This window comes from Vicia villosa, linkage group LG7, assembly GCF_029867415.1.
Source record: "Vicia villosa cultivar HV-30 ecotype Madison, WI linkage group LG7, Vvil1.0, whole genome shotgun sequence".
In the NCBI taxonomy this organism is placed as follows: Eukaryota; Viridiplantae; Streptophyta; class Magnoliopsida; order Fabales; family Fabaceae; genus Vicia; species Vicia villosa.
Window position 1 is genome coordinate 41,294,044 of NC_081186.1, and position 72,089 is coordinate 41,366,132.

Consider the following 72,089-nt stretch of genomic DNA (forward strand, 5'->3'; position numbering starts at 1 on the left):
ATCCAATCGAATACAAGATATAGCCTTCCTAAGCTGCTATCTCTACACTTGAATCAAAACAATTTTGTTGGAAATATTCCAAATTGTATATTCAATGCTTCTAACCTCATTCAATTACAATTGAGTTTCAATGCATTCAGTGGAACTCTACCCAATACTGCATTTGGAGATTTAAGGTTCCTAGAAGTGTTTCTCATATATTACAATGATTTAACAATTAATGATTCTTTCCAATTCTTTACTTCGTTGACGAATTGTAGAAACTTGAAATATATAGGCCTGTCGGGAAATTATATACAATCCAGCCTTCCGAAGTCAATTGGAAACTTAACTTCAGAATCCTTTGAGGTAGATTCATGTGGAATTAATGGTAATATTCCCATAGAAATTGGAAACATGAGCAATTTGCTATTTTTTTCTCTAATTGGGAATAATATAATTGGACCAATACCTTCTACATTTAAAGGGTTACAAAAACTTCAGAGCTTGTATCTTAGTGACAATAGAATAAAAGGATCATTTATTGAAGAGCTTTGTGAAATTAAGAGTTTGGGTGAGTTGTATTTAGGAAATAATAAGCTTTCAGGAGTATTACCAGCATGTTTGGGAAATATGACCTCTCTTATAAAGATACATGTAGGATATAACAATTTAAACTCAAAAATACCTACCTCACTTTGGAGTCTTAGAGATATTTTAGAGGTGAATTTGTCCTCTAATACTTTCATTGGTAATCTTCCACCAAAGATTGGGAATTTGAGAGCAGTTGTATTATTAGATCTATCAAGAAACCATATTTCAAGCAACATCCCTACAATCATTACTTTCTTAAAAACATTGCAGAAACTCTCTTTAGCGCATAACCAAATCTATGGGTCAATTCCCACATCACTTGGTGGCATGGTAAGCTTGATCTCCTTGGACTTGTCCCACAATATGCTAACTGGTGTTATTCCAAAATCCTTAGAATCACTTTTGTATCTTCAGAAAATCAACTTTTCTTATAATAGATTACAAGGAGAGATTCCTGATGGTGGACTTTTCAAAAATTGGACAGCTCAATCTTTTATGCACAATGAAGTTCTTTGCGGAAATCCTCGCCTACAGGTACCTCCATGTCTTAAACTTGTTAAGAAAAGTTCAAAGGCAAATAAGCTATTACTCAAATGCATGGTTCCCATAGTTGTGTCAATCATTTTCATTGTTGGAAGCATAATACTTTTGAAAGTTAACAAAAGAAAAAAGGTTGAAAATACTCTTGAAAGAGGTTTATCAACTTTAGGAGCTCCAAGAAGAATTTCTTATTATGAACTTGTGCAAGCAACAAATGGATTTAATGAGAGTAATTTGCTTGGAAGGGGTGGCTTTGGCTTTGTGTATCAGGGAAAACTTCCTGATGGTGAGATGATTGCTGTCAAAGTAATTGATTTGCAGTCGGAGGAAATATCAAAGAGCTTTGACGTGGAATGTAACACAATGAGAAATCTACGACATCGAAATTTAATTAAGATTATCAGCAGTTGTTCAAATCTTGATTTCAAGTCGTTGGTGATGGAGTTCTTGTTAAATGGAAGTTTGGAAAAATGGTTATATTCAAATAACTATTGCTTAAATTTCATGCAAAGGTTAAATATAATGATAGATGTTGCATCTGCATTGGAATACCTCCATCATGATTCTTCAATACCAGTGGTTCATTGTGATCTAAAGCCTACTAATGTGTTGTTGGATGAAGATATGGTTGCACATGTTAGCGATTTCGGTATTGCAAAGCTCATGGATGAAGGGCAATCTAAAACTCATACACAGACTTTGGCTACTATTGGATACCTTGCACCAGGTCATTTCTTGACCCTTTTTTCTTATATTCTTTTTTATATTTTCATTCCTAATCTATCTATTTGATTTTGTAAAAAAAAAACAAATAACGAGGTGTTTATAATATTAACTTTTTTCTAACAAATTTTTTATTTTTATTATATTTAAGAATATTTGATACTTGATAATATTAAATTATTAATAACATAACATGCAGAATATGGCTCTAAAGGAATTGTTTCTGTAAAAGGAGATGTATATAGCTATGGAATCATGCTAATGGAAATCTTCACCAGAAGGAAACCAACAGATGATATGTTTAATGTAGAATTAAGTTTGAAAACATGGATCAGTGGATCATTGCCAAGTTCAATTATAGAGGTTGTGGATTCTAATTTAATCAAACAAAATGAGAAATATATGGATGACATGTTGACTTGTATGTCAACTATTTTTGATATAGCCTTGGATTGTTGTGAGAATTCACCGGAAGCAACAATTAACATGACAGATGTTAGTGCATCACTGATCAAAATCAAAACTATGGTACTTGCCCATAACGAGGTTTAGTTATTTTCTTCTCTAAAAGGGAAGTGTTAACTTGAAATTTATTTTTATGCATTTTTTCTCATTTTGAAATGTTTATATTAGGGTGTTTTCAATATTGTTTTTGGAATGTTGTCGTGCTTCTTATGGGTTGTTCTTTCAATTTTCTTCACTATTGTATCGAAGTGTACTCTTTCATTTATGTGTTTAAAATTTCTTTTAAAAGAGATCATTTTGAACTAGTTTTTTTTAATGTAAAGAGCTATGCTATTTGTACACTACATTTTTGTAGACCCTATTTACACCGTATATAGCTTCAAGGCAAAATGTTGTTGTGCACGGAAATTAAAGTACAATGAATTATTAAAAAAACTAAAATTAGTAGACCTTATATATACTGCTAATAGAAAAAATTCGTGCGTTCGCACCGGTAAGTTCATTCATAGATTAAATAGCATTTATAAATCTTTCGTGACTAATTCTTTCGGGATAAATAGCATTGCTCTTTCATATATAATATTGAAACCTTTTAAATATGATTATTTACAATATTGAGAATTTAGAGTACCAATAAATATGTAGCAAATCACCAACATGATAAATCCATTATGTTTAATCACTGTAAACATTTATAAATATTACTAATAACTATAAACATTTATAAATGTTTGTTGATTAAATAAAATAGTTATTGCGGTGATAGTGACCCGTGAAATAATATTATTTTGATTATTAAAAATAAAACATAAACTAAGAAGATAAAAAAATTTAATTAAGGGTTATTCCAAATCCATGTCAATATGCCAACAACTATTTTAATAGGCTAGACGAAAATTTGTCACTTTTTCGTGATTAAGTCTTTCGGACTAAATAGCTTTGCTCTTTCATATATTTAAATACAATTATTTACAATATTGAGAATTTAGAATACCAATAATTATGTAGTAAATCATCAGCATGATAAATGCATTATGTTTAATAACTATAAATATTTATAAATATTACTAATAACTAAAAACATTTACAAACAGTTTGCAAATTATAATAAAAAAAGTATTGCAGTGATAGTGTCCCGTGAAATAATGATAGGTTTTAATTACACATGTAAATTTAAAATTTCAAATGAATTAATTTATTATAAAATAAATGATGATTATATAAACTCAATTATATTAAATAATAAAAGAAACAAACTATTAGCAGCATTAGTTCAAAGCTAAACAGTCCAACTTTACAACTTCTCGCCTAATCACTACCCAGTGCAATTTTTGCCTAGAAATCGATATCTACACCTGGGAAATCGCCATCCCACCTCCTAAATCACCTCAGTGATATCTAACAGTCTCAATCCCAATGACTGCATCAAGAAACAACTCAACAAGAAGATTACTTTTCCAAAACAAAACTCAACTCTTTTGCTTAAAAGCTTCCAGAGTGAGAACAACACTCAACTCATTAACTAAAGGCTTCTGAGTGAGACCATTACATCTACCACAAGTATCAAAAGATACAAGGGTGACTCAAAACTACACAAGAGACTCTCAATCCCGCAATACTAAACTTCCCCTAATTTACAAAATATAAAAAGCTCAAAATACATTAGGTTATGTCTTCTCTTTAAATACACCTCTGCAGTCCGTGAGTTTTGAAATCTGCATCCAGATATTTCTTAATCCACAAGCTGATTGATGCACAAAACATGTAGATAAATCTCCTTAAATTTTGGAATACAAATATCAATTGTTTCCTAAATTGTCAAAACATCCCATTTTGGCAACTTGTATACAACTAGAGATACAAAAATTGTTCCATATTTATTCTTCTTGACCTGCGAAATATATTGAGATATATTTAAAAGAAATATCACATAATCAAATCAAATTTGTCAAGATTTAAAACAACATATGTTAATATTCTAGTATAACATGTCACAACATCTTTTAGGATATCTTTCTTGAGCAACAAGTTAGAACATCTTCCATAACATCTTTGCAGTAAACCATAAAATTGTGTCAATCCTAAAACTATGGTACTAACACTACACTAAAATGAATGTGCTTTCGTCATTTTTAAACAATTGACGAACTACAAATTGAATTGTACTTGGATTTTGAATACTTCCAAAAATTCCAATAATACACACGAACGAAGATTTAATGGACACATTCAATGACTGTTTGAATAGGATTTAGAGCCAACTTGTTTTGGCTTTTTTTAAAATAATTTTTATAGTGTTACATAATTTTGTGTACAAAAAAAATTACAAAAAAACTTTTCATAAAAGCTTCAAATGAAAATTGGGTTTGAATAGTTATTCTTAAAATGTTATTTTAGGTATTTCATCTTTTTATTAAAAAAAAAGTTTGGACATCAAAATTTCAAAAAATCACTTAATTTTGAAGCTATTTCAAATAGATTTTCATAAAAGTCATTTTTGAAATACCACTTTTTGAAAAACTTGCAATTTTCACTATGTTTTGGTCTTCAATAATGTTTGTTTATGTTATAGGATGTCAAAAGTAATGTTTCAATTTAGAAAAAACGAATAGAAAAAAACTTGTAATATTTTGAAAAACGATTTTGTAAAATCTGTTTTATAAAATATAAAGAAAGAAAATTCATTTTTAAAGCTAAAACTAACTGATCCTTAATGAATAAGATAACTACTTTTTGGGATTTGCTCGCTCACAGATTTGAAGGTTCAAAAAGGAAGAGATTGAAAAAAATAATATTTTATCATTTGTAATATAAAATATTAATTAGATTATTTGTATTTTTAAAAATTAATTTATCTATTTATACTACATGAGAATATCTACTTACATGACACTACATTAACTTTGTCACGTAAGTCTGTCTTGGGTTGAGATCCTCTCCATTTCTCAAAAGAAATGGAGAATACCATTACTAATGTTTTTATTAAATATAAATCAAATAATATAAATTATATGTCACACATTTCAAGAATATATGCATTTATACATCAATACTTTAGTAATTGCGTTCTCCATTTCTTTTGAGAAATGGAGAGGATCTCAACTCGTCTTAAATAGGGATGTCACTTCTATAAAAATGGAAGGGATACAAAAAAAATTTATAACTTATGAAATGGAGGAAGAAAAAACTGAATTTTAAATTGAAAAACAAATTTTTTTCTTAAAATATTAAAATCGAGGATTAAAATGTGATTTAAGAAAAAGGTAATATTAACAAAACACATGTTAAGAGGTAAATATAGACATTTTTTATTGAAAATTATGTAATATTTTTATTAGAAATTTATAATTAAAATTTTCATTGTATTTTCTCTATTAATGAATTTCTTAGGAAATTTCTTTATGCACCCCATGTCTTCTTGGTCACCTCTGGCGAAAAACCCAATATACGCCTAACTTCGAAAATGCATTTCCGAAATGCAAAAAAATGCTATTTTCGGAGATGCATCTCTGAAAACGCTTTTTTTTTCAAAATTTGTCTTGTTTCGGAAATGCATTTCCGAAAACAACATTTCGGAAGTACATTTTCGAAATACTGCGTGTTTTGCAAATTAAACAAAACAGCCCCTCCCCCAATTCATTTTTACCCTAAATCACCATCAACACTTCCTCTCTTAAGATTTTTTGCAAAACCAAGTTTCAAGTCTACATCAAAGGCTGATTCTACTTGCTCTACTACATTCAAAAGCTACTCAATCACTTCAATTGGTAAGTTTCTAAATCTTTAGATCCATGATTCAAATGCATTTTAGGGTTGTTAGAAATTGCAAAAATGATATAGGGATAGGTTGGTAGTAGTATTTAGGTTGTTTAGAAGCATTATAACATGTTAGAATTTTGCATTTGGGGTTCTACCATGGAAGTTGCAGAATTTGGCTTCGCAGGGGTGTTTCGGAAGTTCATTTCCGAAAACACCTCCCTCACCAGTTTCGGAAATGAACTTCCGAAGTATGTTCAGAATTGTTTTTTTTCAATTGTTTTGCATTCTTATTGATTTCAATTGTTTTCAGGAATATGGCAGGCAACCCAGCACGCATAAGACAGGGGAGAGAGACCCAGACAGCGTCGGCTAGACGCGAGCAGTCGGCGCAGCTGGCATCGACGCAGGGACGGGGTCGTGTGCGAGTACCCGTGCAGATGGACGAGGGTACTTCCTCATCTGGATCGAGGAGTCGTCTGGCTCGGGTCTCTTCTTCCCGCCAGTAGGAGGTACGAGAGGAGGAGGCAGTTAGATACTAGGAGGCGGAGGAGGTACCGGATGTTGACCCTCTGCACGCGGAGGAAGAGGGGGAGGACGGCTACCCGGGAGGGCCCAGTGACACGTCCGTGCTTATTTCCTACCACGAGCACATCGCTCGACGTGTCTGGGCGGGAGAGGTATTTCTTATCATTTGTCCGACTTTATTATTTAACCGTTTTTTATTTAGCTTTTTATTCCACATTTTCTTAACGGTCTAATTAACAATGTTTTTTTTTTGTTTTTTTTGTAACAGGAGAGACATACTTTAAGACAGGTGAACCACACCCGGAAGATTTCCGGTCTCTTTAAACCAGAGGCGTAGTGGTTTAACGACGCGGTGAGAGGTTCAGGGCTAGGTGGGTTGTGCATGACGGGGTATACCACCATCAGCCACGGCATGCAGGGGGCCTTTGTGGAGCGGTGGCACAGGGAGACGTCTTCTTTCCACTTACCAGTTGGGGAGATGACGATCACCTTGCACGATGTACAGTGTCTTCTCCACTTGCCGATTAGGGGGATGCTGCTGGACCATTCCCGGATCCAGAGGGTCGAAGCCATCGAGTGGATGGCGGTCTATCTGGGTATGGAGCCAGATATTGCTGACTTTGAGTACCAGACGACAAATGGGCCTTGTCATACCCCAAAATTTGCCCACCATATTTTTCATGCAAGCATCAAAAGCTCAAGGCTCAATTGAGTACACACTCTCCTAATCAAATGCTCCTAAAACTAGGGTTTTGAATTTCTTAATGAAAAAGGATAAGTCAAGACCTCAAATGGAATCCATGGTCTCTCATATGCCTCAAAGGATCCTCATGCCAAATTGCAAGCTCTAATTCATAAGATTGCTCAGTCAACAGTTCAAATGGTCAACAATCGACTTGTTTGACCTATTAGTCAACTGTGGTCAAAGCATAGTCAAAATTCTTGATTTTTGGCCAACATCCTCATTTTGAGGTATCATTCATCATTTGACCAAGGATTGATCATGATTCATCAAGAAAAGTTCGGAAATCAACAAAACCTAAAGTTTCAAAATTAGGGTTTTTGACCTAAAAAGTCAACTGAACTTTGACCAGCCATAACTTTCACATGGAACATCAGAAATTTCCCATCCAAATCTCATTTTGAAGGAAATTGGATTTTCTACAACTTTGTGTCTCACAGGCCAAGTCTAAAAATGCTTCATTTGAGAGATATGGATCAAATGGGTATAGGTCATTTTTGAAAGTCAACAAAAACACATTTTGGGTCAAAGCTCATAACTTGATGATGGTAAACTCAATTGAGATGAAACCAAAATGAGGTTTTATAGGACATCTTGGGCTTTCCAAAAAGTCCTAGAACACCTTCATATGATGCAAATTGAAGGAGATATGAGGTATACAAGTTGGTCAAATTTCAAGAACTACACAAAACCCTAATTGACCAATTTTGGACTTTTAAGTTAATGGGTCCAAGTTTTGGATTTTAAATATGAATATGACCTAAAAAAGGACCCATAGTGTCATTCATTTATTTTTATAACATTTATTTATTTTATTTGGATTTTATTCACTTAAAATCTAAATAAATAAAGTAAAATATAAAAATATTTGAATTAATCCATGGGAATTTATTTTAATCATCCAAAGGGGCCCATGGATCAATTATTATCTATCTTCATGGTTTTATTCTATGTATATTTGATTTTATTTATTTAAATTCAAAATAAAAACAAATAAAATCATGGTTTAATAATAAAAGATACCATATGATTCTCCAAACATTGTGTCAATCCAAAACAAATTTGAAGGTCAAAATACACGTGAAAGAAGGATGGAAAGGAGATTGAACCAAAAAAAGCAAGATTTTATGCAAATTTCAATCAAATATTTTCTCAAATGTTACTCTCACCAATCACTCCATATCCAAGTTTATTCTCAACCCTAATCTCACTCATATATAAGCACAACATTCTCACAGCAAAAGGGGACGATTTTTAGAGGAGAAGGCTAGGGTTTCACGTTTCAAAAATTGCAAAAACTAGGGCACAAAAGAGGAGGTCCTACAGCCGTTTCCAATAGAGTCTAAACGTCGATTCATGCTTGTGAGGTTCCCAGCAGGCGTTCAAAGCATTCAGAAGGTCCCAAGGCATCTCAGAAACTATCCCTTCACGTACACCAACTTGGTAAAAAGTTTTGAATTTCAAACCTTCAATTCTCGCAATATAAATGTATTTGATGCACATATTGTTGTTCACACTAATGTTTAGAACGATTTAGAACATTCTTTCATGAGGTTTGATGCAGATACGATGTTCCACCATGGTTAGGGCACGACTTTGTTTCTGTTCGTATCTCATTATACAGTCAATTTCAGGTCAAGACAATGCCACCAATGGATTCAGGGACCCCAAATTAGGGGATTAGGGTCCCTCTTCTATTTTTATTAACCGTATTTTACAGGGTCCAGGTTGCAGGTTTTTTCGCTATGAAATTATGACTTTTCCGCAGGTAATTCCATAAGTAAATGCGCGGCAATTTCCGCAGGTAGCTTTGGAGAAGACGATGAATAGTGCTGGTGACATGTAGGCTGCGCGTGATTGGTCGGTCAGCTCCCAAGACCTCTCTCCTCATGTGTGTGTTGACGTGATTGGACAGTCAAAGATTCAACAACTCTCTCTCTTATTTTCATTGGACGCGCGCTAACCACTAGGCCCCACGTTGGTGTTTGGGTTGACTCGTCCATTAATGTTTTTACTTTTCTATATAATTTATTCATAGCGATTTACTAACGACTAACAAGTTTGGCACACGTGGCAAAAGTGATGGATCTATGAGTGAAGGGAGTGGGGTTCGATCCCCCAGGGATGCAATGTTTTTTTCACTTATTATTTGATTCCAGATCCAGCGCGTCTCACTCACAGGAGACCACCATGCACCTCCAACCACTGGCCCTTAGATTACTACCAGGCATAATCCAACGCACAACAAGTTGATGGCGCATCAAAGACCTTCACTGCCTCATCACACCAAATTCTTTACGCCATGTTTTCTTTATTTATTTATTTATTCTGATTGTTTTGTTTTTTCCTTTTTTTTTTATTCATAGTTTCTTTTTCTTAAATAAACCTTTTTCTTTCCTTTTTTTTAATAATAAAGATAAAATGGGTTTTTAATTAATTAAGTTAATAATTAGGTTTAATTTTTAGATTAAATTAATTAGTTAATTAGGTTAATTTAATTAATAATTAGAGTTAGTTTTTTAATTAGTTAACTTTAATTTAGAAATTAGGTTTTAATTAATTTTAGGCTAATATTTTTAGGTTTAATAATTTTAATTAATTAATTTTAGGCTAATTATTTTAGGTTTAATAATGATTATCAATTTTAGGTTTTATCACTAACATTCTCCCTTAACCCTAAAAAATCACACATTAGTAGGTGTTGTCCATTAACTGTAGGGTTGGTGTTCTCTCCATTAGGCTAACATTTTACTTTTAGGCTTATACTTTTACCTCTAATTTTCTTAACTATAATTTCATCGCGATCTTCTCTCCTCATCTTAAAAATCTGTGATTGTCGCATGCCTTTAAATATTTACTTTTTGCCTTGCTTTATTTATTCTATTAACCATGGTTAACTTGTCCCCGTTCGGGGTTTGCCTTTTGCCTCATCTATTTACAATTTTAATTTTGATCTATAATGTATCTGCCCCAAAGCCATGTAATAGATTTTAGGTTTATTTTCTGCCTTTAATTTTCCCGCATCAACAGGTGTTTATTGTAATAGCGTAGGAATTTACATTTTCTGCCTTTTTAATTCTGCCTTATATAACTGCGTGGTTAGTAACAATAGGGAGTGCAAGATAATTAATTGAACGTAGCTCATTAATTCAAGATAAATATCTGAATACAATCACGTGATTGCTGCACACACCCACCTTTAGGGTAACTCCTCTCACTGTTGTCTTTCGATCAGAATAGTCAAGTCCCTTCGAGCGTAGGGACTCCTTAGCCTGTTGCCTTCGATAAAATCATCATAGTCCCTCGGAATAAAAGATCATAGTCCCTTCGAGTTGCCTACGAATAAAATGATCTCGTCCCTCGATGTTGCCTCGATAAATGATGATCGTCCCTTCGTATGCTAAGGAGTCTTTACATGTTGCCTAAATGACTATTATATCATTCCCTTAGACTACCTGCCCTCTTTATGGTAGGGACAGTCTTATGGCGAACGATACTCTCGATGACCCTCTAACATCCAATTGAAAGACTTCTTGCCCTCTCATGGTATGGATAGACCCTTTCGCCCAAAAGACTTAAAGAACATGAAAGACAATCTTAGGGTAGGTAGTTCTCAATTGCTTGCTCACATTCAAACTTTCAAATTACTTTTCACACCTCTCTTTTCAAATACTTTCAAAACAAGGCTACGCTTATTTACAAGCTAAAGTCCTTAACAAAGTTTTACTATTCACACACTGCTTTTCAAACAAACAATTCAAACAAAGTGAACTAAGCAATTAAGAGCCCATGGAAAACCATGGATGCAAAGGGTGCCTTACACCTTCCCTTTGTATAACTTACCCCCCGAACTCAAAGTCTTTTAAAAAGGTTTTTTTCTGTTCTTTTAGTCTTCCTATAAATTGGATAAAATAAAAGTCGGTGGCGACTCTTGCTATCCGCAACATTTTAAAAGTCAGTTCTCCCACCGTATTACAGGCCTCATATCCGGCTCTCCACATTGAGCGATTATTTTGAGCACCACCTAGTGGCGGCGGCCGAATCCGAGGTTGCGGCGAACGCCCTATTTATGGAGTATCACCGTGCCTGCGCTCTCCGGTGCTGGTTCATGTTTGTGGTAGGCGCTGCACTCTTTGTGGACAAGAGTGCAAGATACGTCGACGTGACCTACCTCCGCTACTTCATGGACTTGACTACCGTTCACCAGTGGAACTGGGGGTCAGCTATTCTGGTATACCTATACCAGAAGCTGAATGAGGCCTCCAACTGGAGGACCAGACAGTTGACCGGATCCTGCACCCTCCCGATGGTACGTTTTATTTTAATTGTTTCACATTTATTTATGGTTCGTATTTATTTTTAATACATTATCGTGTTTGTGTTTCAGAGCTGGATCATCTCCTACTTCCCCCGAGTCCACGGCTTCCACGTTGATTCTGCGTACGAGGACGCCATGCCCAGGGCCGCCCGATACGTTCTCCAGAGGGGAACAATGCAGTGGGACCATATCATGGGTACCTCAACCGCACGATGCACGATGACATCAGTTGGAGGCCATTCAGCGACTACACAATTGTTGTCGCCTTTGACAGCATCTCGTTATATTCTGGCTAGTTGGCATGCGGGACCAACACCATGGTGAGGTATCTCCCTGAGCGGTGCATGTGGCAGTTTGGATTTGTGTAGAGGATACCCAGGTCACCTTTTGAGGCTGCTCCCGACACAGTTACCCGAGTGCAGCTCACTGACATATTTGCGGATTGGGAGCGTCATGTGGTCCCGGAGGAGTATCGTCGCATTCAGGTCACCCAGGACTGGCACAGTGTGGAGGGGTATGTCACATGGTTCTATTGGGTGTCACATCCTCTAATGACATCCGACGCTCCCGGCGCTCCTAGGCCAGCATACGAGGAGATCTTGGAGAACCAGCAGGCCGAGGATAACCATGCCATTGATCTCCTGCCGATCTGCCAGTGGATAGAGCTGCTTGGGAGGGACGCGTTGGATCGAAGTATCATTGATCAGGGTGGTCCAGAGGCAATCGCCGTGGTGGAGAGGATCGTCGATGATGCGGGCCGTGCGGCGGCATACAGGAGGCAGATGAGGTCCCAGGGAGAGAGGGTTAGGCATACCCAGTAGGGGTTTGAGTTTATTTTTCTTGTATTCGGATTGTATTTCGCACACTATTACTCGTTTTGTATATATATATTATTCGGATTTTATTTATCATATTAGTATTTTATATTGATATATCGTTTAGTTTGTTCGGCGTTTTCGTTTAATTAAATACGGGACTGTTAAGAAAAACATTAAAAAAAACACAATTTCTGCATAATTCGGAAGTGCATTTCTGAAATCCCCAAAATGTGAAACCAAATGTTTTCGGAATTGCATCTCCGAAAACACCCCCCATTTGGTGTTTTCGGAAGTGCACTTCTGAAGTCTGAGAAAATTTAGAAAAAAAATACTTCAGAGATGCATCTCCGAAGCAGGGATAAGTTGGGATTTTCGCTGGGGGTGACCCCATTGGGAGATGGATAAAGAAATTTTCATTTCTTACGCCCACATGTTAACATTATCCTTTATAAAATAAAATAAAAACAAGACAGCAAGTGGAAAAAAAGTTCTTCACCTTGAGAAGACGATAAAACTTTTTTCCTTGAACCTTATTCTCTTGGAAATTCATGAGTCCTCAATGGAATGTTAAGATGAATATATGGATTAATTTAAAGTGAGTATACACATCTTTACATGAATTATTATTCAAAACAATTTCCTCACAAACATACACACACATAATGTCTTTAGCTTTTGCTACCACCAACAACAACATTAATCACTTGTTAAACCAATCCAACACTATCTCTCACTCTCACCTCAAACAAATCCACGCTCAAGTTCTTCGCACCATTCACACAAACCATCCACAATCCCTTTTTCTCTACACAAGACTTCTTCACCACTCCTCCTTCACAAATCTCAACTACACTACTCGTCTTTTTCATCACTTTAACAACCCAAGTTCCTTCATGTGGAACATTCTCATACGAGCCTACGCCAAATCCACAAACCACAAACACCATGCTATTGTTCTTTACAGAGAAATGTTAACAGAACAGAAAAATGAAGTCTTTCCTGATAAACACACTTACCCATTTGTTCTCAAGGCTTGTGCTTACTTGTTTTGTTTATTTGAAGGGAAACAGGTTCATGCCCATGTTTTGAAACTTGGGTTTGAGTTGGATAGTTATATTTGTAACAGTTTGGTTCATTTCTATGCTTCTTGTGGGTGTTTGGAAATGGCCCGGAAAGTGTTTGATGAAACGTGTGAAAGGAGGAATGAGGTTTCGTGGAATGTGATGATTGATTCTTATGCAAAGGTTGGAGAGTATGATACTGTTTTGAAAATGTTTTGTGAGATGATGAAGGTATATGAACCTGATTGTTATACAATGCAGAGTGTTATTAATGCTTGTGCGGGTTTAGGTGCTCTTTCTTTGGGTATGTGGGTTCATGCTTATGTTTTGAAAAGGTGTGACAAGAATGTGGCTTGTGATGTCTTGGTTAACGCTTGTTTGGTTGATATGTATTGCAAATGTGGATCTTTGGAAATTGCTAAGCAGGTGTTTGAAGGAATGTCTTATAGAGATGTGAATTCATGGAATTCAATCATTTTGGGTTTTGCCATGAATGGAAAAGCTGAGGAAGTATTGGATTACTTTGTCCGTATGGTGAAGGTAGAGAAATTTGTGCCTAATTCTATCACTTTTGTTGGTGTGTTGAGTGCATGTAATCATGGCGGAATGGTTAATGAGGGGTTAACGTATTTTGAAATGATGACTAAGGAATACAATATGGAACCAAGTTTGGTGCATTATGGATGTCTTGTTGATCTTTATGCTAGAGCTGGACATATCCAAGAAGCTTTGAATGTGGTTTCGAAAATGTCTATTAAACCAGATGCTGTAATTTGGAGGAGTCTTTTAGATGCTTGTTGTAAGCAACATGCAAGTGTTGAGCTAAGTGAAGAAATGGCAAAGCAAGTTTTTGAGTCAGAGGGTAGTGTTTGTGGGGGTGCTTATGTGCTTTTGTCAAAAGTGTATGCTTCAGCTAGTAGGTGGAATGATGTAGGGTTGCTTAGAAAGCTAATGAATGACAAGGGGGTGAGTAAAGAGCCTGGTTGTAGTTTAATAGAGATAAATGGTGTTGCTCATGAATTTTTAGCTGGGGACACCACTCATCCAGAGAGTAAAGATATATACAAGTTTATGAATGAAATTGAGGAGAAGCTAGAATCAATAGGGTATTTACCTGACTATTCAGGAGCGGCGTTGGTTAATGAGAGTAATGAGGGAAAACATAATACTATGAGGTTGCATAGTGAGAGATTGGCCATAGCTTTCGGGCTTTTGAATTCAAAACCAGGCATGCCGATAAGAGTATTTAAGAATCTTAGAGTGTGTAATGATTGCCACAAGGTTACTAAATTAATATCCAGAATTTACAATGTGAAGATAACTGTAAGAGACCGTGTTCGATTTCATCACTTTAAAGATGGTAGTTGTTCTTGTATGGACTATTGGTGATACATGATAAACGTGTCTGGTATGGTTTGAAATATGCTTGTGGTAGAGTGCATGATAATGATTAATGACATGGGACTAGGATGATCAAATTCATTATGGGAAACTGATTTCTTAAGAATCACATCGGTTCGGAAGTTCACTTTCAATGGGAAAATCCAGTGTTTGTCCAGATATCAGAAATACATGTGAAGGGTGGGAAAAGAAGCTCCTATTTTTATTGTACACTAAAAAGTAGGCCTGGATTGGTAGGTTGAGCCATGCCATAGGGCTTGCGGAGGTAAATCATCATTGGGTACTGTAGTGGTGGATCCCCTTTCACATGACAACACTCAAATTGAATATATGTATAGCCAGCTAAATGCATAACCAGTGAGATATAACGTGTAGTACATACTCATCTATGGTTAGTCTTCCAAACACTCGGGCCTGTCCATACACTGGAATCCTCCTTCAGGATACCCTAGAGTCTTCTCCACCAAGAACACAAGACTGTGAAAAAGACCTCTATGATTGCTAACTTCATTACAACATTCTTCTACATGAGTTGGATATACAGCTTTTGGAAAGAACAAACACCAAGACACTTGACAGGTTTTGGGTTTTATGAGCCTTACTGGCTCATTGACTTTGCTAATGCTTGTATTATTCTTCATTTGGTGGGAGGATTTTGGATTTTGAATAATATCTACCAATTGAAACTGTTTTTGTGTCATGTTATCAGCTTTTCAACTAAACATGTTGAGGATTTGTTTTAGAACAGCTTATGTAATTTCCACAACTGGACTTCGAATTATGTTTCCTTGTTTCAATTAAGTTCTAGCAGCCTTAGGCTTTTGGCCATTGACTATATATTTTCATTTAGATATGTACTTTGTACATAATAAACTTAAGCTAATTTGGAAAATGGAAAAGAATGTCCATTGATGTCTACAATTTTCTTACTTAATAACTATGTGTAGCACCACTTTATGCTACTTTCCAGTTTCCACTCTAATTTGGAAAATGTTAAAGCATGTCCATTGATTTCTCAAAAAATTGATTTTAAGAATAGAGATCAAAATTTCATTTTTGGAAAATAGAGGAACCAAAATTGTAAAAAATCAAACTTATGATCAAACCGATTAAGATATTAAATTATTGAGCTGCATAACTATTCATCTTATCTATCTTAAAAATTTTAAGAAATTTTATAACAAAAAAATTATAATTATTAAATTTAAAAAAAAAAGTATACATATTAAAAACAAACATTTAATAAATTTTATAGAATTAACACTTACTAATAAGTATTAGTAAAGAGATTGTAGCAAAATGAATATGAGTAGAGATTTAGTCTGAAAAAGGTATTAATAAAGAGAGAAGACAAGGCTCTAAACAATGATAATGGCACAATTTCACTGGAGTTTGTTGTGTAGTATCAAGAATGTGTTTAGTCAGGACTTGAAAATCCAGGTGATTCATGTTAGTTAACATTATGCACGAGATTTGTTTTTTACTGAGTTAACATTATAAAAAAGACAACACAAATATGTATATCGTTCATGTTCATGTTTTAGTCTTTAAGGGTATTTTTGGATTGATAGAATTTAAAAGAATGAAATTATATAATTTTGTGTTCCATTGTTTGAAATAATTAAAAAAGAATTGTACTGTATTTCATCTTATTCCATCACTCTGCATCCTTTTGTGAGTAGAGATCCTCTCAATTTCTCAAAAGAAATGGAGAATACAATTATCAAAGTATATATATATATATATATATATATATATATATATATATATATATATATATATATATATATATATATATATATATATATATATATATATATATATATATATATATATATAATTTAACTTGCATCTAATTAAAACATTAGTAATGACATTCTCCATTTCTTTTGAGAAATGGAGAGGATCTCACCCCCTATTTTGTATTCTCCGATTTGGATGTAATGACTAATTGCTTTGTTCCATCATGAAATATCCAAACAATAAAATGACATTTTTATTTCATTCTGGTCTGTCCCATTCCATTTCGTTCCGCTCCATTCCGCGTCGTTCATTTTACAAAATCCAAACATAGTCTAAGAGCGAACAACATATTACGCTTAAAGCCTTTTTTGGATGATTTATAGTTATCCAAACATATTACGCTTATTTTATCTTGTGTTTTTAATCCGACGATAATTATAGTTTCGATTATCTTCTCTAAAGTCGAGCATGTTAGAGTTCAGTGAGTTTTCATTAAATAAATTATAAAAATACTTTATCCATTGATCATTTATATCTTTTTCCCGAACTAAGACTCTAACTTATTGATCTTTAACACACTTCACTTGATCAAAATCTTTTATATTTCTTTCTATTCCTTTAATAAGCATCTATATGAATTTTTCTTCCTCGATTTCTAAAAATTGGTATAATCCGTCAAAAAATTAGATTCTTCCTTTACTCAGGTCATTCTTGGTCTCATTCTTAACTTTCTTATACTTTTATCAAGTTTTATCATTTTTACACCTAGGTCATTCTTTAAAACATTCATTCTTTACTCTAACTTTACTCTAAATATTTTCATTCCACCACCATGATTCCTTACCCCTAGATTCAAAATCTATTGAATCTTCCAACATCTCTTTAACTATTTTTTATTATCTCTTGTGTCATTTTGTTCCATATATAATTTTGGCTTCCTCGTGGATATCTAAAATCCTCTCCAAGATCTTATGTTAGAAACTCTTTTCTTTTTCAACCTTCAAATATCAGCACTTAATCCGTGGAGCTTTCATGAGGTTTCTTATCTCTTCATTTCTCTTGACTCTTACATCTATAACAAAATTCTATGTTGTGTAGCCAAGCTCTTTTCAGGTATACCTTTATCGTCCATGCAAAAAATTTCTATATAAATCTGTGACAAGCCATAAATCTATTTGAAAATATGTCACCTTATTCTTATATGTGATAAGATGTTCATTTATTTTCCTAAAGTATGTATTAGCTATAGTAAGAACAAAAGTGACGAAATATCTAGGATAAATTTGGCCTCTGCATTTAACTCTCCGAAATCTTTCCCCCATGCATGCCCTTAAAGCCTTTTGCTAGCTACGTTCCCTACATGTCATTTTAAATTCCTTCCTAAAAAAGTTTTCTCTCTTTAAGGTATATCCTGGCATAAGCCTTCTAAATCCTCCTAAAATTTTATTTTAAGGTGTTTTGCTAACCCTATTTGAGGTGTATATAAGCACTAACAATATTAAAGGTGTTTTGCTAACCCAAAATGAAGTTTGTAAGCCTTGTTCCACTATAAATTTCATAATTGTGATCCAATCTTCAAATTTATATACAATAATTCTCACCCAATTTTTCGATTTAACTTTATGGGTGTAATAAAGTTAAATTTTGAGTTTTAAATTGCTTTTGCCTTTTCACCCCCTTCACTTAATGTTCACTTAAAAAATAAATGCCAAGAAGTGTGACAAATGTCAGAGGCACACTAATCTACGTCATGCGCCAGCTAAACTCCTCCATTTTGTTGGAACGCCCTATTCATTTTATCAGTGGGGTGTGCAAATTCTAGGACCTTTTCCCATATATTTTTGCCAACTAAAGTTCTAATCATGGGAGTGAAGTACTTTACGAAATAGATAGAGGTAGAAGTCGTATCCAAGATTACAGCAAAAAGGGTCCACCGCTTGTAGTGGCAAAAGATTATGTGCAAGTTAGGTCTACCAAGAATTATTGTTTCAGACAATGGAACTCAGTTCGTGAGCATTGTCATGGTCAACTTCTAAAATGACCTAGGAGTACAAACTAAGTTCATTTCGATCGTTCATCCTCATGCAAACGAGCAGGTGGAATCAGCAAATAAAGTAATATTAAAGAGGATTAAGAAGAATTTGGAAGATGCCAAGGGATTGTGGGTCGAGCAGTTGCAAGAAGTGTTATGGTCATATCACATCATCCCTCATTTAACTACCAAGGATATCCCATTTATCTTAGTGTATGGGGGCGGGATCCATGCTACCTATTGAAATCATCACGCCGTCATGGTGGCACTTTTAGTTTAATGAAGAGTATAATGAGGCAGAATTAAGGTGTGTCAATGACCTAATTGAAGAGACCTAGGACATCACCCACATTTGAGATTTAGCCTCTAAGCAAAGAGCAGACAGAATATATAATTCTAAGGTTATTTAAAAAGAAATACAAGAGGGGGACTTAGTACTGCGACAAGTCGTCATGCCTGTCAAATAAGGGAAGTTTCAATCTAAGTTGGTAGTACTCTATCACATATAAGAAATTGAATCACATAGCCTACAAGCTCAAAGAATTGGATGGACTGCTTAATCCTAGAACTTAAAACTTAGTCAATCTGAGATATTATTACAGTTAATTGGTAGGAGGGCAAGTCGCATATTCATGAAATCCCTTGTAAAAGATTATGTTATTTGCAATAGGTTATTGTGGTTTGATTGTCAAATTATATTGTTGGACTTCCATAGGGAGACCCTTGCCGCCCTACAAGGTAATGAAGTAATTGGACTTCCACGGGAAGACCCTTGCCACCCTATGGGATAATTAATTAAATGGGCTTCCACAAGAAGATCCTTGATGCCCTACGGGATAATTAAATAGATGGACTCCTCAAAAAGATCCTTGTCTCTCTATGGGGTAACTAAATAGTTTGACTCCTAAAGGAAGATCCATGGCGCCCAACGCAATAGTTAAATAGTTAGACTTCTATAGTGAGATCTTTTCCATTTTGCGTGGTAATTAAATTGTTGGACTTTGATAACACGAAAACGTATCGTATATTTAGCTTAATTTACATGCATTATTATTCTATTTTATTTCGATTTTATTATTTTATTTTGTATTATGTCGGTATTTCTATTTGTTTTCAGGAATTTATTTAATCGGAGCTCGCAAAAGGAATAGTCGGAAAAATGACTTAAAATGGAAGAGAAAATGCTTAAAAGGACATTTAAATAAGGAGGTGCAAATAGAAGAAGGAAAGAGGCCCAAAGCAATGCTGAAGCAAGAAGCCCAATGCGCCAAGACTAAGTCCAGCACGTGACAGATGGCATGCTGGGGATCCTGCCGGTCATCGCACCCCCCTCTCTGTCGTCCGGCACTCCTCTAAAACATGGTGTGTGACGTAAGTCACACACCCAGGCCCAGAGGACTCTATTTTCAAAGACGCTATTTTCTCTCCTCCATTTTCTCCGCCGTGAGATGCTGTTACGAGACATTTCAAAACCTAGTGCTGCTCTATAAATACAACACAATCAAAGGGGGACGAAGATTTTAACCTAGTGTTGTAATATCTTTCTTCTGCAATTTCATTCTCTTCCCGAACCAATACTCTGCAATAGTTTTCCACACCGGAACACTATTGCGTTTCAATTTCTTTCAAGCTCCAGATTTTAGTTTTAGATTCAGTTTATTTTCTGCAATAAATTTTGTTCCGGATTCAAGATTGATACTTCAAGATTTGTTCAATTTCAGTTTGCTATATTAAATTCAGGTTCATTTAATTGCTTTAAATTATTACAGTCTGTTTATGTTAGTTAATAGAATTATGTCCGGATTAATTCTTACCTGCTATATCTATCCTGTTCTGTTTATTAAAACAATGTCCGGCTAATTTACTCTTATCGGTATGTAAGGTCACATAACCGAGGGAATCGAGTAACACTGTCGATGTAGTTTATTTATTGAATTTATTTGTCTGGATGATATTTCTAAACGCTTAATTAGGATCAATAAAAACGAGAGTTTGAGATTTTAACTGGACCTTAGAAATTAGGCATTAACCTTAAATACAGCGAGAGCGCTTTAAGGGTAATTAGTTTTTATTGGTTTTCAAAAATCACTTTGAACTTTAATTGATACAGCGAGAGCGCTCACTTAGGTTTAATAGTAAAATCATAATCAATAAACACGAGAGTGTGAGAGGAGGGTTTTTAAACTAATAATTTCTACAGAAAAGTGATTTTAAATTACGATCTGCATCGATGGCTTACTAGATCCCCGAAGTCCGACCATTGCATACCGATATTATTATCCTAGATTTAATTTAATAATATTTCTTTTTAATTCCCCGTCTGATCATAATCAATCAAATATTAGCCTTAGATTTACGTAGTAGCTATTAACTACATTAGGTCGATTCTTAGTCCCTGTGGGTTTGATATCTTTTAAAACTACGCAATAGACTGTGCACTTGCAGTCATAATCATAGACATACCCCATTGTCGCGATCAGACTTCCACAAAAAGATCCTTGATTCCATATATGGTAATTACTTTATAAAGAGACTCAACTAAGTCTTGCCCGACGGACTCGACTAAGTCTTATAGGAAGACTTAACTAAGTCTTTCCCGAGGGACTCAACTAAGTCCCATAAAAAACTCAACTAAGTCTTTTCAAGAAGACTCGACTAAGTCTAGCACGAGGGACTCGATTAAGTCTCCAAGAAGACTCAACTTCAGGAAGACTTAACTAAGTATCGCCTGAAGAACTCAATTAAGTCTGTCAAGGAGACTCAACTAAGTCTTGCCTGAAGGACTCGACTAAATGTCATTAGGAAGACGTAACTAAGTCTCGCCTGAGGGACTTGACAAAGTCTTTTCAGGAAGACTCAACTAAGTCTTGCCTCAGGGACTCGACTAAGTCTCGTCAAAAAGATTCAACTAAGTCTCGCCTAAGGGACTAAACTAAATCTCTCCAAGAAGACTCAATTAAGTCTTTCCTGAGGGACTCGACTAAGTCTTGTTACGAAATATAGAGCCACACATAAAACTTCAATAAATCTCCTCTGAAACGCCTGAAGGATAAAAAGGAAACTAAAACACTTCGTCCTCTACAAACCCTCATCCTTGAGGGATTGTGTTGTGGTTTAATTGGAGGGGCCCGCAGAGGGTGTGGTGGAGGTGTATGTTTCTCCGATCATCCCTTCAAGGTTGCCCCTTTGTTTCTTTGAGCATGTGTGCGTGGGATATAACTCCTTTCTTCAGATACATCACCCGAGTCTTCCATATTCCGTGAATATTGTGTGATCATGAAATTGAAGTGTGTTTTAGTCCACGGTGATGCGGAAGAAGACATGAGAGTTATCCATGCTCCATGAATGTCAGGGAATCAATTGACCATTACCTTAGTTGTTTATATTTCCTAAGGTGCCTCGAATTCAGGCCCAAAACAACTATAATTATCTTGTTATCACAATTGAGGAGGGAACCTAAATCCAATACAGAAATATATGCAGACATAGCTTTTCATCCCTACGTGATAAAGCTCTCAACCTCACAATAAACCTTAAAGTCTTTCCCTTAATCACTAAGGATTGTCACGTATTTGTACGTTTAGCAAGTATAGTTTTGTATTTCAGACCCGACATATTTAAACTGCGTGACTTTTGGTATGATATGGTCTCAAACTTTCAACTATAGGTTAAAAATGCTTCTCCTTTAACTAAACTTACATTTCATATAATCTGTATTATTTCTTAGGAGAAATCCATACATTTCTCAAGCTCGACCCTAACCTCTTATTTAAATCCTCCCCCGACTCTTCAAGTAGGACTATGGGCCTGTTTGTTTCAGCTTTAAAAAAATAGATTTTTTCTTTGTATTTTTGAAAATAGATTTTCCATGACTGTTTTTCAAAATACTACAAGTTTTTTTATATTCGTTTTTTCTAAAATGAAATACTAATTTTGACATTCTAGAACACAAACATAGATTATTGAAGACCAAAACTTAGTCAAAATCACAATTTTTTCAAAATGTTGTATTTCAAAAATGATTTTTATGAAAATCTATTTGAAATAGCTTCAAAATTAAGTGATTTTTTAAAATTTTGATATACAATTTTTTTTTTCATAAATAGATGAAATACCTAAAATCACATTTTAAGAATAATTATTCAAACAAAATTTTCATTTGAAGCTTTTATAAAAAAATTCTTTGTAAAATTTTTTTTCACAAAATTTTGTAACACTATAAAAATCATTTTTAAAAAAAAAACAAAACAAACGGGCCCTATATCATCTATAAAAACATACATCACAATACTAGCTTTTAAATGTGTTTCGCGAGTACATCAAAAATTAAACTGAAAAAAATGTAAGGGCTTACGGTTGAACCTTGGTCCAATCATATTGTCATTGGAAAATCGTTTGTCTCTCCACCATGTATTATATAGTCAATCCTAACCCCTTTCTTCTCTATGTTTTTCACGAAATCTCTCTAGGCACACTATCATACGTCTTCTTCAAGGCAATGAAATTAAGTGCAACTCTTGTTGATCCATTCGATACTACTTCATCACAGTTCTAATAAATAGATCGCTTCCTTGGTCGACCTTTGAAGCATAAAACCAAATTGATAATTAATAACTTGAGTTTCTTTTTTAAGTCTCTGTTAAATTACTCTTTCTTTTAACTTCATGGTATGACTCATATATTTAACCCCTATAATTTGCAAAATTTTGTATATTTCCTTTATTCTTATATATTGAAACTAATATGTTTCTTCTCCATTCATCTAACATTTGTTTTGACCTCATAATTTCGTTGAAATGTTTGGTGAGCCACTCAATGTTTGTATCTCAATGAATTTTCCTCACTTCAATAGGTATATTTTTTGTCAAGCCATCTTACTGTTACTCATCATTTTCAACGCTTATTTTACCTTGTGTGTTTGAACCAGACGATTGTAATTATAGTTTTGATCATCTTCTCTAGTGTCAAGCATGTTAGAGTACGGTGAGATATCATACCTTTCATCAATATATTATAATACTTCATCCACCTATCATTTATATTTTTTTCTTAACAAAGGCTTTTCCTTTTTAATCTTTAACACATTTCACCTAATCCAAGTCTCTTGTCTTTCTTTATCTTCCTTTAACAAGCATCTATATAGATTTATTTCTGCCTCCTTGATTCCTAAAAATTGGTATAATCCTTCAAAATTTTAGATTCTCGCATCACTCACCTCCTTCTTGGTCTCTTTCTTCACTTTCTTATATTTTTCCAAAGTTTTAACATTTTTACACCTAGGTCATTCTTTAAAATATTAATTCCTTAATCTAACATTACTCTTGTCCCGTTCGAGAACCAAAAATAGATAATCTAGCTATACAAAGGAACAAAAAAATGAAGAGAGTTAGATAATTGTTAATCTAGAGCGATGGCTCTGATCTCCTTTACGGTGGTGTGGGATGAACTTGTATGGTTAGCACTTCAATGCCCAAGTCAGCTCTAATCTCTTATGTCATCTTATTCCACATATAATTTTCACTTCGTTGTGACTATCCAAAACTCTTCCAAGATTTTATGTTGGAAACTCCTCTGTTCTTCAACCTTCAAATGTCACCACTTGATTCCTGGAACTTCCATGTCGTATCTTCTATTTGCATTTCTATTAACTCTTACATCCATAATCAATATTCTATGTTGTGTAGCCAAGATCTATCCAGGTATAACTTTATAGTTCAAGCAAATCCTGCTATCTAACTTCTTAAAAAACAATTTATTTGAAAATATGTCACCTAATTCTTGTATGTGATAATATGTTCATCTCTTCTTCTAAAGCATATATTAACTATAGTAAGATCAAAAACGATAAAAAATCTAGGATAAATTCGCCCTCTGCATTTACCTCCTAGAGACCATACCCTCATGCATGCCCTTGAAACTTTTTTGAAATTCTGGCACAATAAGAAAGAACATATGTTTTATACGATGTCAGGACCTCCAAAATATCGAATGCAATGTCAAAACATCATAGGACATAAAAGTAACAATTAACAATGTAAAGTAAATTGCAGAGAGTAAATAACACAAGTGAATTGTTAACTCAGCTCGATGCAACGTCACCTACATATGGAGGCATCCAAGTCAAGAAGGAAATTCACTATAATAGTATTAGTTTGAATTTCTAAACAACCTCTGGTCTTACAAACTTCACACCTAATCACTACCCGTACTATTTCTATCTAAGACACTCCTAGATATGAGACCCTTCTCACTTCCATTCCTTCACACAACGTTTAGTAAACAACAATGACAATCAAAGAGAAGACACACTTCCAATAAAAAAATTCACTCTTGCTTAAAATTTCATGAGTGATTCACAATTACAAATCAACTAACAGTCCAGCCTTAGCATCAAACGATACAAGGGTGGCTCACAATAAACAATAAACAGACGAAGCCCTAATAATTGACACTTTTACATATGCGGCTTGTGCTCTTCTTATGTTTAGAGACTTTCTTTTTATAGCCAGAGAAACACTTGGGCTTAGGCTAAAAAACGTAGCTGATCCAATCTAAGTTGTTGCACAAAATCTATAGAATCTTCGACATAAGATCGGGAACAGATTTAAGTTGTTACAAGATATATTTTGACATTTAATCTTGGCAAGCAAATCAAATCTGAATCCAATATAATCTCCTAGATTAAAGCCTTCTTGGACCACAAACAATGTGAACAAAATCTTCAGAGGATCTCACATTAAGAATAAATCTTTCAAGAATAGAAAACAAGACACGTTCTGATGTCGTACCAACATGTTAGGATTTCTTGTCCAACATCTTGTTGAAATACTTGTTTTAACATAATGCAGGCAACAAAATAAAACCTAACATTTTTGTAAGACTCCTTACATGTCAATTTAAATCCCTTCATAAAAAATTTCTCTCTTTAAAGTATATCTTGAAATAAGTCTTCTAAATCCTCCTAAAATGTTATTTTAAGGTGACTAATCCTATTTGAGATGTAAAAGCACTAATAACATTAAAGATATTTTGCTAACCCAAACTAAGGTTCGAAAACACTAATAACATTAAAAGTGTTTTTGTATCTACAATATACTTCTTCTACTTTTATACACAATAATTCTCATCTAATTTCTTGATTTAACTATGTCGGTGTAGGATAGATTAAATTTCAAACTATCTAATTCTTGTCTTTTCACAAATTGATTTAATGTTCACCTAAAAAATGGTTGTGGTAATATCAAAATATAAATTGGATAATATATAGAACTAAAAGGAACGAGTTTGTCGTCATCACACAATTGGCCCAATGGTAGCAATGGCACTATTCCCGCTGGGAGAAAAACTTGTATATATACAAATTTAAATTTTATAAATTTTAGTGTTAGAAACAATCAATAAAAATAGAGAAAATTTTAAATTTATTACATGCAATTATTTTTCGCAGTGGGTTCAATTCATTTTCTGTCGTGTTCGTTAAAGAAAAAATTTTAAACAAAAGCATTAGCACTTTTTTGTTAAACCAACTTCTTCTTTTCGTATTACTAAAAAAAAAAAAACTTCTTTTCGGTTTATGCTGTTTTGACCTGTCCATCAATTGGATTTAAGTTTTAAAACACAAATTGTCATGGAAATTATGTTCAAATGGATGGATTTACTTCCTAAGCATGACACCTCTTTCTTCCTTTGAATCATAATTTATTCCAAACAGAAGACACACACAAATAAAGCAGAAACTATACCTGATTTAAAAATGTTTCTAATTTCTGACATTTATATCGGCCTGAAAAAATCCATGACTGTAGCTTTCTGATTAATGATCTCTGTACAAGAGATACTTCTAAAAAAATATAATGAATTACAGTAAATTACAACAACAAAGTACCCGAATCCAAAGCTACCATTAACAATAGCTGAGACTGAGATAGCCAACAATAAAGACTATTGTCTAGCATGGCGACATTGCCAATAATAATGACTACTGTTTAGCACTAACAATAGCGAGATCGCCAACATAAAGATTACTGCCTACAATAGACTCGCTCGAGCAAGGCGAAGTTTTTCAGCATATTTTAAATTAAATGATATAAAATAGAATTGAAACCCACTGGGTCACAATGTACATTGGCCTTGCACTTTAATAGGTTTAAGACTCCAAAGATATAGCTGGTCACAGTAAACCTTGTTCTTCAAATTCTTTTGCAACTGAAACACAAGAACAATAAGCAAATGTTAGGATAATGTTACATGATATATAAACCATCTGAGTTAAAATTACTTGGATTGAACGTTTGTCTGGTGTCAGACACTTGTCAGTAGACATTGGCATGAATCTAACGCGACATCTGAAAAATTATTACTCGTGTCTACAAGTCAATGTCATGCACAGGATCTATGTCGCGTCTTACAACTTCATATGTTCTTTCACACAAATAGTTATTAAAACAAAACAAACACTGCACATGTTTTATATTATAAGCAAATTTTCATAATATTACCCAACATTTACATCTGCCATAAATAGCCTACAGCATATGTAATGTGTTATCGAAGGCACAAATCTAGGAAAATTAAATTGATAGTTTTTATATAATAAACTTTAACACATCAATGCATGTCAAATTGTAGATGAGCATTTAAGAGAAAAAAATTAGACAAAGGAAAGTCACCTTTCGAGGAGGCAAGGACCAAAACAACTTGCATCATAACATTGTTTGGAGGAAGATGCAAGCGAAGAGGGTAAAGTTTTCCATTCAAAGGACTTCGACTACACACAATAACTCCATCAAGTCCAGTTTCTTCCACGAACTTACGAGTCAACTGCTCAACATCATTCCCATTGAAGACTAAAGAATAGCCCTGCACATTCTCATCATCCACGTCTCCATTTTCCTCAGCAACATGGTAGTATATCGTTCGCCCCTCCATCTTCGGCGGTGAACCAACACTATCTGTTGACTGCAAACTCAACCAAACAAAATCATCACAAACCAATGTCATTCAACAATCACACTAATCCACCACAAACAACATTAAGTCAAGATAGCCAGTTTCATTTTTTAGATTACTAAACGAGTCATGTTGGATAAACTTCTCAAAAATGAAAAATCACAATAATTATAAATTGTTGAATCAATAGTTTCTTGTATAAATTAAAATGAGCTTCTACAATCCCATTTAACTTCTCTATAAACATCTATAAACACATAAAGACCTCTTTTTTGTAAGAGAAGATTCATCACCTTATTATTGTAAAAGAGAAGCTCCCATAAACCAAAAGTAAATTTAAACAGAATCTAGTTGAAAGAAACTTCATAAAGCATATAGTCAATCAAGTGAGAGCAAGCAAGTACAGATATCTGTCCAACTGTCTTTGCAGCTCTAGCCGCATTTCAGCCGTTGGATTAATTTATCGAACAAGACACAATACTCTCAAATCAATCATACGATTAATTCAACAACCAAGGTGCAATTGCAGAATTGCATAAATAGTACAGAATCCAAATCCATCAATCACATTAGTTTGTTGACAATCAAAATTATGTTCAAACTCCTAATTCTAATAAGTGAGCACTGGTTGAGTCAACTTAGTCAACAAGTCAAGTATTGAGAGTGAAAAGTCAAATACTTAATGGAGTACTTAGATCTAACAAATTACACATTAAAAAACCAATCACATAGCAATGAAAGTCTCACAGTATAATTTCCATTAACAATTAATCATAATTAATCTTAATCGTGACATGATTAACAATAATTAACTTCAATCATAACTAATTATAAAGAAAAACATGTAAACATTATAAATCCACAATTAATCAAAATGAAACTCTCAACTACAAAGTGAATGATCAATTAAGATAAACTGATACATATTCCATACCTCTTGTCTATCAAACCGATTAGATTTGAAGGAAAGAGCCGAAGATCCAAAGTCAAGAGAATCTGAATGCGGAATCGGAGGAGGAGGAGGATTCCCAACATGAATCTCAAGAACATCAACATCCCAAAGAATCCAATCCTGCGTAGCACTCCGATGCGGAATATCATGCGTAACAGAATTTCTCCAAGGCGGCAACCCACCATTCGCTCTCAAAAAATTCCCGTATCTCGTTTTCAGCTTAACCTGCGCACCATCCCTTACAGGCTCCCATTCAACAGACGAATCGAGTCTCCGCGGCAGCGTTTGAACAACTTTCCGGCCGGTGACGCCGAGGAGTAGCGGCTGATTGGAGGCTGTTAGGTACTTTCCGTAACAGCTTTTGAGACGGATGATGTTGTCGAATTCGGGGATGTGTTCGACAGTCCATTTGGCGTTTTTGGAGGAGCCGTTGCGTTCTTGGTTGATGGATTCTTCGTCTTCTTCGGCGTGGAGGTACTTGTCGTGGTGGCTGCGGAGGCGGACGGCTTTGGCGCGTTGGAAAAGCTCCATGGATGATGAGGTGAAGCTGTTGTTGGTGGTGGTGATGGTGGGAGTTTTCTGCACAGAGTCTGCCAATGGTTAGTTGAATTTGTTGATGTTGGTTTTCAGTGTTTTGAAACAGGGGTGAAATGAATGACTTGATGTTCCATGTTTTTATGTAAGAAAATAAAAAGAGTTGACCACTTTATTTTATAAAAAATAAAAAGTTTGTACAATTAAATTTAAAGATTAATAATTTGTTATACTATCAATCCATTCAAAATTTAATTTAATTATTTTTTTGTTTTGTTCATAGAATCTTTTTTGAGATAGAAATACAGGGTGAAGCGCGTGCCAGATGGAAAAGGAAAATGGCCAGTAAGCGCCAGCCAAATTTAGAGAACACGGTGACTTGACTTGGTGTATCATGGCATGGTTAATTTTGAGGTCAATTTAAACGTGCACATGAATTTGTGAGAGTAGGGGGTCTATAGTCTATAATTTTCTAGTATTAATATTCACCCATAGGCAAAGTAATCATAATAGTAGAATTGTTTGTCGTTCACGGGTGAATATTGTGAGAATCCAAAGAGTATAGTTGATCGAGATGCCATGGCCATGGGGGCCTCAAGCATGAAAACGAAATGACATAATCCTAATCCTAATATTATAATCATAGTTAAGTGTCGTTTATATGTGTTCACGTCACATTAAATTGTTATGGCAACTTGCTCCTTCAAAAATGATGTTAACTTGTTCATTTTCTTAAATCAACAAACTATATTTGTAAGTATATGGATTGAACATTTGAGTATCGTATCATGTTACACTCTCCTATTAAAATTCATATAATTTCTATTATGTGTGAGTTTGGTTTGGTTTTTTTTCCATAAAATATTACTCATTTCAGTTGTATACATGCTAGATTGTGGTGGTTGTTAGAGTAATTATTAATAGTAGTCCAAGTGGTATAGTTGGTGATGGTTCTAGTCGTTATTGAATTGTTTTAGTTACCAGTGGTGGTGACTATTGGTGGCCTATGTGGTCAAAATCGTGGTGGAGTTTTTGGTGATTTGAGATTCATCGATCTATATATGATGATAGTAGTGACTTGAGGTGGTTAAAGTGGTTTTCATATGTCGATGTCTAGTGATCAACTATATGATTTTACTATTGGATGAAGACATTTTGAGTGTAGTTAACTACTATATTGACAACTGTCATAGTAGTTAATGATGGTTTGATTCAAGATCAATATATGAATAAAGTGACACAAAAATAATAATAGTAAGTAGTGATTAACTACGATGAAGATGATGAAAACTGTAGTTGAAATTATTGGAGTTAAAATAAAAGCCGAATTTAAAATAAAAAAAAAATCATCTTTAATATAAAACTATTTTGAAATAAAATAAAAAAATCACTTAAATCCTTTTAATTGAACACATTTTAATTTTAAATTGAAAATTAAAAACTCCCAACTATGAATATTTCGCAGTTCCACGTAAGACATCTGCCACATATGAAAATGTTTTGACGGGGCTAAAAAAGAATGATCCATAAGCATGTTAAAACTCAAACACGCACCTCTGGCTGCAACTTTGAATTCCGACGAAACTTCAACGAAGACCACGACTTCTTCTCAGAAGCCACCAATTCAGAATCGTCAACCTCATCTTCCCCAGAACCAAACGAAGAATTCGAAACAAAACTAACCCTATTCAACAACTCAACATTCATCTTATCATCCACAGCCTCAACACCCCAAAGAATCCAATTATTCGTCGCAGCAGTATACGGATCATCATGCGTAACAGAGTTTCTCCACGGCGGCGTTCCACCGTTCCCTCTCAACAACTTCCCACACCAGCTCCTCAGTTTCACGCTGTACCCTTCCTTTATCGGTTCCCATTCGTATTTCCAGCTCAACCCCGCGTCGTAATCGGTTAGGACGACTTTGTCTCCGGTCATGCCGAGAAGAAATGGCGTGTCGGTTGCGGTTAGGTAACGGCCGTTGTAAGTCCTCAGCCGTATGTGATGGGGTTTGTTTTCGACAAGTTCGATTGACCACAGTGCGGTTTTGGTTGTTCCTTTTTTGCTTTGACGGAGGTTGTTGTTGTTGTTGTTTTTGTCTGAGTCTGCTACTAGGTACTTGCCGAGGTGGCTTCTAAGCTTCACGGTTTTTGATTTGTTGAAAAACTCCATTTTAGTTGTGTTGTTGAATGTTGATGATATTTATAAATATATAATGTTGTTGAATGTTGATGGTATTTATATTGGTGATGATTGTAATGATTTGTGCCACGATGTAGGGAAATGAATTGAGGTTGAAACTGTCTGGAAATTAAGTGGATTGTGTACAAGTTGAAAAGTATAAGGTTAACTATATAACCCGTCCCTCTAGAATGATTTATAAGAAAAAGTGTCTAAATATATTTCAAGAAAATTATTTTTAAAAAATAGATATTAATCATATAAGTAATTGGTTTAAATTTTTTACTGTTTTAGAAATAATATGTTTTGAATATAGTTTTAGTAATAAATTGATTGATTAAATATGAAAATTAAATTAAAATAAATATATTTTTGTGATAATATATTCTTAAATATATTAGAAAATGTTTAAATGAAATGCTAAAAAATGTCATATTTATTACTATCTCCTCCGATCATTTTTGTAAGAGATGCTTTACATTTTTTTTTAATTGGTTATACTTGTCCAGACAGCAATATTATTGAGTATTACCTTTTGGTTTGTATTGGTCAAAAGTCAATGATAAGATTTGTTTGTAAGTCTGAGTCTGGCCATATTCATAGAGGAAACAAAAATGATATGTAGTTAGTTATTGTCAAGGTGATTCGGATTTCCAACAAGAATATTTTGAATGAGTTTATTTCATTTTAATTAGTGATTTAAAAGTGATTCTATAAATATATAATCGATTTATTAATAGAGGTTGACAAGTTGAGTCAAAAAGAAAAAACCTCCACAATATATTAAACTAAGGTTAGGATAATATTAACTCCAATTTTTTTAATTAGGTCAAATAACTTATTTAAGTGACACTAGGTGAAATAACTTATATAAGTAACATTAGTGGTCATTTTATATCCGTATAATAAAGAAAATAAAATTATATATATATATATATATATATATATATATATATATATATATATATATATATATATATATATATATATATATATATATATATATATATATATATATATATATATATATATATATATATATATATATATATATATATAGGGCATATCATATGAGAATGACTTTTTTATATGAGAATGTGAGAATGAATCTGTACCATTGAATTTTAAAATAAATGGTGGAGATTATGTGTGAATCTTTTTTTTCTCTCTCCTACATTTTGAAATAAATTATGTAGGAGAGAGAAAAAAAAGATTGACCCATAATCTCCACCATTTATATATATATATATATAGGGAGCATATCAAGTGAGAGCATTTTAAAGAGATGAGAGGAATAAATATCAATCATTGGATTCATCAAGAGAGAGAAGGTTAATGCATTAATGTGGCTATTAATTTGTCTCTCTTGATGAATCCAATGGTCGATATTTATTCCTCTCATCATAAAATGCTCTCACTTGATATGCTCCCTATATATATATATATATATATATATATATATATATATATATATATATATATATATATATATATATATATATATATATATATATATATATATATATATATATATATATATATATATATATATATATATATATATATATATATATATATATGTAAAGCAGTAATGTTATTATTAATTTAATTAATATATAGACATTTGTGGTGCACGAAAAATTAATTAAAACAAGATTAATAAAATTACAATGAGTGTTAATCTTTAACCGTGTAGAATTGTCTAGAGTTTTAAGGTGATTGAGGTGTTAGAATAGACTAACCAAGACATGATGAAAAGTTATATACATGTCTGATTGCTAAGTAATATGAATGACCCCCTCAACTCAAGAGTTCAGGTATTTATAAGAATGTTTGAATTCTAAGACTCATGGATGATTTATTTTGCTCCTCTTAGTAGCGTGAAACCATTATTTTCTCTATTCTTCAAGAGGACGTGGTTTTCTTTAATTTATTGAGCTTTCACGATGTCAGTGTTTTAGGGCACTTCTATGATTAGTCTATTAAAATTAATCCAGTAGGTGGCATAAAATTTGAATTTCAAACACACATAGTTATTACTTTCGGCCATTAAGAGATTCTAGATCTTGATTTTCTTTTTATACCCCTTTTTTATGTTGTATCCCTTTGCCTAAACACGTCATATTTCTCAAAAACAAAATATTAACGAAAAAATAAATCAAATGGATTTGACAAATAAAGTAGCACTTATTAAATGATTAACTGGAATTTTCCAAGTTTAAACCTTTAAGAAATTTCAAATTTTGCCCATTTGAAGAGAACAAATAAACTCGTAGAAATCATCCCTTTAAATCGCTTAATTCAATAGGTGGTCCAAAATATTATTCTTTTTAGTGGTGTTATTAGTAACCAATCACGAGTTTAGAAAGTAACTGAGATTAATTCAAAAAATCTCCAAAGCAATTTGTGTGAACACACGTACATGTGAGTTGAATGTAGTTGTTGTTTTAAGATAACGGCTTAGAAACAAATTTTAAATGGAGTTAAGTTGTAATAAATGATAAAGCAAAATGCAGTAAATGACATTAAACAAGAGTAATAGTGAAAGCAAGTAAAAACAAATATTGCATTTAAAGAAACAAGAAGACAGTGAAAAGACTGGATACAGATGCATATATGTTTCTCACATATTATTTCGCTCTTTGACTGTGGTACTCCAGTGGTATCGAGAGTATTGTATGAAATTTTGTGACCCTTGTTACAATGTATGAGTCTACTGTTTATTCTATATACAAAATAACCATCGACAACGATTACGCCCACTATGGAGCCTTCACGCTTCACTCCATGTTCAATCTCCAAGCTCTCACTAGTGTGCATACATGTCACCCATAATTCTCCCTGTTTACAACTCATGTTAAGTTATAACCGCTCCAGATTTCCCATGAGCTCCATAGAATATGTTGATGATGTTGCTTGCAAAGGTCTCTTGAACTTGTAAAAACACTAAGTCTTGTAACGTTCATCGTTTAGTCGAGTGGTATGTTGGTTGTATTGGAGGTTATGTCGACTACCCTTTTCAAAATTCTAGACATATATCCAGATGATCATAATCTTGTGGATTTGTTCCTGAGACTCCTCCAAGCCATGTTTCTTTCCGACGACACCCGTGGTCGATGCCCTATCAACATTTTGTCATTAATGTTCTTTAACACACTTCATTAATCAAAACGCTTCATTAATGTCTCCTAATCACCAAATGTCTTTTTATTTTGACACTCTTAGTTGACTTTCTCCAAACTAAAAATCCAAGTGTAACACATTCCTTCTCGGATTTGGATCTCTTCAATGTACTCTCACATTCCATTATGCCTTCTTCTCATCCATCCATCTACATTTCTCTCTCTCTCTCTCCCTCTTCAAAACAATTTTATTTTATTTAATTTGTATGAATTCTTGACCATTAGATGAAGCAGCAAAGAGATGGCTGCACTCATTGGCAGAGGGGATCTATTTCCGGCAAACACTCCTCAAGTGTTCATACCATTGAGGAAACTCCCGACTCTCAACCACTCTCTCAAAATCGTAGCATCAAGGGGATAACTGGACAGTCATTATAGTGAAAAGGATTTAAGAATTTTTGCTCCAAAACCCAAATAGTGAATGCAATAGCGGTTTGAGGCCGCAACAACAACTTATATTCTTGACGGTGGCTTGCATAGCAAACGCGTCGCACCAAACTGCAGCTAGCGCTATATTGATCATATAGATTAGAAGAGATAAAGCACCAGGCAAATGATGACAGTAGGCTTCAGATCAACAGTGAAACTCCTACATTACCTATGATTGATCTAAACTTTTAAGAGAGGTATAGCAGAAGATCTGAACTGCAATCTGAAAAGAAAAGACTAATGCTGCGCAAAAAGATATGTTTCAGAAGGAGAAAAAAAACATAAGTGCGTAAAAGACCTACAAAAAAGCTACTTGGACTGAACATATCTGGTTGGAAAGATCCAACTTAGCGGTTCGAGACAGGTTTTTCAATACACCATCACTGTATTCACTATGTAATCATCTCCCAAACAATCTGCTAATGTACAGTAGTTGTGTACCATAAAATAACACAGCCTCAACAAGCTTGATTTACAATAAAAAAACAAATACAATGAATTCTACCCAAAAAAGAAAAATAAATAGTGAAGTGTGGAAACCATCAAGGAAAGCCATACTCCCCCACCTTTTCTTTAAAAAATAAAGATACAGAGAAAGGAGAAGAACATGTATCCCATATAAATCTTGAGACAGAATGACTGAAAATGAATAAAGAGAAAATAACCTAGCTCTGTCTCATTTTGAAGGAAAAGAAAGATCGCTCTCAAGCATAAAGGATAGATCATGCATTTGTGACATCAACATCTCTACGTCATCTTTGGATCCTACGCCTGCGGAGGAAACATCTCTAGGATTTTGCCTCACGGTATCCACATCAGCCACCCTAAACATGCAACAAGAGAGCATAAATTTCTATTATGGACATGCAAAATGTCAATCAAGATCAAATTTAGCCTGCTGAATGTTTGAAAACTACGTCAAGTCGTCAATTGATCAAAATGATAAAATGCAAAGCCTAAGCATTTCCATTAAAAGGATGAAGAACTTCCAAGTTCTTAAGTGCTTCCAAAGTAGATAAATACAAGAAACAGGGAAGAATAGATATATTTAAACATTGATGTTCTAACAGAGGACATGATATGAAGAGAAAGACACTTTAGTTTGTTCCTTCCCACGTCCTTTAAGGACCCTCCCATTCAATTCTACAAGGAAAATCTATTTGGATTCATAATATGAATGCTACAAAATGTGAATTATGTCGGCTTATACCTATTACTTGGATGTACCGGTTTCCTCACAGGATTACAAATTTATACACATCCCTTACATTGAATTATACAACTGCTACTAAATGTAGATTGATATATTGAACTCAAAACTCTTAAAGATGTTGTAAATGGATCAATGGCCATCTCATCTGATGCTCAAAAACGGGTTAAATTCAATTATGCATATTTTTCTAGAATAAAATAATGCAACTGAGATAATATCAAGGCACCTGTTTAAAGAAGCAACTGTATGTTGAGCATTGGTTGCAGCAGGAGTACTCGGTGGATTATCAAACTGTCTTAAAATATCATGTTGTGAAAATCCACTAAAATCCATATCATGTGAGCTGTTTGATGATCCGAATAAATTCGTTTCAAAGGTCTTTTCAGAATGAGTTTGATTCAGAGTTTGTAAAGGAACACTGTTGAAAGGATCTTCTTGTCTAGTAGTCATCTTAGTAAAGTCACTCCAAACATCAAAGGAGCCAGCATCATCTTTAGTGGTCACAGTGTCGGTTGTTTTGTTATTGCTAACTTGCCATTGGTCATCTTGCATCCAGTCAAAACTTTTAACTTTAGAAGCATTATCACCCTTTACTGTATTGGTATCATGAAGATCAGCGGTAAATTCAGATATCCCGGTCTGGTCTTTTATTTCAGAGTGTGAAACACTACTGGAAGGATTTGGTGAAATGGCTGAACCAGTAAAATCATTCCATGCATCAAATGAATCGGTAACATCATTACTATTCTTAATACCAGTTGCCTTGTTATTGCTCCCTTGCCATTGGTCATTTTGCATCCAGTCAAAATTACTAGATGAACCAACAGCACTTTCTGTCGTTTTTGTACCATTAGGATCTTCAGTCATTTCAAAATTCCCAGTCTGGTCAGTTTTCTCAGAAATGGAAACACTAGGGGAAGAATGTTGTGCAGCGGCTGAGCCAGTGAAATCATTCCATGAATCAAACGAAACAGTAACTTCTTTAGTACAAACATTATCCGTTGTCTTGTTATCACTATCTTGCCATTGGTTATCTCCCATCCAGTCAAATTCCTTGTTAGAAGAACTATTAGCCCCCTCTTCAGGTTTTGCATCAGTCAAATTTGCCGCAGGAAATTCAAAATTGCCGGCCTGGGCAGTCTTTGTTGAGCTGGAAATTATACCAAAAGGGTCTTGAGTGCTCGCTGAGCCAGTAAAATCATTCCACGAATCATCTTCATCAGTAGCTCCAGTATCGGGTATTTTGGCGTCACTCTCTTGCCATTGGTCATCTTGCATCCAATCCAAATTTCTAGTTGAGGAAGCATTAACAGTTTCTTCTTTTTCCGTGTAATGAAGATCCCCAGTCTTTTCCAACTTCCGAGCCTGGCCATCTATCATTGAGTTAGAAGTTCTAAATCCATCACCTTGAAACCAATCATCTTCGTTGAAATCATCATTCTTCGTTACACCAACAGAATCATTCCGATAGCCAGATACTGTATCCAATTCAACTTTAGAATGATCAACTGACTTGGACTCTTCATGAATAGGACCAGAATTAGCAAACTTGAAGTTGGCCTCCCAGCCCGAAAAGGAATCACCACTCTGATCCTCTACCGACCCTCCCGGTGCTTTCGATTCTTTAACATTCTGAAACAAACTAAGATTCTCATTAGCTTGGAAAGTGTTACCTGAAGCACCACCCATGTTTCTTTCAGAAGCCGGACTCATCTCAGACACATTAGAATCAGATTCCCTCCTATCAAAAAACCTATCAACATCAACACCAGACAAACTCAATGAACTTTCCCCGGGAAATGCTTCTGAATCTGAATTACTTGACAGTGTTCTTTCAGCCTCAGAAGACTGCCATTGAATTTCCAAATCTAGCAGTTCAGATAAAGGAATCTCATTGTTTGATTCACTCCTCGCTCTGTTTGATGTAAGTTCATCCACCATCGGTTCCACCATCTCCTGCAAAGCAATCAAGTTAACATTACAATACACCAAACCACACACACATACACACAACCTGATAAAACACAACATCAAAACTAGATTTCAAAAAAGTGCATACCAATTATATCCAAAAAGAAAAAGAGGTTAAAACGGAGAACATTATATCAAGATAAAACATCAAATTTCGAATTTCCAGCATTAAGGGAAGCGCAATTAATATAAAATGATTGAATCTAAAGCAATAGTAAGATTAACAATACCGATCCATCAAGTTGAAGAGATTCAAGCAACCAACGATATCCAAGAGTGTTCTGAAATTTGATGGGATCAGGAGGAAGATCTTTGTGCGGATTTGCGCCACAAAAGACGCAGATGAACGACTGCACACCGCGGAGGAGTCTGCCATTGCAATTCTTGCACCGAAGATACGGTGGCGAGGGATCGAGTTTCGCGACGGTTTCTGCGACAGAAGCTAGCTTTGGGAGAGGGAGATTTTCGTCTTTCTCTGGCTGGTACCATGAGAGGTTGGCCTCTTTGCGGAGAAGGATCTGTAAGTGCTTTATTTGATCTACCGGTATCTCGAACGCCATTGTTAGGGTTTCGGTGATCGAATTTGGTTTGGTGTTACGGTTTTGTTCTTCCGTTGTGGATACAGAGGTTCAGTCAGTGGTGACTAGTGAGAAATTTTGTTTCTTGGCTATAACCAATAAATTTTGTTCCCTGAAAATATGTACAGTTGCGATTTAAAAAAGAAAAGGTAATTTGTAATATCAAAATAAGAAAATGAAAATGGTTACTTCTAAGGTGAGGGTTGTGTACCACTAATTATTACCATTAGATTAAATAAAGTCCACGCTAGATTTTGATATGTTGCATTTATATTATTTCTCTCTTCCCCGATATTTCATCTCTCTCTATCTACTATGGCCGTGATTGTCCTCTTTTCTCCTTTCTATACCTTTGTTAACTTATCCTTTTCTATTAATTCTTCTACACTCAAATCTACAATTTATTACATAGGCAACTATTATTGATTCACCTTTCCTAATACACCAATGTAAAACCTTCCAGGTGTGTTAATTTTTAAAAGTAATTAAAGGTTGTTATAAAAAAATAATGGCAACCTCTCCATAGTATGATGGCATATTTTTACAACTTCTAAGTTAAAGAATTAAAATCGGAGAGAGAATTCAAAAAAAAGAGAGGTTTATTTGTGTAGCGGAAAAGATGATAAGAGGAGAGAGAAAGTGATGGAGTAAGGGATTGTATGGTATACATGTTCCCATACATGTTCTTCATAGGAAGTGTTGTGAAAAACGATACCAATAACAAAGTATAATAGGGAATTAGGGAAGAGAATAAGAACACAAGAATTGGTTATAACTGCTATTCTTTTACTTTCTCTTAAAACAAGATTACAAGTTTACAAGAATAACAAATAACCTCTCTCACCCTAAATTAGGATTTGCAGCTTAGCAATGATGAGAGACTAGTATGCTATTTATAATAAAACCTAACATACTAACTAATGGGCTTTTTCAGCAAGGCCCATTACACAAGCCAACTTAATAAACAAGCTAACTTAACAAATTAGGGTTTAAACACTAAAACCTAATTTAACATGCTAACAACCCTAGCATCTTCGACATCTGCATGCTAGACCCATCTTCGACTACAGCATGCACACTTCGACACCAGCATGTGAGCAATCCTTCGACTTCATGCTTAACTTTGTCGAACTGTCGAACCAAGAAGCTACCCTTCGAAAATACTAGAGTTCGATCCAATATCTCACAAATCTCCACCTTGGACCTAACTCTACAACGTCAAGGAACAAACTAGCTTTCTTCATGCAGCTTTATCAACTGCATACAGTGGAAAAACTTGCAACTCGGCAATGTCTTGGTGATCATATCAGCAGCATTGTCTTCAGTCGAAACCTTCAGCACTTGGACTTCTCCACGCTCGATTACTCCTCTGACGAAATGCAGCCTCACATCAATGTGCTTAGTTCGCTCATGATAGGCTGAATTCTTCGACAGGTGTATTGCACTTTGACTATCACATTTAACAGTGATACCTCGACCTTGAAGTTTCAGCTCCTTCGCAAAACCTTCAAGCCATAATGCTTCTTTCACAGCTTCAGTTAGGGCAATATACTCCGCTTCAGTGGTTGATAGAGCAACAACCTTCTGAAGTGTTGCTTTCCAACTAATTGCAGTGCCAAACATAGTGAAAACATATCCAGAAATAGATTTTCTGGAATCCATACAACCTGCATAATCAGAGTCGACATATCCTTCTATTACTGCTTTACTATTTTCACCCAAGGCTCCACCATAAATTAGGACTCTATTCAGAGACCCATTTATGTACCTTAAAATCCACTTCAATGCTTGCCAGTGAGCCTTTCCAGGATTCGCCATGTACCTGCTTACAAGACTGACTGCGTAAGCTATGTCGGGTCTAGTACAAACCATAGCATACATCAAAGAACCAACTATATTAGCATACGGAATTCTATTCATATAGGCTCTTTCGACATCAGTACTGGGACACTGATCAATACTCAGCTTGAATTGAGGGTTTGTTGGAGTCACAACTGGCTTCGAATTCGACATACCAAACTTTTCAAGAATCTTCCGTAGATATGCCTCTTGAGATAGGCATAACTTCGACTTCTTTCTATCTCTTCGAATGTCAATTCCAAGAATCCTGGAAGCAGCTCCCAGATCCTTCATATCGAACTCCTTATTGAGTTCAGCCTTCACCCTCGTCACATCTTCAACATTGTTGCTTGCTATGAGAATATCATCCACATAAAGCAACAAAATAACAAATGAATTACCAGGTCGAAATCTGAAGTAAACGCAGTGGTCGAACTGACTTCTAATGAAACTTATGCGTGCCATGAAATTGTCGAATCTCCTATTCCACTGTCGAGGAGATTGTTTCAGCCCATACAAAGATCTCTTTAACTTGCACACATAATATTCCTTCCCCTTTTCGACATACCCTTCAGGTTGCCTCATCAGGATCGTTTCATCTAGATCACCATACAAGAACGCAGTCTTCACATCCATCTGTTCCAGTTCAAGATCGAACTGTGCCACCATGGCAAGCAACATTCGAATGGACCTATGCTTCACAACAGGAGAAAACACATCATTGAAGTCGACACCTTCTTTCTGAGTGAAACCCCTTGCAACTAACCTTGCCTTGTATCTTTTCGACGTCACTCCTTCAATTCCTTCCTTAACTTTGAAAATCCATTTACAGCTGACTAACCTTGCCCCAACAGGTTTCTTGATCAGTTCCCAAGTATGATTATCATGAAGAGATTTCATCTCATCATCCATGGCCTTCAGCCATTCAGTCTTATTTCGACTCCTCATAACTTCCTTATAGTCTCTAGGTTCTTCGTCTAGAACCTCACTTGCAGAGATTAAGGCATAAGCTATAAGATCTGCATATCCAAGTCTCTGAGGTGGCTTGATGACTCTTCTCGACCTATCTCTCGACAATAGGTAGTCATCGTCAGTTTCCTCAACTTCAGCATCTTCTGCTTCTTCTTCGACTTCATCTGGGATATGCAATTCAGCATCAACATGCTCCACCTCAACAGGAATCTCTACCTGTTCCAGCTCTTCGTCAGATGTTTTTGTACTTCGACCAACATCATCAGTTTTCTTAAAAGCCATTTCAACTTCATTGAAAACTACATCTCGACTGGTGATACACCTCCTGTGACCTGGCTCTAGGCACCATAGCCTATAAGCTTTGATTCCTTCAGGGTATCCCATGAACATGCATTTCAGAGCTCTAGGTTCGACCTTGTCTTGCCTAATGTGAGCATAGGCTACGCAGCCAAATACTCTCAGTTTGTCGAGATCTGGTGGATGTCCCGACCAAACTTCTTCAGGTGTCTTCATATCTAACGCTGTCGAAGGACATCTGTTTATCAGATATGTTGCTGTCGAAACAGCCTCAGCCCAGAACACCTTTGTTAACCCCGCACTAGTCAACATGCATCTGACTCTCTCCAAAATAGTTCGATTAAACCTTTCAGCCAAACCATTTTGCTGTGGAGTACCTGCAGTAGTTCTATGCCTTGCAATACCAGAGGCAGCACAAAAACTGTCGAATGCCTCATTGCAAAATTCAAGGCCATTGTCGGTTCTCAACCTCTTGACCTTTCTGCCAGTCTGATTTTCAACCAGAGTCTTCCAACTTTTGAAATTCTCAAAAGTTTCATCCTTAGTCTTCTGGATGAATACCAATAATTTTCTGGAATAATCATCTACTATGGATAGAAAATACCTTGCTCCTGAATGTGATGGACACCTTGCAGGCCCCCAAAGATCAGCATGGATGTAATCAAGGGATCCATGTGTTCTTTGTTTTCCTTTGTTGAACTTCACTCTGCAAGATTTTCCAAGTACACAGGGTTCACAAAACTTCAGCTTTTCGACTTTGTCTCCACCAAGCAGATTTTGTTTCCCTAATTCGACCAGACCCCTTTCACTGACATGGCCCAATCTCATGTGCCAGATTTCTGTTTTCGACAAAGGTTTCGTGGATGCAACATTTGTCGAACCACTTACAACTTCAGCCTCAAGGGTATACAAGCCTTGTTTCTTCACGCCTCTCAAGACTTCCTTCGAACCCTTCATGACTCTTATGATACTTTTCTCTCCTTAGAAAACATATCCTTTCTTGTCGAATTCACCAAGAGAAAGCAGATTTCTCTTCAAATCAGGAACATACCTGACTTCAGTCAACAACCTTATTGACTCATCATGGAGCTTGAATCTCACAGATCCAACACCTGCAATCTTGCAAGCCTTGTTGTTTCCCAGCAATACTGATCCACCATCTTGATCACATAATTCCTCGAACAAGTCTTTGTTTGGAGTCATGTGCCAAGTGCAACCTGAATCCATAATCCACTCCTTCTTAGAGTCACTGCTTGAAACCACAAGAACATCAGATGATTCGAAATCATCTTGAACAATGGCAGCGTTGCCATTATCCTTACCTCCATGATATTTCAAGCGTTCAGGGCACACCTTTCTTGTGTGACCCTCCTTCTTACAATGGTAGCATCGAATGCCAGATGCTTCGCCACTGTAAGTCTTCGACTGGCTTTTGCCTTTCTTCTTGTCGAACTTACCATCCTTTCGTAAGAGTTTTCCTTTAACGGCCAAACCATCGCCAACAGTCGAATGTTTATGCTCCTTTCGTTCATTCAAGTCCTTAGAGTACAAGGCTGATTGAACTTCTTCAAACGTCAGGGACTCCCTTCCATACAAGAGAGTTTCTTTGAAGTGAGCATGTGATCGAGGCAAAGAACACAATAGTAACAGCGCTTGATCTTCATCATCGATCTTCACATCAATATTTTCAAGATCAAGAATCAGCTTGTTGAACATATCCAACTGCTCAGCCAATACTTTGTCTTCAATCATCTTGAATGAATACAAAGCTTGCTTCAGGTAGAGTCGATTTACCAGCGATTTGGTCATATACAAACTTTCAAGTTTCACCCATAACCCTGATGCTGTCGTCTCCTTTGATACCTGTCGGAGAACCTTATCACCAAGGCTCAACAAAATTGCGTTGTGTGCTTTCTCGATCATATTCGTCTTCTCCGCTGCCGTCAATTCTGCATTCATGGCTGCCTCTCCCTTCAACGCTTCCAAACAACCCTGCTGAACCAGTAGAGCTTTCATCTTCAAGCGCCACAGACCGAAATCATTCACTCCGGTGAACTTTTCAATCTCATACTTTGTTGAAGGCATCTTCTCCACGCTCACCGCACCAATTTGTTGTGAAAAACGATACCAATAACAAAGTATAATAGGGAATTAGGGAAGAGAATAAGAACACAAGAATTGGTTATAACTGCTATTCTTTTACTTTCTCTTAAAACAAGATTACAAGTTTACAAGAATAACAAATAACCTCTCTCACCCTAAATTAGGATTTGCAGCTTAGCAATGATGAGAGACTAGTATGCTATTTATAATAAAACCTAACATACTAACTAATGGGCTTTTTCAGCAAGGCCCATTACACAAGCCAACTTAATAAACAAGCTAACTTAACAAATTAGGGTTTAAACACTAAAACCTAATTTAACATGCTAACAACCCTAGCATCTTCGACATCTGCATGCTAGACCCATCTTCGACTACAGCATGCACACTTCGACACCAGCATGTGAACAATCCTTCGACTTCATGCTTAACTCTGTCGAACTGTCGAACCAAGAAGCTACCCTTCGACAATACTAGAGTTCGATCCAATATCTCACAGGAAGCATATTTTTTTTTGACAAAATTTGATTTTTTTCGTAGGTGCATCTATGGAAGCATTTTAAACTTGTGAACGTTGGGAAAATTCAAATTAATTCAGTTCAGGGATTTTTCTGTAGGTATATCTACGAAATGGTTTAGCGCCAAAATATTTTGTAGATCCACCTACGGAAGTATATGCTATACTTTGAACCAGCATGATCACTCTCCTATTGTTGGTTTTCTTCTTCAACACTCACCTCTCCACAACCTAAAAACTATACACCATCAATATCATTTTTCACTCAAAAGCTTCAACTTTTTGGTGCAACAAACCGCCTCCGACAAAGGAAACTAACTCACCGACTCCTAAATCTCAAAAAAGTTCAAACAAGGAGCTCGCATAAGCAAACTGCCTCTGACACCTATTCCACCGAAAATTTCATTCATCGAAAAAATGCCGGTTTTTATGCACAAATACTTCGAGCGGATTGTCAATGTTGCAGGGGACGGTAATTGCAGTTACCGGGCCATCTCGTGTTGCTTGGTAATGGAGAGGATAGTCATGCGCTTGTCCGTCATCAACTTATCCAAGAGTTGAAGAGGCATAAAGACTTGTATACGCGGTTATATGGAGAGGAAGTTAAATTTGAAAAGGTGCGCGAAGCTCTTGTTCCTTGGTAGGGCGCTTACGCACAGGTGTCAAAATGGATGAGATTCCCATAAATGGGACATCTTATTGCATGCGCATATGATAGGGTGTGCATTGACTTGACGCGGTACGGGTTTTCAGAAACCTTTTTCCCGCTCCGCACGGCACCTACTATAAATCCAAATGATTGCATCATGTGTATTGGATGGCTTGCACATTTGAATCATTTTGTGCAAGTTTACTTGAAATCGGGATGCTCCATACCACTTACGTCGCCAGAATGGGCGCTTCATCATACCGAAGATGTCGAGACGTGGCCGGATATTTTTGTTGATAGGATGCCCGAATTCGAAAGATTGAACATCAAAAAAGAATCGAATAAGGAAAAGTCAAAATGGAACCAACTACAGATTTAGTTGGCGACAGCTCTTTTGTTGTGTTTTGTACTTTGAAAGTGTAATATATGCACTTTTTAACATTGCAATATAATCATTTTTTGTCAACTATAAATTCTAATGGAAGGTTAAGTATGTGTTTATGTGTTTATAAATTATGCACTGTTATTTTATTTTGTTCTGCTAAAAAAACATACAGGGAAACAACATATCTAGGTTCTTTCTGTGAATACAAGATTACACTCAAAGATGTTTTTGATTCATGGCAAACTCAAATAAGCATTCAAACAACAAGACGGAAGCAGAAAACTCAAAGAAAAGCAAGCATTGATCACTCATGATAGAATAGGTCAACCCATTATGTTTATATGTTTATAGGTTGACTCAACACAAGCAAAACAAGAAGAATGCAGAAAAGCAGCAGTTAGGTCGACCTACCATCAACCCAGGTCGACCTACCATCAACCCAGGTCGACCTAAAATGGAGAAAAATTCATACACTCCTGCTAGGTCGACTCACACACAATTTAGGTCGACCTAAATTGATGAATTTTACATACCAGCCTGTTAGGTCGACCTACACAACAACTAGGTCGACCTAATCTGAGAAAATGTCCCCAGAATGCATTTGAAGAGGATTCTGGTCGACCTACTCATTAAACAGGTCGACCTAACTGGGAGCAAAATTCTGCAAGCTCTGCTAGGTCGACCTAAGCACTACAAGAGGTCGACCTAAGCACTACAAGAGGTCGACCTAACTGATCAAGAATGCCAAAAATTCTGTTTCTCTCATCTCCAACTGTTAAGCTATCATATATATTGTCCAAGGGTAATTATTCAAGAAACACCAACGACTGAAAGATACACAAACGCTTCTCATCTTCGTTCTTCATCATCTCCAACACAATTACACATAATCATTCTTGCGTTGCGGGTTAGTGATGAGTTCGATAACGTCCATGGAACGGAATTGAAGATTCCTAGTGGGTGAAGGTTTGTGGGGTTTGTTGGTGAATAAAATCTGCGGGTTTTGTCCTCCACGACGGGTGGTTCTTGGGGGTTTTTATCAAGAGGCGTTCATTGAGGATTCGGCTGAGTGTAACGATTGAGGAACGGGGAGTTCAAGGAATCAAGACACTGCAGAAGGGAATCAAAGTGAAGCTCTTGGATAACCTTGATCTTGCTCAAGATTAAGGGGGAAGAAGATTCAAAGGATCGACATAATTGGTTTATCGTTTATCGCTTTGTTATCTTCTTTGTATATACTACTTTCAACATTAATGAAAGATTACCCAATTTCAGTTTGGAATTGGGGGCAGACGTAGTCGTAGCGAGGACGATCGACGAACTGCCTAAACAAATATCGTGTTCTTGTCGCTTTTACTTTTTCATTTACATTCTGTTCATATTTGGTTATAATAGCAAATTGATCAATGATTCGAGTGTTAAGATTGTGAACTAAGAACGTACATAAACATCACAATCCATCACACGTTGAATTACCTTCAATTTGATCATTATCACCAAGTGTTTGTATTATTGTTTCTATCACTCTTACTGCATTGCAAACATTGTCCATCATACAAAAAGTTAATCTGATTTTCAATAAGAGAAACGCCTTGATTCTGCAACATATACTCTTATCATTTACCTCAAGTCTTTGACTGGTTTTTAAACACATATATAATCGTTTCGATAGTGGTTCGGAATAGACGCGAGTCGATTCAGAATCACTTCCGCTGAAAAGTCGTTTAAATCCGTAAAACTGTGAACGATCTATTCACCCCCCCCTCTAGATCCTAAGGCCAGCGTCTAACAAGTGGCATCAAGAGCTCTGGTTTATTCCGTGCTACGTGAAACACTTATTGGAAAGATGGCTTCCGGACCTAAAGGGGCTCACAATAGAGCTCCAGTTTTCAACGGTGAAAACTATGGCTATTGGAAGGATTGTATGTGTGTCCACATCAATGCAATTGATAGGAACATCTGGACAGCTATTGTCAATGGTCCCTTTCAGATCACCATGACAAATGCAGCTGGTGCAGTTGTTCCAAAACCAGAAAATACTTGGGATGCTGAAGATGAAAAGAGATATGCATACGATTGGAAAGCGAGAAACATTCTAATCTCAGCTCTAGGAGTTGATGAATACTATCGCGTTTCCCATTGTAGATCAGCTAAAGCTATGTGGGACACATTGAAAGTTGCCCACGAGGGAACGGATGATGTCAAACTAGCTAGGATCAATACGTTAACTCAAGAGTTCGAACTCTTCCACATGGAAGATGGTGAATCCATCGAAAACATGCAGAAGAGATTCGTTCATCTGAAAAATCGGTTAAATTCACTTGATAGACCTGTTTCCAATGCAGTTGCTACTAACAAAATCTTAAGATGCTTGAACAGGGAATGGCAACCCAAAGTTACAGCAATAAAGGAAGCAAATGATCTAAACACTTTAGACATCACAACTCTATTTGGTAAACTAGAGGAACATGAACAACACCTTAAATGCCTTGACATGCATGAGAAAAGGACAAAGAAAGAAAAGAACATGGAGAAAGAGGTAGAGAAGAAGTCAATAGCTCTAAAAGCTTCGAGCTCCAAGACCTCAAAACGAGAGCCAAAGGATAGTGACACAAGTGATGACGAAGACTCCGATGATGAGGAAATGGGACTGTTTGTGCGAAGATACAACAAATATCTAAAGAAAAATGGAGCAAAACATTCTGACAAAGGCTTGATCAACTATAGAAAGCAATCAAACATGTTCAAACAAGATGACGACAACAAGGGAAAAATCAAAGGTCTTTGCTTCAATTGTGGGAAAGCCGGTCACTACAAACCGGATTGTCCATACCTTAAGAAAGAAAAGGAGAAGAACCAAAGAAAAGGTCATAACAAATCTAAAAGAGCCTACATAGCATGGGAAAGTGATTCATCTAGTGAAAGCTCATCAAGCGATGAAGAAGAATCAGCAAATCTTTGTTTCATGGCTCATCAAAACAAGAAAAAGAAAGCTGTAAGTCATCTTAAACCTGAACTCATAGATAAGGTATCTCATTCTCAACTAAAACTTGCTTTTGAAGAATTACATAGAGATGCAATTAAAGCTTTCAAACTTTTGGCCTCAAATAAGAAAATATTTTCATATCTTGAATCAAAAGTTGAGAAAACCGAAAAGGATATGGAAGCTTTAAAACAATCTATGCTAGACATTCAAAAGGATAAAGTTGAAAGAGATCCTACATCATGGTTTGGTTGTGAGACATGTCACATTTGGCAAAAAGAAGTAAGAGATCTAAAAGCCAAGTTAGACAAAGCTCTACAACCAAAAGTGACTTTTGCGGTTGATCCAAACAAGTTCAAAAGATCGTATACTCCTTTATATAGTAAATACACTTTTGTACCAAAAGTATCAACTAGCAAAACTTCATATTCTCATCATATTACCTGTCATTATTGTTGCAAAAAGGGACATACCATTGAAAAATGCAAATTTAGGAGAATTTTAGTTCCTAAAGGAGTATTTCAATGGTTGCCTAAGTGCAACAAATTGTGTACTCACTACCAAGGACCCAATGAAAATTGGGGACCTCCCTCCTTAAATTAATCTTGCAGGAAAAGTGTCTTGACATTGCCGAAAGGTTGTGGTTCCTTGATAGTGGATGTTCAAGACACATGACTGGAGACCTATCTCTTTTCGTTGAGTTTCAAGCAAAGAAAAAGGGGTATGTCACCTATGGAGATAACAATCGGGGAGCCATACTTGGTAAAGGAAGTGTAGGTAACCCTTCTACCACTACTATAACTGATGTGCTGCTAGTAGAAGGTCTTAAACATAATCTTTTAAGTATAAGTCAATTGTGCGACAAAGATTTTAAAGTAATGTTTACAAATTCTGGATGCACAATAGAACATACTAAGAAAAGAGACATTATGTTTAAGGGCTTAAGAGTAAACAACATCTACATGCTAAACTTGGATGAGGTATCTAAGTCTAGTACCAAGTGTCTAGTTGCTCTAGGCGATGACTCATGGCTTTGGCATAGACGTCTCGCCCACATAAATTTTGACTTACTAAATAAAGTTGTCTCAAAAGATTTAGTAATCGGCTTACCCAAAATGAAGTTTTCAAAAGATCATCTATGTGATGCTTGTCAAAAGGGAAAGCAAACAAAAATCTCTTTTAAATCAAAGAACATGGTTTCAACATCACGCCCTCTTGAACTACTTCACATGGATCTCTTTGGCCCTTCAAGAACTAAAAGCATAGGTGGAAACACCTATGGTTTTGTCATTGTCGATGATTACTCGAGATTTTGTTGGACAATCTTTCTACCTAGTAAGGATCAAACTTTTCCAGCTTTCACACAATTTGCAAGATTATGTCAAAACAAAATTAACAACAAAATAGTTGCAATTCGAAGTGATCACGGTGGAGAGTTTGAAAACATTCTTTTTGAAAAATACTGTGATAAACATGGAATTGAGCATAACTTTTCAGCTCCTAGAACACCTCAACAAAACGGAGTAGTTGAACGTAAAAATCGGGTTCTAGAGGAGCTGGCAAGAACAATGCTAAATGAGAGTAATTTACCAAAGTATTTCTGGGCTGACGCGATTAGTACAGCATGCTATGTTTTAAATAGGATAATAATACGTCCTATACTAAACAAAACTCCCTATGAATTACTAAAAGGTAGAAAACCAAATGTATCTCATCTCCATGTATTCGGTTGCAAGTGTTTTGTTTTGAACAATGGTAAGGATAATCTTGGCAAATTCGATGCTAAAGCTGATGAGGGCATATTCCTTGGTTACTCACAATCCAGCAAAGCATATCGGATATATAATAAGAGATTACTTATAGTAGAAGAGTCAGTACACGTTTCTTTTGATGAATCTTATGCAAAATATGTCGAGAAAGGTCTTTCATTTAATGGTGCAGGTCCATCCACTGAAGACATTGTCAAGGATAAGGAAGATGAGAATGAAAGTATTGTAAAGAAAGATGCTGAGAGAGAGAAAGATGAGTCTCACAATGAAAATGAAAAAGAAAGCATCTCAAACAATGAAGAACTTCCCAAGGCCTGGACAAATGTGAAAGACCATCCAATTGACAATATAATAGGAGACATCTCAAGGGGCGTTACAACACGCTCAAAGATAAGTAACTTCTGTCATCATTTTGCTTTTGTTTCACAAGTTGAGCCGAAAAACGCTAAGGATGCATTACTTGATGAGCATTGGCTAATGGCCATGCAAGAAGAATTAAACCAATTTAAACGGAATGATGTTTGGGACTTAGTCCCTCATCCGGGAGATCATCAAGTAATAGGCACTAGATGGGTTTTTCGTAACAAACTTGATGAAAACGGTGTTATTACTAGAAACAAAGCTAGATTAGTTGCCCAAGGTTATAATCAAGAGGAAGGTATTGATTATGAAGAGACATACGCTCCTGTAGCACGTCTCGAAGCTATTCGCCTCTTACTTGCTTATGCTTGTTCTAAAGACTTCAAACTATTCCAAATGGATGTTAAGAGTGCCTTTCTAAATGGCTATATAAATGAAGAAGTCTATGTTGCTCAGCCACCCGGCTTTGAGAATTACATGTATCCAACTCATGTCTATAAGCTGAAACGTGCTCTATACGGTCTTAAACAAGCCCCTCGGGCTTGGTACGAACGTTTGAGCAAATTTCTCCTTAGTCAAGGGTACTCTAGAGGTAAAGTTGACACTACTCTCTTTATTAAAAGAAAAGATAAGGATATTCTCTTAGTCCAAATTTATGTAGATGATATTATATTTGGGTCGACTAATGCAAAACTTGTCAAAGACTTTTCTAAGCTTATGCAGAGTGAATTTGAGATGAGTCTCATGGGTGAGCTAAATTTCTTCCTTGGCCTACAAATCAAGCAACTTAGTCATGGAACGTTTGTGAATCAAACTAAATATTGTACGGAGCTGCTCAAAAGATTTGGAATGAGTGAAGCAAAGGAAATTGACACACCTATGGCAACAAATACTAATCTAGACAAAGATGAGAAAGGTAAAGAGGTTGACGTGAAATTATACCGAGGTATGATAGGTTCACTATTGTATCTTACTGCCTCAAGACCAGACATTATGTTTAGTGTGTGTATGTGTGCAAGATATCAATCTTGTCCAAAAGAATCTCACTTGAAAGCTGTCAAAAGAATTCTGCGATACTTACGTGGAACTACTACATATGGCCTATGGTATCCAAAAGGAAATGAGTGTCATTTGGTAGGATTCTATGATTCAGATTTTGCTGGCTGCAAATCCGATAGAAAAAGCACTAGTGGAACGTGTCATCTATTCTCAAATTCATTGATAAGTTGGCATAGTAAGAAACAAGTATCGGTTGCATTATCCACTGCTGAGGCAGAATATGTAGCTGCTGGAAGCTGCTGTGCACAAATATTATGGCTCAAGCAACAACTTCTTGACTTTGGTATTAAGCTTGATCGCATACCTATCATGTGCGACAACACAAGCGCCATAAACTTGAGTAAAAATCCTGTCTTACACTCACGTACCAAACATATTGAAATAAGACATCACTTTCTACGAGATCATGTAGAGAAAGGAGATGTTACTTTTGAACATGTAGAAAGCAAGAAGCAACTAGCTGACATCTTCACCAAACCTCTAGCAACGGAGCAATACTTCAACATTCGTAGGGAATTAGGGATACTCGATATCTCTAATTTGGGCTAATTACGTTTGTTTTCTCTTAATATTATTTCTTTACTTTATGTATATATATATTTTTCTTGCTAACATTTTTCTTAGCGTAAAGGTAGTTCATCATCAAGCCAGGCGTCATATTGAAAAAGCGGTAACGTAATTGTTGTTCACTTCCAAAAATATTATTGATACTATAATATGCTATCAATTAACATGCTTATAGTGACTTCATGCATAAAAATTGCTCTTGCTCACATATGTGTCTCATGCTATCACTAACTACCTTTTATCTACTATACTGTACATGCTAGCATTGTTATCTATGGTTCTCTTGTTACTCTCCTATTCTCTTGTTTTCTCTTTTTGATGTTGACAAAGGGGGAGATAGATGCTGAGTGCTGAGTGTACGGGGGAGCTTTGTTGACAGATTGCCTTGTTGAGAGATAGATGCTGGATGTACGGGGGAGCTTTGTTGAGTCTTTATCACTTACTACCAAAACTTAGACGAATGGTTTGCCATCATCAAAAAGGGGGAGTATGTGAATACAAGATTACACTCAAAGATGTTTTTGGTTCATGGCAAACTCAAATAAGCATTCAAACAACAAGACGGAAGCAGAAAACTCAAAGAAAAGCAAGCATTGATCACTCATGATAGAATAGGTCAACCCATTATGTTTATATGTTTATAGGTTGACTCAACACAAGCAAAACAAGAAGAATGCAGAAAAGCAGCAGTTAGGTCGACCTACCATCAACCCAGGTCGACCTAAAATGGAGAAAAATTCATACACTCCTGCTAGGTCGACTCACACACCATTTAGGTCGACCTAAATTGATGAATTTTACATACCAGCCTGTTAGGTCGACCTACACAACAACTAGGTCGACCTAATCTGAGAAAATGTCCCCAGAATGCATTTGAAGAGGATTCTGGTCGACCTACTCATTAAACAGGTCGACCTAACTGGGAGCAAAATTCTGCAAGCTCTGCTAGGTCGACCTAAGCACTACAAGAGGTCGACCTAAGCACTACAAGAGGTCGACCTAACTGATCAAGAATGCCAAAAATTCTGTTTCTCTCATCTCCAACTGTTAAGCTATCATATATATTGTCCAAGGGTAATTATTCAAGAAACACCAACGACTGAAAGATACACAAACGCTTCTCATCTTCGTTCTTCATCATCTCCAACACAATTACACATAATCATTCTTGCGTTGCGGGTTAGTGATGAGTTCGATAACGTCCATGGAACGGAATTGAAGATTCCTAGTGGGTGAAGGTTTGTGGGGTTTGTTGGTGAATAAAATCTGCGGGTTTTGTCCTCCACGACGGGTGGTTCTTGGGGGTTTTTATCAAGAGGCGTTCATTGAGGATTCGGCTGAGTGTAACGATTGAGGAACGGGGAGTTCAAGGAATCAAGACACTGCAGAAGGGAATCAAAGTGAAGCTCTTGGATAACCTTGATCTTGCTCAAGATTAAGGGGGAAGAAGATTCAAAGGATCGACATAATTGGTTTATCGTTTATCGCTTTGTTATCTTCTTTGTATATACTACTTTCAACATTAATGAAAGATTACCCAATTTCAGTTTGGAATTGGGGGAAGACGTAGTCGTAGCGAGGACGATCGACGAACTTCCTAAACAAATATCGTGTTCTTGTCGCTTTTACTTTTTCATTTACATTCTGTTCATATTTGGTTATAATAGCAAATTGATCAACGATTCGAGTGTTAAGATTGTGAACTAAGAACGTACATAAACATCACAATCCATCACACATTGAATTACCTTCAATTTGATCATTATCACCAAGTGTTTGTATTATTGTTTCTATCTCTCTTACTGCATTGCAAACATTGTCCATCATACAAAAAGTTAATCTGATTTTCAATAAGAGAAACGCCTTGATTCTGCAACATATACTCTTATCATTTACCTCAAGTCTTTGACTGGTTTTTAAACACATATATAATCGTTTCGATAGTGGTTCGGAATAGACGCGAGTCGATTCAGAATCACTTCCGCTGAAAAGTCGTTTAAATCCGTAAAACTGTGAACGATCTATTCACCCCCCCTCTAGATCCTAAGGCCAGCGTCTAACACTTTCCGCTGATATACCTACGGAAGATTCAGTGACAGAAAATGGGTGGTCCATATTCACCTAAGTTTTCTATAAATTTGGGGTTTATAATGTTGTATTTCACACAACCACAACAATGTCTCAATATGAGTACAACGTCCGTTGGTATGTCACAAGTGTCTCCTACTCCAACGGCAAAACACTCGGGCGGACGTTTAAACTCAACGAGTACACCTCGCTCGACGTTATCATTGACGAAATCCACTATCGCCTACCTTATGGTGACAAAGGAAAGACTGTGAAACTCGAGTACCGTTCACTTTCATTTGACAACGGAGGGAACATCGTTTACAACAATATTGAGCTCAAGAACCGAAAGGATGTTTTGGCAATGTGGCGAACGTATTACGGTTTCCAAGAGAAAATTCCGCTCGAGTTCTTTGCAACGGTGCAAAGAACAGTCGAGCAAATCTTAGAGATGTGCAAGCGTCTACCGGGCTATTGAGATGTAATATTTAATTTGCTATTGAAATTATCGATGTTATGCCGATTTTAATCTATGAATGTTGTTTTTATTATTTTTTGTATATTTTTTATTCTGTAGTTATACCTACAAAAATGTTCCATAGCTAAATCTATGGAACATTTTCACGCAAATATAAAAAAAAAGTACTTCCGGAGATACATCTACAGAAGCAGAGGGGGAATTTTGGAAGCACACATGGTGCCTAAGAACTCCAAGAGGTGTAATAAGAGATTCTCTTAAACTTAAAGGGCAAGATTTGTTTTCAGCGTATAACTTATAGTTTACAAGTTCATATGAGAATAACAATTTTGTTTGGTAGTAATCTTTTCATCACGAGCTTATAGTTTATTTTTCATACGCTATTTTAAATAGCATTTTAGCTTATAGTTTATAGCTTATCGTTTTTTCCTCCACTTTTTCCCTTATTATTTTAACTACAATCGACTACTACCCTTTATGATTTATTTTAATTTAAAATAAAATAATTATATATTAAATGTCTTTTATATCATTTTAATTTATCAGATAATTGAATCACTAATTTTACCAAACACTTTAATTAGTTTACCAACTATAAATTAACAGTCATCAGCTATCAGTCATAAGCTATAAATTATCGGCTAACTTATCAGTCAACTGTTATTTTTACCAAACAGAGCCTAAGTGCAAACAATACATTATTTAGGAAAATAAAATTGATAATATACTTAACACATTTGATGATTGAATTAAAGAAAAAGATAACTTGAATCTTATTTTAGATAATCAAAATATCTATTATAATAAAATCGGTCTAGGTTATGAATTTAAATATGATGTTAAAAAATTCCAGTAACATATATCATGCAAATAATATTTCTAAATACAAAACTCTTAAGTGTAATTATTTTCATGAAAATTTTATAATGTAGGTAGTTAGCATTAGGTTTTAATGTGTCAAAACTCAATACACCTTCTCCAAGTGATTCATAGATAGAACTTAGAATTAACTGGCTTAAGTAGATATCTCAACCCTCATGTAGTTGATTAGCTAAAGCAATGAATTTCTTGGCTATTTTCAAAGATCTACAGCATAAGACACATCTCGACAACTAGAGTGTCAAGAAAGCAATATGCTCAGTGTCGGGTACTTTTTCAATGGTTTTGTCGTGATAACATTCCATATATTTTCCAAAACTAGCATGATCTTTGTCGAAATCAATTGTACTCTCATCATTGTCCGTGGGGTCAAATATTTCTCATGTTGGGTGAATTAAAAAGTATCAGTCGAACCCTCCCAAAAGTAGAGGAAAGCGACCAACATGTTTTGGAAATTAGAAAGGCCAACCCTCGACTACTGAACCAGGTCAAAGATTCCCTTATCTTTCCAGGTTTGGTCCATCTCCTTTTCGACTTTTTCTAACCAAGAGACATAATCTACATTAACCAAAGGAGCAGAACGAAAGACTCTAGTGCTGCAAAATAAATAAGCTAAGTCTATGGGTTTCTTTTCACTAACCTTAGATTTAATACGGTGGTACGCGGGAGAGAATTTGTTAATTCTAGCAATATCTCTAGAAGGATTAGGGATTAGACCCATGAAAGCATGGACATTATTAGCAATGGTAAAAGGAACAAGTACCTGGGATTTGAAAATCCAGAGCTTTTCTTCCTTCAATGGTGTCTCAGGAACATATTTCTTTGTTTTTAAAGATGAAGCCATTATTGGAGTTGATGAGCTTGAGGTTGAAAAGCTTCAGAAAAAATATTTGAGTTTGCAAGTTGTGAAAATGGATAAGAAGAATAAATGAAGTAAAAAAAAGGTATCTACAATATAAGAAAGTTAGATGCTCTGGAAAAGACCTAACTGCCCCTTTGCTTAGTTAGAGAGCCACGTGGCTACCTCCTTTGCATTTCTTTGCTTCTTGCTTTTGCTATCTGTCTTCAACGTCTCAATCTGAACTTTTTGGAAAAAACCAATATCTTTTGTCATTGTTATCTTTCTTGAAAACACAACTATGCTTAGTCCTTTACTCAACATGTCTAATCATTTTGCTACCTAAAATCTCAAACAACTCTCTTTCTCTGTTTTCTTCATCTTCCACCTTCCTCCCTCATCCTTCCTCTGTTTTCTTCATCTTCCACCTTCCTCCCTCCTCCTTCCTCTAATATATCTTCGCCTTTCTTCTTCTTCTCCTTGATTACCACTCCTACTTCTTCTTTTTTCTTAACTACATCCATTAAAGTTTTGATTTTTATGTTAAAACCCAAAAATTTCGTTAAAGTTTTTTTCTAATTTCTTCTAATTTAGTGTTTGTTGTTTCAGGTTTGGATTTGTTGTATCATCTACCCTTGCTTCATCTTTCTATACTTGCTTCATCATTCAAGATGATAAAGACATCAATGGCAGTATATGTTTTTTTCCTCTTCCTCTTAATGTATCAGTTTTGTTTAACTATAATATTGTTTTTCAATGTTTTTTCAGCCATTTCATTTTTTATTTATTCAACATCACTAATATCATTTTTATAGTTTTCGTTTCAGATAAGTTCTTCTTCTTCAGATCTGGAATTTTTTTGTTGATATTGAGTGATGATGAAGAGATGTTGCTCTCTTTTCTACTTCGTATAAATTTAAATCTGGGTTTTTGTTTTATTTGTAGCTTTCCTCTCAAATATGAGTTTTATCTTGTATGAAAGATCAAATTTTTTTTGTTGCATAAGATTACAAGATTATGGGATGAAAGATTGTAATTTGTGATAATAGAAATTAGGATTCTGATTTACAAATTTATGTAATCTGATTTATTTCTAATAATAAATAAGGAAAAGAGAAAATGAATATATTTTTTTACTTTTTCATTGAGGAATAGGATAAGAAATAATAAATGTAGAAATTTAAAAAAAATTAAAAATAGGTCATGTATATATAATCAAGCGGAAGAATGGAAAGGATCTTCTCATTTACTTTTCCTATTTGACATTTCTTTCTTTCCTTTTCTTATTATCTCCAACTAATTCTTATTTGAACATTCATTATTTGCAGGGACATGTAAAGTGTATCTCCTTGCTAACAAAAATATAAAAATACGAGTAACTAAATAAATATTTTTAATTTCATCTTCCATGTTATTTTTTCCTTCTGAAAAAATTCTATTACAGATAGAATATTTATTGTCTTTGTAAATAATTAATGTCTTTTTGAGGTATACAAATGATAATATTTCAAATATATTTTTATTCTTTTTTATCAACTCATTATAAAATTTCAATCCAAAGATATTATCTATTTTCAAGTTAACGTTAAGATCTAAAAAAAACACTTAGAAATAAATTGTTGGTTAACTTTAATTTTTTGATATTGATTGTCGTATTTAAAAAAAATACTTATTTAATTTTCTTCCAATCATTACCATTTTCATACGATTTTGTTATATTTTTTACAATTCAATTGTATTTTGAGGTGATATACTACTTCTTTTTTTTACAACACACAAACTTTACCAATTTCAAAACTCTTTATAACATGTTTTTTAATTCTTATCCTCATAAATTGTGTCAACACTATAAGTATTAACATGTGCCACTTCCATATTTTTCTTTCATGCAAATCAATTCATAGGTTGTAGGATATTTTTTAGATGAATCTATGGAGAATGGATTTGCTATGGGATATGTATACATGGAATAGATAAATTAGAAAAATCACGCACAAAGACCATACTGTATACACAGTTTTTTAGTAACACTTTTTACCATATATTATAATAGTATATATTTTCTTTTGATCCCATGCTTTTAAAGTTGATGTCTACATCAACTTGAAACTTATTTTGGTTTAATTCGCTGTAGATTTGGAGATGAAAAATCACGGGAATAGCTGATGAAGCAACAACAATTTTAAGTTCTGGAAATTTTTTTCCGGCAACCACCGTGTCGGACCGCCGCGCGCCGCCTGTAACGTTCATCTGCTCCACCGTCGAGCTTCATAACATCCCCGCTCTATGAATCTTTTTCCTACTGTGTTGTTTTTTTCTTTGTTTTCTTTAATGTTGATTTTTGTGGGATTAGAAAATGTGAGTTTTACTTTTTGAAAATAAAAGAAAAGTGGGATTAGAAGTTTGAAAGAAAATGTGAGTTTCAAGATGTGATAAATCACTTACACAATATCATAATCAAGTATAGTAGACTATAGGTATCATAATCACTATATTATAGTAGATTGTAGGTATCATAATCACTATACTATAAAAAAAATAAGTTAAACAATATAAATATAAAAAACAATTAATAATAGAAAAGTCAAAGATATAAACAGAATTTTAATAATGACAAAAATTAAAATAACAATTTTTTATAATTTAATTTTATATTATAGAAACAACAAAATCTATTATGATCTAATAATAAAATAGAAATTTTGAAATATTTATCATAATAATATTCATAATCAATGTTAATGATCAGTATTAATATTTATTTATAATATTTTTAAAAATATTCATAATAATATTTTAAGTAAATAATATTAAATATATATATTTTTCTTCTAGATATAGAAGAAATGTAGATTTATGTCAAGTGAATTGATGATGCGAGAGTAACTTTTGCTAAACTGAAATGAAGTGATAGGAGAGAGATAAAAATATTTTAAATGTATGGTTCTGATGACTTAAGAATAAAGGGAGGGAAATCTGATGGTTGAGAAGAATTATGAAAATGTCTAGGGGAAAACAATTTGCTTTTTATGTTGCAGTAATTGAGAAACGTGAGGATGTAGATATTTTTTTGAAAAGATAATTGTTGAAATTGGTTGGTTGACTAAGTGAGGATAATTAAGTGAGGATAACTATTTAGAACCAATGTTATTGTATACGAAACATTCATTAACAAAACATATAATTATGTATGTGGCTTCACTTCTACTATTTAAGTTAAATATTAAATAAAAAATATTTAAAAATATGAAAGAGTGTTTTGGATAGCACAGTCCTGAAATTTTGACGAAAAGCATGTCATAACATTTAGAATTATTATTTTATTTAATTATTATTATAATATTATATTTTGAAGTTTCTAAAATAATATGTTATTAATTACAATAATATGCATGGTTTCTTCTCATTCTTGTGTTATCTTTGTGTAGTCTCCAGATTCTTTAGAAAAAAAAAGAGATACAAAGAATATTGTCTGGTTTGAAAGAAATATAGTCTCTGTGTAGTAATTAACTTTGGAGATATGAAAGAGACAATGAATAAATAAATCACGTGAAACTCTGAACATTTATAGTCTCAAGGAAAATACATACTCCATATATTACACTTTGGCAGATAGGATTAGACATATTGACTAGACTGGACGTAAATATAATAATGTTTAAAATATATATTGCCGGAAAAATTATATCTTAATAATATTTTATTAAAAATTAGTTTAAATTATAATTTAATAATATTTTTTAATAAAAATCTATTTTTTAATAAAAATCTATTTTTTAATAAAAATCTATTTTTTAATTCACAAATAAATTAGTTTAAAAATATATGTTATTAGTCTAATTATGTGTCAAATGTTTGTTATAGATTAACACAAACTTATATATATTTTTAAAAAGAATATTACTTTTATATACGGGAAATAAAATTTTTATTAGTCCAAATATTTTCAATTAACGTTGTTATGTAGTTATTTTTATATATGATGTATAAATAAAAATAATTTTTGTAAACGGGAAAATATTTATTGTTGATTTAGATATTTTTATAAATAATGCTTATAAAAAATAATATTTGTATACGGGAAAAATATATATTATTGGTCCAAAAATGAGAAAAATATGTGTCATATACTTAAAAAAAATAATTATGTCTCAGACTAGAATTTATGGTTGATATAATTATTTATCTATTTAATATTTTAATTTTGAAATTATTTTTAATTTAAGATATAATATTTTTTAAGATAATATATGAAAAATTGAATTATATATTATTGATGTAAAATAATTTTAATTTTATTTTAAAAATATGTCTTTCCTTTAAAAAATATCAAACTACTTTGGTAAAGCTATTTTGTTTTTCTTATTTACATTTTGAAAACAAAAATATGCGCACCACACCAGTACCCGTGCGAACGCACGGGTATTTCGCTAGATGGTATTTATGATTCAAATATTTTTCATTAAAAAATTGTATACTGAGAAAAAAATTATTATTAATCTAAATATTTTTATATACAAAAATTTACTATTGATCCAAATATTTTTGTAAATAATATCTAAACGAAAATAATATTTGTGTACGGGAAAAAATATCTATTATTTATCTATATATATTTATCGAAAAATGATATTTATGATTCAAATATGTTTTATTCAAAAATGCTATACGGGAAAAAAATCTATTTTGGATCTAAATATTTTTATAAACGTAAATTTACTATTAATCCAAATATTGTAAATGTTATCTAAGCAAAAATAATATTTGTATACGGGAAAAAATTTATTATTGATTTAAATAGATTTTACGGGTGCTAGACATTTTTCTATACATTCAATTATTATTTTTTCACGGGTACCAGATATTTTTCTATATATTCAATTTTATTTTTTTTACGGGTACCAGACATTTTTCAATACATTCAATTATTATTTTTTCACGAGTACCAGATATTTTTCTATACATTCAATTATTATTTTTTTACGGGTACCAGACATTTTTCTATACATTCAATTATTATTTTTTCACGGGTATCAGATATTTTTCTATACATTTCAATTATTATTTTTTCATGGGTACCAGATATTTTTATATTAAAAAATATTCATCTGAAACAAATGCGCGTCCCGTACCAGTACCCGTGCGAACGCACAGGTTTTTTACTAGTTTATAACTGTGAGAAAAAACCTTCAGTTTTTGCAATTCAGACAAATGGCGCCAAACTTTAGGGCATGTGACGAGTCCCTGTTGAGTGGAATCAGGCAGTTTAATTTGTGGGTCACGTTGTCCTAGGAAGTTGGAGCTAGTAAGTAGGTTAGTGGTGGATGCACGTCTCCGAAACGACGGTTGATGGGAATGTCATGATGAAAATGACGCCACTGCACTACATCAAATAGTTTGGAAGAGAGATCGAAAATGTCTGCATCTCCCTCCAGTCAAAAAAGATATTTTGGGGGACAATTTGTTAGCTGGGATTTTCGACAAGTCTCAAATTTTTGCATAGCAAAGGGGAAGGTGAGAAAAATTTTAATGAAGATTTGGTGATGTTCAGAAGCACGGTCGACATACATGTTGAGGAAACTTTTCAACAGGAAGGTGGTTGACTAAGATGTTGAAGTCTAGCTTGGAAGAAGAGTTGTGGACTTAGTGATTTTCCAAGCAACGGGTGAGGACATTTCGGCCAGGGCAATTGAGATGTACAACGTGGTTGAATAACCATTTTTGGCCTTATGCGTAATGAAGAGACGTGTGGAAGCAGTTTTCGAAGCAAAAGACATGCAACAAAAAATGTGACATTCAGGGGAGAAAAGTCTGCCTTAAGCAGTTATTTAGATTTTAGTATAAATAATAGTTCTAACGATAGAATTAGGAGTGTCAAATTTACTATCAAAATCATAAAAACTCAGAGTACCAATCGAAGAGATAAATGAGTTTCAAGAGTGCAATGTATGTGTAATACGGTGAACTAACTTTTAAAGAAAATGTCGCGGTTAAGCAAGAGTCGCCACCGACTTTTATTTTATCCAATTTATAGAAAGGCTAAAAGAACAGAAAAAGACCTTTAAAAGAGATTGAGTTCGGGGGGTAGGTTATACAAAGGGAAGGTTTAAAGCACCCTTTGTATCCATGGTTATCCATGGGCTCTTAATTGCTTAGCTCACTTGTTTGTTTGAATTGTTTGAAGTGTCGTGTGTGTTTAGAAAATATTTTTGAATAAGGACTTTAGCTTGTAAATAAGCGTAGCCTTTTTGAATTGATTTGGAAAAGGAGGTGTGAAAAGCATTTTGAATTTTGAATTGAATGTGAGCAAGCATTTAAGAACACCTACCCTAAGATTGTCTTTTTTGTTCTTTAAGTCTTTCGGGCGAAAGGGTCTATCCATACCATGAGAGGGCAGGAAGTCTTTCAATTGGATGTGGAAGGGACATCGAGGTTTATCGTTCGCCACAAGACTGTCCCTACCATAAAGAGGGCGGGTAGTCTAAGGGAAGGATATACTAGTAATTTTTAGGCATCATGCGAGGATACCTTAGCAATTGGGACAATCATCATGTTTTACCGAGGCAACTTCGAGGGACTAGATCTCATATGATGATTTCAATCTTTAAAGGCAACCTTTGCTTTTGGTATCCTCGGAATCGAGGGACTTGACTATTTTTAACAAACGAAGGCAAAAAGGCAACAAGAAGGCAACAGGAAACGAGAGAGATTACCCTAAAGGTGTGTGTGTGTGTGTGTAATACGGTGAACTGCCTTTATCGAAATGTCGCGGTTAAGCATGAGTCGCCACTGACTTTTATTTTATCCAATAAGAAAGGCTAAAAGAACAGGAAAAGACCTTTTAAAGATTTTGAGTTCGGGGGGTAAGTTATACAAAGGGAAGGTGTAAAGCACCCTTTGTATCCATGGTTATCCATGGGCTCTTAATTGCTTAGCTCACTTTGTTTGTTTGAAATGTTTGCAAAGTAGGTGTCAAAAGTAAAAACTTTGAAGAAGAAATTTAGCTTGTAAATAAGCGTAGCCTTTTTGAATTTGATTTTGAAAAGAGGTGTGAAAAGTAATTTGAATTTTAGAGCAAGCAATTAGTAGCAACTATCCTAAGTTTTGAAAAAATGTTCTTTTAGCTTTTGAGGCGAAAGGGTCTATCCATACCATAAGAGGGCAGGAAGTCTTTCAATTGGATGTGAAGGGTCATCGAGAAATCGTTCACCATAAGACTGTCCCATGCCATAAAGAGGGCAGGTAGTCTAAGGGAAGGATATAATAGTCATCTGTTTAGGCATCATGCGAGGATACCTTAGCAATTGGGACATTTTTATAAGGCAACCTCGAGGGAGTTTCAATAACTTTGAAGGCAACATTTGCTTTAGGTACCCTCGGAATCGAGGGGACTTGACTATTTTTAGGCAACAAAATTAATAAGGCAACAAGGCAACAGTAATAAGGCAACAAGGCAACCAGAGGGATTACCCTAAAGGTGTGTGGGTGCAAAAATCACGTGGTTAATTTCGATGACATTTATCTTGTAAATTAGTGATCTATGTTCAATTCATGGTTGCACTCCCTAGGATTACTAACCACGCAGTTTAAAATAAGCAAAAAGTAAAGGCAGAAATTAAAAGTTCCTACGCTATTACAATAAACACCTGCGGGGATGGGGAATTAAAGCATAAAATAAGAGAGATGAATGATTAATTTAATTATCTTTATCTTGAGCCTTGATCTTCCTCGAACCTTCGATTGACTCTGAACATCTGAGAATTAAACGGAAAATAATAGGGGTGAGTGCATTACAAATTCATTGGCAATTTGGAACAAACCCTATTTTAATAAAAAGGCAAAAATAAAAATTAAAATGATATCTCAACAATTAAAGTTCTCAACAATTATAACGTGGCAGATCAAAAATTAAAACAGTAATAATTGAGGCACAAAAGGGTAAGGCAAAAACAAACCCTGAAAGGGGACAGAAGTCCATTATGGTTTAATAGAAAAAATATGTAAATAAAAAACCTAGACTAAGGTTAATGTACAACACCTACCAATAACAGTGATTAGTGATCATGATAAAAAAATAGTTGACAAAAATAAAATAAGGATTTAGAACATTAAAATAATTACTTTATAAAAAAATAATTATAAACCTAACCATAATTAATTAAAATTATTAAATTAAATTAATTAAAATTATTTTTATATATAAAATAAAAAAGGAGGTTGAAAATCAAAAGAAATAGTTAAAATATTTTATATGAAAATAATTAAGTAAAAGGAAAAAAAAAGATTTATGTAATAAATAAAATAAAATAAAGAATTAAGGGAACTTAGCTCTGATCCTGTGTGGACGCCTCCTGAGGGCGTATGGTATGCCTTCAGTCCTGTGGGCGTCAGATTTGGCTTTGGGGCAAATACAAAATAGAGGAAGAATTGAGCGCGAAAATAAAACCCTTGATTTGGCCAAATACCAACCAAAAGGTTTTGGCCAAAAAAGCAATTGGGGTACCATCCACTTGGTCAATCCATAGAAAACCTGTTCATAAACCAACACAATGTTACGGTTAAGAAAACAAATGAAAAAATAAAAAAGTGATTTAAATAAAATCAAAAAAATATAAAAACCTGACTATAAATCAAATAAAATAAGAACATGAAACTAAAAATTTTTTTAGATTTTTTTGAAAATATGAAAATAGAAATTAAATCAAATAAAATAGAAAAAAGAGGAATTTGCGATTTTGAGGGTCGAAATCCTTTAGAATAAGGAGTATTGTTCTACGATTTTTTTCTGAACTTCTGGAAAAAATTCGGAGCAAATCGAAACAGTAGTTTCAGAATTCGACTGATAGGCTGGAAAATTTATTACTGTGCTGCAGCCGGAATTGCAACACTGAAAAAGGAAAAGTAGGAGAAAATATTTTGTGTTTGTGAGAAGAGAGAGAGAGAGAGTCAGGGTTAGAATTGTTAGTCCCTAATGTATAAAAAATATTAGTATTTATAAGGAAAATATTAGGTTAAAAAACAATGGGCTTGGACTCTAAAAAAGATTTAATTAGTAATAAAAATAAAATTCTAATAACTATTAATGATATTACTAAATAATAATAATAATAGCTAACTAACTATAATATAATTAGAAATAAAAATATAAAACTAATAATAACATGATCAGCATCTGCTTCTTCCATAGAAGCATCTCCATACTCTGCAGCGGGAACCTCATAATCTCCATTCTCAAGTGCCTGAAGAATGGCAGCAAGATTCCTAGGAGCAGAAGGACCTTTAACTTCTAATGGGTCAACAACTTCTGGAATGACCAAGCTTGGGTCTTCCTTAGAAGGGTTTTCCCTCAGAAAGTCAAATAGAGTCCTGAAATCTCCGAGCAGAATAGGATATTGAGGTTTCCAGACCACAATTTCCCTGCAAGGATTAGCTTCCATTGCAGCAGCAATTCTTGCTTCTTCCAGTTCATCCACAAACCTCTTCTCCTCAACAGCAACCCTGTTTCTGAGGGGATGGTAGTAGATACCATTATCACCCTCCAGAAGGTAACCAGCATGACCAGGGGCAGCAGCCACTAGTCTCTTCTGAACTCCCATTGCTCTTACCTGAAAAACCTGGCGAAAGCTTCTCCAGAGGTTTCTTGTAGAAACACCATCAAGACCATTGAGGAAAGCATCTCCCAGAAGGTCAAGCCTGCTAATCACTTCACTTCTGAACAACTCCAGACAAATGATAGGTTCAGGTTCAGGAGGGTTGAAGGTGAATTTGTAGTCAGGGTAGAGAAGGCAGTAAGGGTTGGATTTTCTGGTGGTTAGGGGGTGGGATAGAGAAGATGGAGGTGCAGTGGTTGAGGAAGATGGAATATCAGTGAAGGAGGTTGATGAGGAAGGTATATCTGTAACTTGAGAAGATGATGGTGTTTGCAAGCTATTAGGTAAAGGTGATATGGGGGTAGGAGTTTGTGTAGAAAGAGGTGATTGAGGAATATTTGTAGAGATAAGGATGTTTTGAGATTCAGAAGGGGAAAGTTGGATAGGTGGAGGTTGGTACACTTGCCTGGAGAAGTTACCTGTTCTGATTGCCTCAAAGGAATCAACCTTAAGAGGGTCATAAGTGACCTTCTGCCTTGTTTCTCTCATGACAGCTTCTTCTGCAGCCTTTCTCTTTAGCCTTTTCTCTCGCTTCTTCTTATCCTCCTTCTTGAGGTCAGCTTGAGAAGGAAGCACTCTTCCACGAATCCATGCAGGATCAATAGAAGATGAATTTCTCGCAGAAGCCTCCAAATAGAATTTAACTGCCTGGCAAAGTTCTGCTTGAAATAAAGTAGAGAAGCCTGCAACAGGAATTCTTCTGTATTCAGTGTCAAAGGGAACAGCAGTTATTTCCTTGACAAGTTCCATTCTCAGCAAGTCAAGACCATTTAAGATAGAACCCCGAGTAACTCTAAAGAAGTTAGGTGTTCCAATAGCCCTTAGGGAGTCCATTAGGTCACTTTCAATCAGAATGTCTGAGATCATTCTGGCGAAAGGAACAGCATTTCTTTGGAGATGAGGATACTCTGCACATTCGTCATCTCTTGATTCTTCAATAGCCAACTTCAGATTTTCAAAAATGATGTTGGAGATGTTGATTTCAATTCTTCTTCCGACGCAGAAGAGAGTGTACTTGTGGTCGGGACTGATGTAAAATGAAGAGAAGAATTTCTTTCTGTGATGAAGAGAGCCCAGAATAATCTCAGCCCAAACTTGATAAAACGGCTTCAAGGTACCAGTTAGACTTGAATCAGTACCGGTAACACACGAAATCAGCTTCTCAACCTAGAACCAATCAACTCTGCCAGGAAGGGGACCAGTGACTCCTTCTTCACCGGCCAAGTTGTACAGCTTTCTGATTAACTTCTCAGTTATCACAACTTCATGCCCTAGCATGAAGGAGATAATGGCGGTTGGAGTGACGGTTGCATGAACCCAGAAATCTTTCACTAGTTCAGGGTAAATTGGTCCAGCAAATCTAGCCAGATAGTTTGACCATCCCTGTGCCATGAGTTTAGCATCAGGTTTGAAACCATATGCTTTCAAATTTTCAAAGTCCACTGAGGACTCACAGAGAACTTCCAGTTCTGACTGAGGAATGGAGCAAGTCTTCAGAGGAGCGTATCTGTGCTTGTTGTATACCAGTTGAGAGGAAGAATTCATGATGATGTTGCTTGGTTTCTGATCACAGACTAGGGTTTGAAAGAGACGAATGCAAAGAGAGAGATACACAAATGGAGAGAGAGAGAAAAAAAATGATGTGAAGATGAAGCGGGTTATTTAAACGGTTTAAAAAAGAAAATAAACAAAAATAAAAAGAAAACTGTTTAAAAGAAATGATTACAAAAAAAATGACATTAATATGCATTTAATGAGAAATGACGTTAGGAGAGATAATGTGACAAAGTGAAATGATTTGCACACTTACCTAGGGCGGCGTCTCCTCAACTGCACGCATGCTTGTCCAAAAATAGTGAACACATGTTCATTTTCTGAAAAGACTGGTGATAGCTGTTTTGCTTTAAAAGAGTTTCTGAATCAACTTAGTAATTAAACGTTAGTAATAACAGAATCAGAACTTCTAATTAATTTGTATCAGAACTTCTTATAGCTACCTAGTCCTAACACATTTCAGAAGGTATTCATACAAAGATATTCTCATCTTCTCATTCTGGGCATAAGTCCATACTGATATTCTTCAGAATGTACTTAAACCTATCTTCAGCAAGGGGTTTTGTAAAGATATCAGCCCATTGATGGTCTGTATCCACAAAGTTCAAAGAAAGAACACCCTTCTGAACATAGTCCCTCATAAAATGATGTTTAATCTCAATATGTTTAGCTTTGGAATGTAAGATAGGATTCTTAGATAAACAAATAGCAGAAGTATTATCACAGAAAATAGGAATGTTACTCTCATATATCTGATAATCTTCTAGCTGACTCTTCATCCATAGCATTTGTGTGCTACATCCAGCAGCAGCAACATATTCTGCTTCTATAGTTGAGAGAGCTATGGTAGTTTGCTTCTTGCTGTACTAGGAGATCAAATGACTTCCAAGAAATTGACAACTTCCAGAAGTACTCTTTCTTTCAATTCTATCTCCAGCATAGTCAGCATCACAGATTCCTACTAAGTTGTATTCTTTAGATCTTCTGTAGACTAAACCAACGTTAGTAGTACCTTTCAGATACCTCAGAATTCTCTTAACAGCAGTTAAGTGAGATTCTCTAGGATCTGATTGGAATCTAGCACACAAACACACACTGAATAGAATGTCAGGTCTAGAAGCAGTTAGGTATAGAAGAGATCCAATCATACCTCTGTACAACTTCTGATCTACCTTCTTACTTACCTCATCCTTACCTAAAACACATGTTGGATGCATATGAGTTTTGGCTTCTTTGCTTTCAGAAAGATTAAACTTCTTCAGAAGTTCTTTCACATACTTCGTTTGATGAACATAGGTTCCATCAGGAGTTTGATTGATTTGAATCCCAAGGAAATACTTGAGTTCACCCATCATGCTCATTTCAAATTCAGCCTGCATAGACTTAGCAAACTCCTTCCCAAGTGAGGCATTAGATGTTCCAAATATAATATCATCAACATAAATTTGACAAATTAAAATATCCTTCTTAGATGTTTTACAGAAAAGAGTCGTGTCCACTTGTCCTCTAGTGAAACCATTGTCTAGAAGGAAAGAACTTAATCTTTCGTACCAAGCTCTGGGAGCTTGCTTCAAACCATACAATGATTTCTTAAGTTTGAAAACATGTTCTGGAGACTTAAAGTCTTCAAAACCAGGAGGTTGATGGACATAGACTTCTTCATCTATATAACCATTTAAGAAGGCACTCTTAACATCCATCTGATACAGAGTGATGTTATGTTGAGTGGCAAAGGAAATTAATAAGCGAATAGATTCTAACCTGGCCACTGGTGCAAAGGTTTCTGTATAGTCAATCCCTTCTTGCTGACTATATCCCTGAGCCACCAGTCTGGCTTTGTTTCTTACCACTTCTCCCTTTTCACTGAGCTTGTTTCTGAACACCCACTTAGTACCAATGATGTTGAATCCTTTTGGTCTAGGAACCAAATCCCATACATCATTCCTTGTAAACTGATTTAGTTCTTCTTGCATGGCAATTGTCCAGTCTGGATCTTCTAGAGCTTGATCAACAAAAGTTGGCTCGATCAAAGAAACAAGACCTAATTGACATTCTGCATTGTTCTTAAGGAATGCTCTTGTTCTGATGGGATCGTCTTTCTTTCGAAGGATCACATCTTCTGAGTGAGCTAAGGAGAGTCTAGAAGATTTTCTGACTGTTGGCTCTTCAGAAATCCTGAGATTCTCTAAAGATGCAGCAACTTGATCTTCTGATTCATTGCTTCTGAGACTTTCAGCTTCTGGAGCTTTGCTTCTTGGTTCTACAGCTTCTGATATGTCAATATCTATATCTGCAAAATTCTCAAACTGCTTTGGTTTTTCAAGACCAAGCTTATCATCAAACCTGATATTGATTGATTCTTCTACAACCAATGTTTCAGTATTGTATACTCTGTAGCCTTTAGAGCGTTCAGAATATCCAAGAAGAAAACATTTTTGTGCCTTAGAATCAAACTTACCAAGATGATCTTTAGTATTCAGAATAAAACACACACGTCCAAAAGGATGAAAATATGAAATGTTGGGCTTTCTGTTCTTCCACAATTCATAAGGAGTCTTATTTAGAATAGGTCTTATAGAGATTCTATTCTGAATATAACATGCAGTGTTTATTGCTTCTGCCCAGAAGTGCTTAGCCATATTGGTCTCATTGATCATGGTTCTGGCCATTTCTTGCAGAGTCCTATCCTTTCGCTCTACAACTCCATTTTGCTGTGGAGTTCTAGGGCAAGAGAAATCATGGGCAATACCATTTTCTTTGAAGAACTCCTCAAAGAATCTGTTCTCAAATTCGCCCCCATGATCACTTCTGACCTTTATGATTTTGCACTCCTTCTCAGATTGGATCTGAGTGCAGAATTCAAAGAACACTGAATGAGACTCATCCTTGTGTTTTAAGAACTTTACCCATGTCCAGCGGCTATAATCATCTACGATGACTAATCCATATTTCTTCCCTCTGACAGATGCTGTTTTGACTGGTCCAAACAGATCAATGTGCAGAAGTTCTAATGGCCTTGAGGAAGAGACAACATTCTTAGATTTGAATGCAGGTTTGGAGAACTTGCCCTTCTGACATGCTTCACAAAGAGCATCTGATTTATATTTCAGATTTGGGAGACCTCTGACCAGATTTAGTTTGTTAATCTGAGAAATCTTTCTCAAACTAGCATGTCCTAATCTTCTGTGCCAGACCCATTGCTCTTCATAAACAGACATAAGGCAAGTCACCTTCTGCTTCTCAAGATCAGAAAGATCAATCTTATAAATGTTGTTCTTTCTCTTGCCTGTAAATAGGATTGAGCCATCCTTCTGACTTACAGCCTTGCAAGACTTTTGATTGAAGATTATATCATAACCATTGTCACTTAATTGACTTATGGACAATAAGTTATGCGTTAATCCTTCTACAAGAAGTACATTAGTTATGGAAGGAGAGTTACCAATACTTATGGTTCCTGAGCCAATAATTTTTCCCTTCTGATCTCCTCCAAACTTGACTTCTCCACCAGACTTAAGCACCAGGTCTTGGAACATAGACCTTCTTCCCGTCATGTGTCGCGAGCTCCCAGAGTCCAGGTACCATGACATTTTGTGCTTTGTCCTCTTTGCAGCTAAGGATATCTGCAACAGAAATTATCTTCTCCTTAGGTACCCACAATTTCTTGGGTCCTTTCTTGTTAGTTTTTCTCAAGTTCTGATTGAACTTGGGTTTAGCATGATAATTAACAGGAGGAACAACATGATATTCTTTAGGTTTGACATCATGATATTTCTTAGGTTGTGCCACATGCTCCTTGGTGTGTACAGTGTTAAAACTCTGTGCATGTGAGGTGAGCCTAATATCATGTGCATGGCCATATTTGAACTGATCATACAATGGCTTGTATGTGATTTTCAAATCATCAACTGGTTCAAATTTATGTGAGGTATCACCGTCATAGCCAAAGCCAAACCTTCTGTTTCCAGAAACACCATATATCATAGAAGCAAGATGACTTCTGCCAATACTTCTAGATAGGAACTTTCTGAAGCTCGAGTCATATTCTAGTGGGGGAGAGTTGTAACACCCGTATATTTTAATTTTTAATTTAAATGGAAATTTAATTAATAATTAGAATTATTGGTGGTTTGTGGGATTTAATTGGGAAAGGATGGTTTATGGTGTTGGGCCATGTGTGATGTTAGTAAAGAGGGGGTGCTATGTTAGTAGGCCTTTTACTAAATTAAAATCTATTTTTCATATAAATAAGGAATTGAGGAGAAAAGGAAAATAGATGTGGAAGAGGAGCAGAAGAGTAGAAGTGCTGATACGTGAAAGAGGAACAGAAGAGGAAGAGGGCTAATCAAGATCTTTGGCTAAGGTAAGGGAGGACTCTTCCGGTTAACATCTTTTATCGTATTATAGATAATAGGACTGATTTAGATGCATTGT

The 72,089-nt window shown here is 35.0% G+C and overlaps 5 protein-coding genes across 5 annotated transcripts in view; 2 read left to right on the forward strand and 3 right to left on the reverse strand.

Moving 5' to 3' along the window:
- The window catches only part of LOC131620467 (probable LRR receptor-like serine/threonine-protein kinase At3g47570), a 4,888-nt gene extending 2,105 nt beyond the window's left edge, over nucleotides 1-2,783 (forward strand). Inside the window, exons 2-3 of the mRNA XM_058891551.1 lie at nucleotides 1-1,840; nucleotides 2,036-2,783. The exon at nucleotides 1-1,840 is cut by the window's left edge and continues 149 nt beyond it. Coding sequence (XP_058747534.1) covers nucleotides 1-1,840; nucleotides 2,036-2,388 — 2,193 coding nt within the window. The 3' untranslated portion in view covers nucleotides 2,389-2,783. The remainder of the gene's footprint in view (nucleotides 1,841-2,035) is intronic.
- A 10,176-nt stretch (nucleotides 2,784-12,959) lies between these two features.
- Nucleotides 12,960-15,795, forward strand: LOC131620469 (pentatricopeptide repeat-containing protein At1g59720, chloroplastic/mitochondrial). Its single transcript, XM_058891553.1, has one exon. The coding sequence runs from the start codon at nucleotides 13,126-13,128 to the stop codon at nucleotides 14,911-14,913; it is 1,788 nt and encodes a 595-aa protein (XP_058747536.1). The 5' UTR covers nucleotides 12,960-13,125; the 3' UTR covers nucleotides 14,914-15,795.
- A 10,651-nt stretch (nucleotides 15,796-26,446) lies between these two features.
- LOC131620470 (uncharacterized) lies at nucleotides 26,447-29,304 on the reverse strand. Its single transcript, XM_058891554.1, has 3 exons — nucleotides 28,584-29,304; nucleotides 27,370-27,658; nucleotides 26,447-26,905 (listed from the first exon to the last, which is right to left on the reverse strand). Exons 1-3 carry the CDS (start codon nucleotides 29,130-29,132, stop codon nucleotides 26,871-26,873), a joined length of 873 nt encoding a protein of 290 aa, XP_058747537.1. The 5' UTR covers nucleotides 29,133-29,304; the 3' UTR covers nucleotides 26,447-26,870.
- A 1,171-nt stretch (nucleotides 29,305-30,475) lies between these two features.
- On the reverse strand, nucleotides 30,476-31,460 carry LOC131620471 (uncharacterized). The gene has a single exon (XM_058891555.1). It carries the CDS (start codon nucleotides 31,305-31,307, stop codon nucleotides 30,678-30,680), a length of 630 nt encoding a protein of 209 aa, XP_058747538.1. The 5' UTR covers nucleotides 31,308-31,460; the 3' UTR covers nucleotides 30,476-30,677.
- Nucleotides 31,461-35,469: 4,009 nt separating this feature from the next.
- LOC131620468 (uncharacterized) lies at nucleotides 35,470-38,856 on the reverse strand. The gene is made up of 3 exons (XM_058891552.1): nucleotides 38,342-38,856; nucleotides 36,367-38,096; nucleotides 35,470-35,751 (listed from the first exon to the last, which is right to left on the reverse strand). The coding sequence occupies exons 1-3, from the start codon at nucleotides 38,669-38,671 to the stop codon at nucleotides 35,604-35,606; spliced, it is 2,208 nt and encodes a 735-aa protein (XP_058747535.1). The 5' UTR covers nucleotides 38,672-38,856; the 3' UTR covers nucleotides 35,470-35,603.
- Nucleotides 38,857-72,089: the final 33,233 nt, after the last annotated feature.

Coding starts and splice junctions, on each gene's coding strand:
- LOC131620469 (XM_058891553.1), top strand. CDS start 13,126: ATGTCTTTAGCTTTTGCTACCACCAACAACAACATTAATCACTTGTTA.
- LOC131620470 (XM_058891554.1), bottom strand. CDS start 29,132: ATGGAGCTTTTCCAACGCGCCAAAGCCGTCCGCCTCCGCAGCCACCAC. Junction 27,659..28,583: donor ATCGGTTTGATAGACAAGAG/GTATGGAATATG, acceptor TTGAGTTTGCAG/TCAACAGATAGTGTTGGTTC. Junction 26,906..27,369: donor GGTCCTTGCCTCCTCGAAAG/GTGACTTTCCTT, acceptor CTTGTGTTTCAG/TTGCAAAAGAATTTGAAGAA.
- LOC131620471 (XM_058891555.1), bottom strand. CDS start 31,307: ATGGAGTTTTTCAACAAATCAAAAACCGTGAAGCTTAGAAGCCACCTC.
- LOC131620468 (XM_058891552.1), bottom strand. CDS start 38,671: ATGGCGTTCGAGATACCGGTAGATCAAATAAAGCACTTACAGATCCTT. Junction 38,097..38,341: donor CTCTTCAACTTGATGGATCG/GTATTGTTAATC, acceptor ATTGCTTTGCAG/GAGATGGTGGAACCGATGGT. Junction 35,752..36,366: donor ACAGTTGCTTCTTTAAACAG/GTGCCTTGATAT, acceptor TTGCATGTTTAG/GGTGGCTGATGTGGATACCG.